A 57500-nucleotide genomic window follows, 5' to 3' on the forward strand; every position below is an offset into this window, starting at 1 on the left:
CTCCACATTTATTGCCATGTGCACCATGTCCTCCAACTCCACGTAGTGCTGCAACTCCACCACGTTGGCAATGTCCCGATTCAACCCATTCAGAAACCTTGCCATGGTAGCTTCTCTATCCTCCTCTACATTTGCCTGAATCATGGCATTCTCCATCTTCTTGTGGTAGTCATCCACGCTCCTATAGCCTTGAGTAAGACTCTATAATTTCTAATACAAGTCTCTATAGTAGTGACTAGGAACAAACCGCCTCCTCATGATGGCCTTCATTTCCTCCCAAGTCTCAATAGGTCTCTCATGGTTTCTCCTTCTGTTCATTACAAGTTGATCCCACCATATAATAGCATAGTCAGTAAACTCAATGACAGCAAGTTTTACCTTTTTCTCCTCAGAGTAGTTGTGGCACTCAAAGATTAACTCCACCTTCTTCTCCCACTCCAAGTATGCTTTTGGATCATTTTTCCCTTGGAATGTTGGTATCTTCATTTTTATGTTTCCTAGGTTTCTGTCAGTACCATCTTGCCATCTTGGATCTCTTCAGAAACCTCTACCACGCCTTTCTCCCCTTGGCACAAACCTACCCTCATTGTTCAATGAAGCTTGATCTTCTTCATCTTCAAACTCATCCTTGTGGTAGTCATCAGAATCATCCATGCGTGCACGCCTTTCTTGCCTTCTAGCATTAGGGCCTCTTTGTGGACGCTCCTCACGCAAAGTAGCAATAACAATATCTTGCCTATCCATCTGATCCCGAATCTCATTAAACACCACGTTCATGCATTCAAATTGTTGTTGCATAGCTTACAAAATGATGGACGACTCCTCCCCTCCTTCCCTATTTGATGTTTCGCCCCTGGAAGACATAATTTTGAAACTACAGAAAATTGTTAGAAATAATTCCTCACAACACTCCCTCACGTGTTTGCACTCAAATTATGTCACTCCCACTCGTGTTTCACTCTTAAATTGGCTTTTTCCCGATATTAGTTTCACAATCTCTTGCCTTTTTCCACTCGTAGCTTCCCCTTTTCAGTTCTGCATTAAACTAATAAACTTGATCAAGAAATTCAACTTGTAGTGTAAAACAAATACCAACGGCAAGAAATATGATAGAAACACTAAATCAAAGGAAGAGGACAAAAAAAGAAAATAATATTCTGGTATGAGAGAAAGAAACTACCAAAAAAAAAATTTTGTTTTCTATTTCTTTTCTGATGTCTTTTTTTTCACTTTTTTTTTTTTTTGGGAGCTGGGTGCACGATTTTAACCTAGTGCACATCAAAAAAAGAAAAGAAAAAAAGAACGATGAATAAAGAACACGAGGAACAAGATAGGATGATAAAAAGAAACAAAAGATAACGGGATAGAAAACTGATTTTAGAACCTGTGCTCTGATACCAAATGATGCAAACCTCAACCGACACGCTTTGAGACCTAACAAACAATATTGGAATATTTGCCCAGGAAAGCTAAAATTCAGATTTTTGATAGAACCCTGACCCAACATTTATAATCGAAACGTGAACCAAAGGTAGAAGTATGACACCTTGACCCAATGATTATAATGAATCACGACCCGAAGGTATAAATTTTGAACGCCACAAGGAAGAATCCCTGATAAGTTCACAGTTCTTGAAGAACCAAAAGAAGAGCAAAGCTTCACCTTTTCTGATTTTTATTCAATAATATATGAAAAACGTTTACAGACTTAAGAGCCTATTTAAGGGGTCCATAAAACTTGACAGACAAGAAAATATATTCTAAAATAACTCCTAATTTACCTAACCATATCAGAAATCAAATTTGACCTAAAAAGCATTAAATGTAGCTAAAAACAAGGAAAATAGCTTAAAAACGTTCTAAAATAATAAAAGCCCTAAATTCAGGTAGATTTGGTCTGAAATAGCAGCTCCATAATAGGAAAAAATCTTCATTAACTGATATAGAGCTGGAAAGTCAATCAGCCATTAATCCACGCCATAAATCACTCCCAATTAAGCCAAATCAGCCCTCAATAGCTTGAATTAAATTTATTACGCATTCATATTCCTTTGGGCCAAGCTTGGAATATCTTGCGTTAGAATCAGCCCAAATCTCTTGAATCAGCCCATTAAGTGCTTCTTTGATCTTCTTGGATCTTGCTCTTGTAATAGGCCCAACTAGAATATGCAATGGATCCTTGAATGCTTGTTGATTCTCATCGTTCCCCCTCTCTTCAAAACCGTGGTATAGCCGTGAAGTATGGCCAGCACACCCTAAAGCTGGGTCCTCTCTCTGTCTGTGGAAGTAGCATGGGCCTCTCTATCCCTCTACCAAAGCTCCCTTTCTCGAGCTAACGCTCGAGCAATCTCCTCCTGCATATGTGTCTCCCTAGTAGCAATAGCAGCAGTCTCAAGCTCTGTCGCCCTAGCCTGTAAAGTCTCAACCGGCGATCTCCACTCAGCCCCAGAAGCTACCTAGGCACGAGTAATGTCTCCTAGCATTCTGCCCCCACTCATAAGGACGTCTCCCATAATAGGTCCCATAGAGGACGCTGCAAACCAAATGGCATAGTCTATGCTAGTATCCACATATGCATCGAAGTAACTCGTCGCGTAAGCCAGGTTATCCATTACGATGGACTCAAATGACAAGTCGAGAGGAGTCTGATCTCTAGGTACTCCAGAAACTGGCATAACTTGATGGAAGGTCCTCTCAGCCAAGAAGAACTCCTAGCTTAACAGGGCCCAGAATCAGTGTCGTACTTTCAACTAGGCCATGGCAACAGTAAGCTTCAATCTCCCCAACAATGATCCATCATAAGGACGAACCACCATCTCACCCCAGGTGAAGCAATCCAAGGCCACAGTGATAGCAACCGGTTGCACCAAGACAACTCTGGTAATAGTGTAGAGAAACCAAGCATAAGCTCGAGGATAAATGGTCACAGACAAACCCGTGAACCGTAGTCGCAAAGCTGGAATATACTCATTGGCCCACCATGTCAATATCTACCAGCACCCCTCCAACCTCTTAAAATCCCACTGTGAAACTCGTTGATAGGCCAAAAACGTATTGACCCCTTGTGATGAATTAAGTTAATTAATTAGCCAAGTTTATTAATTAATCAAATAAACATGCAAACGCGTGATAGCACAAACAAATCACCAATAAACTAAAGTGTAGCAGAAAATAAATTGACATGGTGATTTGTTTACGAATGGGAAAAACCTCCAAGGCAAAAACCCCACCGGGTGATTTTAAGGTCACCACTCCCGAGAATCCACTATTATCACAACAAGCGGTTACAAGTAAAAGAATCCCAGTACCTTATACCAACCTACAGTTGAACCCTTACCCCAATACCCAATTGAACTTGTTTTGTAGTGACAATCTCTCATTTTCAATGCACAGCTCCCAGTACGTGACTAACCAATTATGCGGATCCCAGTACGCGACTTCAATCACCAACTTGAGAAAGATGTTGGCTGCAAAGTTCTTCAGTTCATCCTCACAATGAAGATCAAGAAGATGCTTGGTTACAAAACCCAACAGTGCAAAGATACAACAGCTTACAAAGAGATGAACTAGGGCAAACTTTGTCTCCGGTCACAAATTGCTTGAACAGACTTTGCCTTGTGCAACTTGTGCTTTTTTTGACAGTCCTTAAAATAATCCTTTTATATGTCTAGGGTTATGAAAAAAGAAGGCCCAAAGACATATCCACAGATTGGAATCAAAACAGATCTGAAAATCTATTTTCCTTAAATCTCGATAGCTAGAGGTGTCGAGGTGCTGTCAAGCCATGGGGCTGGAACAGCTTCTTAAAGCTCGATAGATGCAACTGTCGAGCTTTAATGAAGAGCACTTCTTAGCTTGTTTCTTGGACAGACTCGCATAGCTTTAACACTTGATCTTGAAACCTTGTTTCTTGAAGTATTAATACATCTGAGATCTACCCAATTACAAGTAAACTGCGTTTTGTCAAAGGATTAGCCAATTACATAAAAGAATGACATATGTTCATATCAAGTGAACCACATATGTCCTAACACTCACCTCAAGAAGGCTATGAAGAAGTCATAAGTGACGGACCCCAAGTCATAACTCCCAACGTTTGAAACTGCTCTCAAAGCCCACACCAACTGGCAGGTTAATATTGATTGGTTGTTGCCAAAAAAGCAACTACTAAGGAAATACGTGAAGAACCGGTGAAGGTGGACATTAGTCGACGCTACACTCCAGGGGATGTTGCCCTGCAGCCACTCAATACAGATTGGTGGCGACGCGGTAGGCCCAAAATTCCCTATCGTGCCTTCTGTCAGTGAGAGAGGAATCCCCAAAAGCTCACAAGCCATCTCGAAGCTCATGGCATTAGTCTGAGTCAGGTTTCCATCGAATCTAATGCCCAGGATGGCTGTCTAGTCAAGATGGAGAATCGCATACTCCCCCGTAACTCAAATGAAAGGTGCCTATCTCAACATGAAACCGCTGCACCAAAGCCTCCCAATCCTATGCCTCATGGTATATGGAGGGATCCTCAAAAAATCCTCGAACCCCTACTCTCGTAAGAAATCCGCATAGCGCTTGTTGGTCCCAGGATCAATCGCCAAAGGAAAGTAGACCAAGCACCCCAACCATGAATCTTGTCGAGCCCCTGCATTCAGAACCAAAAGCTACCCATTAGCACATGCATTCAACAGGAATCTAGATGATGAAAAATGAAGATAGCATACCTCTCGCCTCCACGCCTGAGCGGAAGGATGCCTCTTCAGCCCTCGTTGAAGGTAAGTGTCCCTAATATTGTCATCCACTACTCCAATGTAAGCATTGGCCCCAGCCTACTGTGGCGGGAATCTCTGCCTCAAACTGCGCCCGGGGGCGCCCGAATCTGGATGGATCTCCTCCTCGCTTGACAAATCGGCCTCTAGGTCAAATATGAAATCCTTGGCCATCGTCGCTCCACTCGAGCCCCCTCTTCATAACCGGCATGTGCCATGAGGAAGTCCCAAATAGTGCAAGACTCAGAGAAAGCACTAACTGTCTCAACTAAACGCCGTCTCCTAGATCGAGTCTCCATGGGAATCCCGCCGATGGGCCTGATGTCGTCACCCCGCAGTCAAAATGGCTCTGCAGAACTTGAGCCGCCTACTCACCGGCAGAAACAGTCTCATTATCAGAAGAAGAGTCCCCATGGGATGTAGCATAAACGGGGGCCTTCCCCCGATCTCCTCTAGAACTTGCCCTCTGAGGCATAATCTACAAAACAACCAGAAATTCAGACACAAGTGGTAATCCCATGAAACAAATGGCAATACAGATGATCTAACACTGTTTTCTAAACAAGTTATGTAGATTCATGTCAAGCATATGTCTTAGAAGAAAGCAAATTCCTATGAGAATCCACGGTGGGTTAACTAGCAGCCGTGCCGTATGCTCATATCCTATAGCGGGTTAACTAGCGGCTGTGCCGTATGCTCGCATCTTATTTGGAGGCTATTTAGTGGCCGTGTTGTATGTCTCTATAGTGGGTTAACTAGCAGCCATGCCGTATGCTCATATCCTACAACAAGTTAACTAGCAGTAGTGCCATATGCTCACATCTTATTTGGAGGCTATCTAGTAGCCATGTTGTACGTCTCTACAGTAGGTTAACTAGCAGCCATGCCATATGCTCACATCCTACGGTGGGTTAACTGGCAGCCATGTCGTATACTCACATCTTATTTGGAGGCTATCTAACAGCCATGTCGTACGTCTCTACAGTGGGTTAACTAGTGGCCTTGTCGTTTGCTCACATCCTACAGCGGGTTAACTAGCAGTCGTGCCATATGCTCGCATCTTATTTGGAGGCTATCTAGCAGCCATGTCGTATGCCTCGCCATCACACAGTTATCAAGTCACTGAAGAGTTTTCAAGTTCCTGATCTAAAGTGGGTTAACTAGCGGCTGTGCCATATGCTTACATCCTATCTTGAGGTTAACTAGCGACCGTGTCGTACGCCTCACTATCACATAGTTATCAAATTCCTGAAGAGTTTTCAAGTTCCTGATCTATAGTAGGTTAACTAGCAGCTATGCCATATGCTCACATCCTATCTTGAGGTTAACTAGCAGCCATGTTGTACGCCTAGCTATCACACAGCTATCAAATTCCTAAAGAGTTTTCAAGTTCCTGATCTACAATGGGTTAACTAGTGGTCATGTCATATGCTCACATCCTATCTTGAGGTTAACTAGCGGCCGTGTTGTACACCTCGCCATCACACAGTTATCAAGTCACTGAAGAGTTTTCAAGTTCCTGATCTATAGTGGGTTTACTAGCAGCCATGCCATATGCTCACATCCTATTTTGAGGTTAACTACCGGCCGTGTCGTACACCTCTCCATCACACAACTATCAAATTCCTGAAAAGTTTTCAAGTTCCTGATCTACAGTGAGTTAACTAGTGGTCGTGTCGTATGCTCACATCATATTGTAAGGTTAACTAACGGTCGTGTCGTACGCCTCGCCATCACACAGCTATCAAATTCTTGAAGAGTTTTCAAGTTCCTGATCTACAGTAGGTTAACTAGCAGCCGTGTCATATGCTCACATCCTATCTTGAGGTTAACTAGTGGTCGTGCCATACGCCTCACCATCATTCAATTATCAAGTCACTGAGAAGTTTCCAAGTCCTTAATCTACTGTGGGTTAACTAGCGGCTGTGCTGTATGCTTACTATTACACAATTCTCTTTTTCCGATCCTATTCCGAGGCTAACTAGTGGCCATGCCGTACGTCTCAACATTTCCACTATTCCTGACTACCAGGTAAGTCCCCTTACTTATGTCCTGCATTTTATTTTCAGCATTTAAATTCCAGCATATTTGCACACCTATATAACACAAACAAAAACCAAAAATATATGCATTTTCCTAAGATAGCATGGCATAAATCATGGCAAAAAATATATGCTTATGAAAATTCCAAAAATAAAATAAGCATTAGCATGCATCCATAGACACTGACCTTAAGTGCAGAAAAGACTGAAGCAGCAAACTGAAGTCAAAAAGCCAGACCCATTAAGTTTGCAAGTTGCTCCGGAGAACTTTTTAGAAGTGAGAAGTCAAAGGAAGGAGTGAAATGAGGTCAAGATGAGCCAAAAGGGGGCTTTTATAGGCCTTTGTATGGCTTGGGTTGCTCAGCGCACCTTCTTGGGCCGCTAGGTCAGCCCAGCGCACCCTGAAGGGCTGCTGGTCAACGTTGACCAATTTACCTAGTCAAATTCCAAAAAAAAAGGAAGCCTTTTCCTCTCCCAAAGCTGAGAGACAAGTCTATAAAATATTTTAGAAGCAACTGCAGTAGGTTGGTCCAGCCAGGTAAAACCGGTCTTGATCTATGAGTGGCCTCCGCACACAATTTGGGGGCAATAAAATTCGAAATCACGATGTTTATCCAACCCCTCTCATTGCACTCGAGAAGTCAGATAAAGAAGGGGCACCTGTTGATAATGTATTTTTTTCGCCCTCGATTTGCATGTCGAACCCCGAAAAATCCAAAAATATCATCTTCTGTCCATGGGGCCATGAGAACATCTAGAATGACATGGCGCAACTCGTTTGGACACCGGAGCACTCAAAGTTCCTCTTTCAGCCAAAATGATCAAAATGCCCCTAGTCAACCCTAGGTTGGTCGACAGTCAAACAAGGTCAAAATCCCCTCAAAATATCACTTTTCATAGTTTTACATCAAATCCGAGCTTCTCGGAGATTTTTGGCAACTTTGACCAAGTTTGACTAGGAGTTAACTCTTGGTAGGCCCCAAAAACCCTAATTTTGATTTGGATGCCAGAATGGGTTGAAACCAATTCCATTGCGAAGATTATCAAATTCTCAATCCAACGACTAATCATGGGTCGAAATCGGAGTTAAAATGGTCGAGATATCACGAAAATGGGTTAACGTGCCGATCGATGCACTGCTAACTTCCCAGAGCCAACCGTTGGATTTTCGAGCTCCATACCTTTTTAGAAACAAGAAATCAAGATCATTCTAGGGGTGTCAAGATCAACCCCATCCATGAACATTTGAAGGGCCGTCGCCTTGTAATTCATGTCGGGGCTATAAAGGCCCCAAGCACCACCAGCCCAAAAAAACAGAGACTTTCCTGAGTCCTGCTCTCTCTACTTGGATGTTTTCTACACATTTTCCCTCTCTTCCAAACACATTTTTACACACAAGAACACTCACAAAAAAAATCAAAGCCTCTTAATTCTTCTCTTCACCAAAAATACAAGGTATTGTCCTTATACCCAATCATTTTTTCCTTGGTTCTACACCTTGGATTTGGGGTTTAGGGGTATGGATGTAGCTTTTTAGCTACTATCCGCACCCCTAACTTTCTAAATCTTTTTCTAGCATTTATCTTGTTCTTTTTGCCTTAATAACATGATTTATTGCTTTATCTAGCATGATTCTTGCTTTATCTTGCTTTCAGCATGCTTTTTAGCTTATTTCCATATGCTTCCATGTTTGTTCATGTCTTATTTGCCTCTTCTAACATGTTTTATGCTTTATTCCATGCTTTAGATGCTTAGATCTCTTCTTTCCCATGTATTGATGTTTGGATCTTCATGCTCACATGCTTGATATTATGTCTCTGGCTATGCCTTGCTTAGATGCTTAGATCTTTTCTTTCCCATGTATTGATGTTTGGGTCTACATGCTCACATGCTTGATATTATGTGTAGGCTATGACTTGCTTAGATTCTTGCTTTATCTTGCTTTTAGCATGCTTTTTAGCTTATTGCCATATGCTTCCATGTTTGTTCATGTGTTAGTTGCCTCTTCTAACATGTTTTATGCTTTATGTCATGCTTTAGATGCTTATATCTTTTCTTTCCCATGTATTGATGTTTGGGTCTACATGCGTGAATGCTTGATATTATGTCTCTGGCTATGCCTTGCTTAGATCTTTGCTTAGATATTATGTCTACATGCTTACATGTTTGTATGCATGTTCTATGCTCCTATGCCTATGTCCATGTTGGTCACATGCTTGTATGCTTGTGTTTGCGTTCTCCCATGCCTTTACGTTTATATCTACATGCTTAGATGTATATCCACATGCTTACATGCGCATTTCCATGCTTATATGTGTAGATGTGTGTTTACATGCTTAGATCGATGTTCTCTACATGCTTTATGCCATCATCTATGTTCTTGCATGCTTCACACCATGTTTATGTACTTAGGCCTAAACCTTGTTTGTCATGCCATGTGCAATTGTAGCGCTTTTGTTCCTTTTATCGCATTTTCTTGTGTTTTGGCCTAATGGTTAGGACCCAATCTAAACCCTATGATCTTTGTTATCGTCCATACACCAAGGCCCACATCAAAGGGTTTGGATCGCCTGATTTTCATATGCTTGATTGCTTCTATGCTTTATGGTTGTGCTAGCCTCTCTTGTTCTAGGCTTTGCCGTGCTTAATGCCCTCTGCAGGCTTGATCTTGTTTGGTTACATCCGACGCCCACGAGGCCTTGTTTGGATGTGACCATTTGGGAAGCATCTCCGGATGCCGGGTTGCTTCGTACATACCCTTCCCTTTCTGCTCCATGTGATGCTATGTTTACCATGTTTGTTCGCTCCACCCATTGGCTTTCTATGCTTCTTTACACACTTGCTCACATGTCCATGCATGGGTCTTGCTTGCTAGTGTGTCATCCATGCTTCAACACAATGAAGTTATGGACATTTGATCCAAACCTACATTTGTCCCCCATGGACACCACCTTTTGTTTGCTTTCTTGCTTGTTTGCCTTCTCACTTGTTTGCTTGCTTTCTTGTTTTTTTGCTTGCCATGTCTATCATGCTTATCTTCTTTATGCCTCTTTCATATGCTCTTTGCATATTTTCCTTCCATTGCTTGTCTACTGGTTTCTTATCTTTGTCTTTGCATGTACACACATGGAGCAAGGATGCATGAAGTTAGGGCACGGTCTCCTAGGTGCAAGCAAAAAGGGCAAGGATGCGAGCACGTGGATATAAGCCAAGCGGCTATGTTCAATAGATTTAGGGGTCTAGCCTCTGCCATTTGGTTATGTACTCTTTTAAACCCCCTTCCTTCCTCCCTCATTTCTCTCTTAGATGGGTTGTATTAGATATATATCATGCCATGTACCGTTCGTCCTCATCTCTGGAGTATGGCGACCCCTGTTTACTTTCCTGCACCTATATTTTGGGTTGTGCTCTAGGTATGTAGGCATTTACTTTCCTTCTCTGTGTGCTTGCATTATGCATGATGTATGTATATATATACTTGCTCTCCCCTTCCGGTGTGATTGTCACAGTCCATGTCACCTAAGGCAAAGTGATACCTAATTTCCGCCGCGAAAGTAAGGTGACATGTCGCCGGATTTTCATCGTGGAAATCTAGTACTTTGCCCGAATGCCTTAGGAAAGCAAAGATTGGGACCACACCCATTCAAAAGCCAAACCTCATGCCCCCCCCCCCCCATGCATCCAAAGCCCCGAAAACCAATGCCAAAATCATGTTTTTTATTGTCAATCCTTAGACAGGCGTTGTGGGGGGCCTAACACCTTCCTCACACGTAACCAAACTTCTGGACTCAAGAATCAATATTTTTTGCCATTCACATTAGATTAGTAAAAATGGCTTTTTTCTTAGCCTATGATTGGTAATAAAATCAACTAGAAATAGGTGACCAATCACACCTTAGAAAAACCCAATGATTGTTGGCGACTTCACTTACCTTTGATAATCACCAAAAATTTGGCCAAGATCTTGCCACACCTTCAAAGGTAGACCTACCTTTCTCCCCCAAGAGAGAGAGCAACAGAAGCTCCGCGTAAACCACACAATTATCGAGAGGGGCCTCCAACAGGCCCCAGGCACACAGGAGCGTTGCCACAGTGGGTGGTCAAACAAAGGCCCAACGGTTTTCCAACCGTTCGAGGCCTGAGTGTCGACAACCACTTCACGCCAAATTCATCCTGACACAACCACACTTTGAATCAACCCAACTTCATCATTGCAAGCACAGATTCATCACGCGAACCAAAAAACCCAAAAACACCTCGACCTAACATTTCGAACCCTAAAATTTAGTAGTTTAGAATTGAACCTATTGAGAACGGGTTTGAGTATGTGTGGGGATTGGGTTGAAGAATGGTTTTGGGAGGCTAATGTGGCGAAAATATTACGTCAAATAGCTAGAGTGTGTCTTGGCTGCCAAAGTGTCACTTGACGGCCTCGTAGGCGATTCCACTAATTTCTTTTGTTAACAAAGAGACATTTCAAGGTAATATTGTACCAATATCAGCCGTATCAGTCATTACACTAATAAGTGATAACATACGAATATTATATATCAATCTATATGAGCGATACTTCAAATCTTCTCCACTTAAGGCCTGTGAGTCTTATGACCATTTGAGCTGATACTTTAGATCTTCTTTATTTAAGGCCTATGAGTCTTATGACCCTTTAAGCCTCTCAAAGTACACGAGGAAGGGCATCAAGTCTTACCAAGGTCACTCATTTCCCTTACATCACTTTATATGAACATTAGTATTGACGGTGCTAAAAAGTCAAATTGCTATTTTTAGCACCTCAAATACTAAAAAGCATGCTACGATGATGGTTCTATATCTAAAAATTTTTGCAATCTATGAACAATAAACTACTATGTTTAATTTTTAGGATTGGATCGTTTCTCTGGCCTAGGGCGGTCTCTCTCTAAACCCTAGCCGTCAGTGGAATTTTGGTGCCTACTCGGTGAGTGAGGCTTAGTTTTTTCTGGTTTTCTCGGCAGAACACAGAGGACATCTTTGTTTGTAGACTGGTATGGACTGACTCTCTGTTTTGTGGGAGAAGTTTTCTCTTTCGGAATCTAAAGGAAGCAAATATGTTGTGGGGGATTGTGTGAAGGAGGGAGAGTTATTTATTGCAGCACGATTCTTCACAGGTCGAGCCCTTAGTATGGAAGCTAATGCGCGTACTTTCAAGTTGCTGTGGAGGACGAGGAAGGGATTTGAAGTGCGTGACATGGGAAATCACAGAGTTTTATTTGTTTTCTCGGACAAGCTTGACGTGGATCATGTTATTAGGGGGGAACTGTGGACGTTTCATAAACACCTTGTAGCCTTGAAACAGGTGGAGAAGTATGCGGATATTAAGAACCTTGTGTTTAATTATACCAACATGTGGGTGCAAATACATGATATGCCTATCGGTCTTACTTGGAAGGCAGCAACAGATATTGTCTCTGTGGTGGGAAGGGTGGACAAGAGTGCACTTGAGGATGAGAAGTTTGAAGGATGCAATTTTATGAGAGTTAGGGTGGTAGTAGATGTGACTAAACCTTTATGCAGGGCACGTAAGATAGCTTTGACTGATGGCAGTGATAGTTGGGTGAGTTTTCGCTATGAGAGGTTACCTAACCTTTGCTATTGGTGTGGGAAACTGACATATATATTGATAGAGAGTGCCCTATTTGGCTTAAGGGGAAGGGTACTTTGATAGAGAAGGATCATTAGTTCCGCTCTTGGTTAAGAGCATCAACCCCGAATCTGGCTAGGAAAACAGTGGTAAAGGTGGCGGGTTTGGAGGAAGAAGGCCCTAGCGTTGTTGATCAAAGCTCTGCCAAAGATTCTGATAATGAGGAACATGGACTGACAGAGAGGGAGAATGAAAGGCACTCAGTGACTGATTTAAATATTCATGGACAGAGGAATAATGAAAGTAGAAGACAAGGGTCATTAGAAGGTTCAGGCACGAGGGGGGTGGAATTCTATGCTTCTTATACGATGGATTCCATTCCAAAGGAACTAGAGTTGATAATCCCAATTATGGTGGATTCGGACATGCCCACAACAGAGGAGATTGTCATGCATAGGAGGACAATTGGATCGGATTTTCAGGTGCAATTAGATGCCATTGATGCAGAGCTGACTAAGTTTGACAATGGAAAGGGAGAAGGTGTGGAATGTGGGCTTGGGCAGGAACATCATGATGTTGTTCATAATGAGGTTGGATTGGGCTCATCGGTGGTGGGCTTTGTCCAATTAAATGAGGGTCTAAGTCAGCAACAAGGGCTAAATGATAAAGGTCCAGGGAGAGCTAAAGACTCAAAAAGACCAAAACTCTTAACTAATGAGGGCAGGATCAAGCCCACGGGTAGAAAGAGTTCTGTCTTGAGTAAAAGAAGTCACAGAGAGATTGATTCTGAGGTTGGTACAGAGGTAGGGAGTAAGAAGAGTAGGAATGTAGAAATTACAGAATTATCGGTGGAGGCTGGGTCCCAGCCCCGCCAGGGGCAATGAATCTCTTAGCTTGGGAACTGCCGGGGGCTTGGGAACTGCCGGGCAGTTGAGGAGCTTGGTGAATTAATCCAGGCAAAAGATCCAAAGATAGTTTTTTTGTTAGAGACTTGGTCAACAAAAACACAGATGGAAGGGATTTGCGATAAGCTTAAGTTTGATGGTTTGTTTACTGTTTCTAATGAGAATAGGGGTGGCGGTTTGGCAATGTTATGGAAAGATAGCGCTAATATTTGGGTTGATAGCTTTTCTACTTATCATATTGACGTCATTGTTCATGGTGGGTTTGCAAATGCATGGCGACTTACAGGGTTTTAAGGTGAGCCAGACACGAGTATTAGGAATGAACAGTTGAATATGTTGAGGATGCTAAGTTCTAAACCAAAGTTGTCATGGTGTTGTAATGGTGATTTTAACGAATTACTTCATGTGCAAGAAAAGAGGGGAGGACAACCAAGGTCGCACAGTCTCTTGCAAACTTTCAAGGATGTTTTAGATCATTGTGGCTTTGTGGACTTGGGGTATTCGGGTCCAGACTTTACATAGCATGGTCGTCGTCGAGGGGAGCTGATTTGGGAGAGGTTGGATCGGGGGGTGGTTAACTATGAGTGGCTTTAACGGTTTGCTATAGGTAGAATTCGACATCTGAATTATTTCACCTCGAATCATTGCTCGATTCTTCTTTCTTTAGATTCTAATGGTGAGAACCAAAGGTGGAAGAGGAAGCCATTCCGTTTCGAGGCGATGTGGCTGACTGATCCAGAATGTAGTGAGGTTATTTCCACGGCATGGGCTTGTAATGCTAAAGGCTCACCAATGGTTATGGCTACCAAGAAAGTGGCTAAGTGTAAGAAGATGTTAAATGCTTGGAATAAGGACCGGTTTGCGAATCTATTGCAGAAAATTAAAAAGACTAAGGAGTTGCTTTGGAGGGCTGAAAAAGAGGCGGTCAGATTAAGGAATGTTGATGAGGTAAAGCGGCTGAAACAGAAGCTGGCCGAATTGTAGGCAAAAGAAGAGAAAATGTGGCATCAAGGGCTCGACTTTAGTGGCTGCAATGTAGAGATCAAAATACAAAATTCTTTCATGGTTCGGTGACTCAAAGAAAGCGAAGGAACTTTATTAAAGGCTTGAGGAATGCAGGGGGTACTTGGCAAGAAGATGAGGACCATATTTCGGGTATGCTTACTGCCTATTTTTCTGAATTATTTATCTCCTCTAACCCCCATGATTTCGATCGTGTATTGGATGGTGTCCAAAGAGTGGTGACGGATGATATGAGGGCTGACTTGGCTAAGCCATATACGGTGGAGGAAGTTGAGTTTGCAATTAAAGAAATGGCTCCTTTAAAAGCCCCAAGACTAGATGGAATGCCCCTGTTGTTCCATGAAACATATTGGAGTGAGGTTGGTATGGATATTTCTCAAGCAGTATTGTCTAGTTTAAATTCGGGTTCACTGTTGAAATCCATTAACCATACTTTTATCACTGTTATTCTTAAAGTTCAAAATCCTAAGCGTGTGACTGATTTTAGGCCTATAAGTTTGTGCAGTGTGATTTATAAAATTTTTAGTAAGGTTATTGCAAATCACCTAAAACCTTTTTTGAATTCTATTATTTCGGAAGCTCAAAGTGCGTTTACTGTTGATAGATTGTGTCACGACCCAAACCTGTATTTCAAAATTTAGAGTATGACCGGCATGTTAATATCAAGTCTGGTATTAACAAGAACCAACTAAAACTTTTTACAAAGGCTTTTTACAAAAGCTTCCCTCTTTCTTTTCATTTTTGTTTCTTTACTTCTTGATATAACTTTTCACTTGATATTCAGAGCATCTACATTGTACTTCAACCAATAACACAATCCACCAGTTAATCAATATCCACACTTTCATGTTAGGACATATGTGGTTCAATTGTTAAGAACATATGTCATTATTTTATGTAATTGGCTAATTCTTTGACAAAACGCACTTTACTTATAATTGGGTAGATCTAGGGTGTTTTTGATACTTCAAGAAACAAAGTTTCAAGATCAAGTGTTAAAACTATGCAAGTCTATCCAAAAAACAAGCTAAGAAGTGCTCTTCATTAAAGCTCGACAGCTGCATCTATCGAACTTTAAGAAGCTATTCCAGCCCCGTGGCTCGACAGCACCTCGACACCTCTAGCTGTCGAGATTTAAGAAAAACAGTTTTTCAATACTGTTTTGATTCTAATCTGTGGACATGTCTTTGGGCCTTCTTTTCTCATAACCCTAGACATATAAAAGGATTATTTTAAGGGCCGTCAAAGAAAGCACAAGTTGCACAAGCATTGAGCAAAATCTGTTCGAGCAATTTATGACCGAAGACAAAGTTTGCCCTAGTTCATCTCTTTGTGAAGAAGCTGCTATGTCTTTGCACCATAGGGTTTTGTAACCAAGCATCTTCTTGTTCTTCATTGTGAGGATGAACTGAAGAACTTTGCAGCCAACATTTTTCTCAAGTTGGTGATTGAAGTCGCGTACTAGGATCTGTGCAATTGGTTAGTCACGTACTGGGAGCCGTGCATTGAAAAGGAGAGATTGTCACTACAGAACCAGTCCAATTGGGTATTGGGATAAGGGTTCAACTGTAGGTTGGTATAAGGTACTGGGATTCCTTTACTTGTAACCGCTTGTTGTGATAATAGCGGATTCTCGGGAGTGGTGACCTTAAAATCACCCGGTGGGGTTTTTGCCTTGAAGGTTTTCCCCATTCGTAAACAAATCACCGTATCAATTTATTTTCCGCTGCACTTTAGTTTATTGGTGATTTGTTTGTGCTACCACGCATTTGCATGTAAATTTGATTAATTAATAAACTTGGCTGATTAATTAATAAACTTGGCTAATTAATCAACTTAATCCATCACAAGAGGTCAATACGTATTTGGCCTATCATTTCGCATAATACATCTCTTAATACCTTAAGGTACACAACTTTCATTAGATCCTAAAATACACAATACTACAAATTTAAACATCAAATTGCTGATTTGGGATCTATACATTAGAACTAAATCCAGCTCCTTCCAAAACTCGACTAAGGCTCCCTCTGCTCCGAAATAGAACCTGTTAACTCAAAGGGTGGAAAGGGTGAGCTACACAACTCAGTAAGAGTAAGATACATAAGAATTTAATAAGAATGCATATAAATCAAATCATTTCATTTTATAAATGTTCATATAGGAGAACATTTTTCATGCATAGTATTTTATACTATTTATAATAATAACTTATAAGCTCTTCGTAGAAAAATAATTGTTATCCCTTTTCTTATCAGAATAATATTACGAAAACCTTTCGGATTGAATTTCTTTCATTTCTTTCATTTCTTACAAAGTCACCAAATATAATATCGATTGTTTAAAATCATATACATACACATATATTCTCGTTACAAAATAATCATTTTAACTTAAATCATGTAATTGGTAACTTTGTCTTAAACTAGAAACATCTTGACGAATAAGAAGACTTTTACTTATAAACTTCTTTTTGTAAAATATTATAACTTTCATAGTCATAGAACCTAACGTTTCATAAAGAACAGATATCTTATAACTTTTTAACATAAACTTGTACTTTCATTAGAAACTTTATCTTTATAGATCACTAAAACCTTTGTATTAGATTCTTTATCTTTAAAACACAACAAAACTTCAGAAACGTTTATCTTTAAAGGACAACTTTTCTTTTCATCAAAGACTTCTTCTTTTCATGAGATCTTTCAACTTTTCATAATGCATTTAAACAAAATCAATTCTCTCATGATCAATAACATGATATAGTTGTTCATAACATATTGGTTAGTCCATATCTGATAAGTCTGTACTTGGTGCATGTGCACAACAGAGAAGACCTCATCACATTTGGGTGCCCTCGTGTGTATGATATTTCCCTCTTTGGGTGGCCTAATGGCACATCCCCTCAAGGTTTTGTTCCTCCCCGCTGTCCATACACATTGGGGAAGAAGCCTTATTCAGATTAGAGTTACGGGCAGCCCCATTTCCTCCAACTTTAAATTGCCAAACAGATAAAATTTTCCATGGAAAGCCAATAATTTAACCCCTACTGGCTGAGTTCAGATCACCAGAGGACATAACCCGAAAACACTTCATACTTATACATCATACTGAAATTCATAGTTTGCATAACATTTCACAATAATAGCATTTCTATTATTTTCTTTAAACATCATGTTCCTAGAAATTAGTAATAGCATCAATATGCTTAAATCATATACATAAGATTTCGAAAGCTCACGAACATATCTTTGTCTGAAACATGATTATATGTCATATCTCTAATCAAAAACCTTTTAATGCATAATACATTTTAAAATAACCTCATGACTTACCAAATGCCCATATAACTTATCCCTTACCTGAAAGTAAAGGAGCTTAGACTGGGTACTGGTAACACCTAAACCAAATATCAAAACTTATTACTATCAATTACTCCTTATCATAAGCTTACACATTCATCTCAAAACCTATGTCTTCAAATCAAAGAAATCTTAATCCCACCTCAACGAGGTTCCCCAAACATACAATGCACACATCAACAAATGATGCACCAAACTAAGAAAAACCATCAACAATGCACATATTTTAATGTTCATATTTAGACCATGTCAAACAACTTTAAAATCAATTCAAAATGTGTTTGAGATCGGAAGCAATGGTGCATGCATAAACTTACACAAGGCAACATACAGCACATTGAACAAAACAGCTTCATAAAAACAACATTCGAGTGGTTTAGAACCCCTCCTTTGAGCACTAAACCTTGAGCCAAGTTATAAAAATATATCTATGATCTAGACATTCTAAATGATAAGCATATTAAATTATGGCTCAAAACATTCACCCTAACTTTAGAATTAAATCTTCAAAGTCAGAGTTATCATTTACTATTTACAGCTCATTTCAGCAGCATATGCCTCATTTGTAAAATATGAATGGGCTATCTGAACACACCAATTCTCATGAAATTTTACAGAGCAACTCCTTTGAATGTCTAGTAAAAACCATATCAATCTCGGAGTCAAAGCATAAACTAGATGTGATGAGGCCTTCTCTGTTGTGAGACCTTCTCTTTTATATTGTTCATAAACCATTGGTTATGCTTTTATATTCTTCATGAATCATATCAATTTCATATCTCTTTTATATTGTTCATAACCCATTATTTTTATATTGATCTAAATGTTGTGAGACCACCTCCATGAACTACTCCTAGCATCCTAATTCATTGTATACAATTTAATACATAACTTATCATGTGTAAACACAGAATTTGTCATAGTGACAACTTTGCAACATTTTCTTGTAAATTCACAAACAATTATCAAACGATGGTATTTTCATATGAAATTTAATACACATATACTAGACATATCATATAATACTCTCCAATAAACCTTTTACCCATAGCTGTCCTAGAAAAATACAGGATTTATAATGACTAAACAGGTTAGCCAATGAGTGCAACCCTTTACAAATTCATGAACTAACTCTCAACAAGCTTAAATTACTAAATCAACTACACATTCAGCACCTCAAATAGCTTTTCCATAAAGTTTATCTAGCTATTTTACTCCTCTTAACACTTACCCATAATAGATTTTATCTTAGTCTATCATATAGGAGCACATGCAAGCATAACAATGATTCAATTCATATTCATGAAATCAACAATCACTAAAATCCAACACACCCATATACAAAATCATATAACCCTCACTTAAGTTTAAAATGGACAATAGACTAAAAGAATTAGATTTTCTCCTTACCCAAAGCACGATTCTTGGAGTGATAGAGCTAGAATCACTCTAGCTTTAAATTGAGAACAAAAGCTTGAGAAGAATTAAAAGAAATCTTTTTCCTTGCTGCTGGACCCGTAGGTGTGAGAGGGAGAGAAGAGTTGAGAGCTTTTCTTTCTTTTGGTGTTGGACCCATGGGTATGAAAGAGGGAGAGAGCTTCTTGAGTCTTCTAGTTTCTTTGAGAAAGTCAAAGAAGAGGTGAGCTGTTGCCGTGTAAGAACAAGCGAAGAAGAAAGAAATAAGAACAACGAAAGAAGATGAGCAGAAAAGAGTAAAGAAAAAAGAACAAAGAGTCTTCTGGTACAGCCAAGAAAAGATAAGGGAAATATCTTGGGTGGGGCACGTGTTGGCCAAGAGAAAGAGGGTTGATGGGTCATCCTTTAGACCTTTTTAAAATTTACTTCCCCCCCCCCCCCCCTTGATAAGCTTATATTCTAGAAAGGCCCAAATAATGAAATAAATTTTCATATAAACCCTTACCTTTATAAACTTAATTAAACCCCAACAACTATATATCTAATAACTTAACCACTTAATAAAGTTTTGTACATACTCAGTATATATTTATAATACAAATAGCCATTAATTATTTATAATCTTTACAATTCTTATTCAATGGCATTATAAAATAATATGTTTCTTAAATACTCTTTTATTAATTATAGAAAGAAAGTGGCTTAAAATAATAATTAGCCACTCAAACACATTGTTTAACTATAAAGTTGGTTCGGGATGTTACAAATTGATTATGGATAATATTCTTATAGCCTTTGAGTCCCTTCATCATATGAAAAATACTCGTACGGGGAAAACAGATTTCATGGCTCTTAAATTGGATATGAGTAAGGCTTATGACAAGGTGGAATGGATGTTTCTTGAAAAAATTCTCTTATGGATGGGTTTCTAAGAGTCTTGGGTGGCTTTGATCATGGAGTGCATCACGACCGCGTCTTATTCCATTTTGGTGAATGATGAGCCTAAAGGTTTTTTTAACCCTTCTAAAGGTCTGAGACAGGGAGATCCTCTCTCACCTTATCTATTTCTATTTTGTGCTGAGGGGTTGAATGCCATCATTAGGGGAGCAGCTTTGAAGGGGGAAATTCAAGGTTTTTCCTTGTGTAAAAGGGGGCCTAAGATTACTCACCTTTTTTTTGCAGAAGATTGCTTATTTTTTTGCAGGTCTACTTTGGCCGAATGTGAGAAGATTCAAGAACTTCTATCTTATTATGAAGTAGCTTCAGGGCAAATGATCAATAAAAATAAGACTATCTTATTTTTTAGCAGAAATACTGATGTGCAGATACAGGAGGCTATTAAATTATCTTTACAGGTTCCGGCAATAAAACATTATGAGAAGTATTTGGGGCTCCCCTCTTTTGTTGGTTGTGGAAAGAAAGCGTGTTTTACCCAACTTAAGGAAAGAATTTGGGCCAAAATGCAAGGGTGGAAGGAAAAGCTTCTATCTCAAGCAAGGAAGGAGGTGATGATCAAGGCAGTGGTTCAAGCTATTCCCACATATTCCATGAGCGTTTTCAAGCTTTCAGTGGGCCTATGCAAGGATATTGAAGCCATGATTCGCAAGTTCTGGTGGGGTCAAGGTGATGCTAAGAAAATCCACTAGGTTAAATGGAGTACACTTTGTTCCTCAAAATCCGTGGGAGATATGGGCTTTAGAGATATTCAGAAATTTAATAATGCCTTGCTTGCTAAACAAGTGTGGAGGTTGTTACATCAAAAGGACACGTTAGTGTTCAAGGTTTTTAGTGCAAAATATTTTCCGTCTGGGAATATTCTTGGCACTAATGTTCATCCTCGGTGCTCATATGCATGGCGCAGTATTTTACAAGCACGTGATGTAATTAATAAAGGGGCTATTTGGAGAGTTGGGGATGGGAGTAAAATTGCTGTTTGGGATCATAAATGGTTACCCGCTCAAGACCATAGTAAGGTTATTTCCCCTAGACTTACTTCACCGGTTTTGCATGTTAAGGATTTGTTTTATCCAGGTACGAGGATCTAGGATCTAGGGCTATTGAAGAGGACTTTCTTGTCGTGGGAAGCTGAGATGATAAAGGTCATTCCTGTTAGTGAAAGGTGGGTTAAGGACCTGCTGATCTGGCCTTTAACTCCGGATGGTAATTATAGTGTAAGGAGTGCTTACTGTATGTTGATGGATGAAGTGAGCTGCCAAGAACCAAGTACTTCTTCTCCAGAGGAATCTCAACAAGTTTGGAAGGGCATTTGGAAGATTTGGACTCCAAATAGGATTTTCCAGTTTATATGGCGTGCTACTAGAGATTCTTTGCCTACAAAACTGAGCTTGAAAGCTCGGCACCTGCCAGTTAGGGATATTTGCGAGCTGTGTGGGGATTTTCAAGAGACTACTTTGCATAGTTTGTGGTTGTGTGAGCATGCTCAGGCGGTGTGGAAGTTAGATATTAATTTTGTCCCATACTACAAAAAAGGCTTTCGAAGTTTCTTTAATCTTTTGGAGGAAGTGTTGTGCAGAGGGTCGACGTATCATGTGGCATTATTCTCTACAATGGCATGGTGTTTATGGCAGAGACGTAACCGTTTGAGGATGAGTCAATCTGTGTGGCCTCTACATGAAATCGGTGAAAGAGCAAAGGCTCTGGTAGTTGAATTTTTTGATGCTAATAAACAAGAAGCTAGGCCGAGAATTATAAGCCCTCCTGCTCGCTAGGTTCCGCCTGAAGGTGATTTTCATAAAATTAATTATGATGCTTCTATTTTTTATTCGTTGGGTTATGCAGGTCTGGGAGTTGTGATAAGGGATGGCACTGGTCATGTTATCGCTACCTCAAGTCAAAAAATTAGGCTACCTCATTTTGTGGAAACAACTGAAGTTTTGGCTGCACTTCAAGCTATTGTGTTTGCTAAAGAATTGAGTGTTTTCAAGGTAGTAGTGGAGGGTGATTGTTTGAAGGCGGTTCAGGCTTTGAAAGCTAGGGAGCATTGCAATACTTTGTATGGGACTATTATTGAGGATGCGCACAATCAAGGGGCTTCCCTGCAGGCTTGTCATTTTCAGCATGTTAGAAGAGAGAGTAATAAGTTGGCTCATGCTTTAGCTAGAAGAGCGGTTTTATCCGCAGATTTTGATGTATGGGTAGAAGAGCTACCTAGTGATTTAGAGGATGTATTCCTTTCTGTTTTATCTATTTTAGCTTATTAATATGGACTTACTGGTTTCTCAAAAAATAAAAAACTACTATGTTTAAGAGATTATTGGCTCTAAGGCAAAAAAAGACCTATTGCTTATTCGGTTTCTCATTAAAATTTGTTTTCTCTCTCTCTCTCTCTCTCTCTCTCTCTCTCTCTCTCAAGTCTTCTCCATTTTCTACTCTCTCTCTTTTTTCTCTCGCCTAACCCTCTTCTCCCTCATGCTCTCTTTCTCTTTGTTCTCTCACCCAGCCCTCTTCTCCATCATTCTCTCTTTCTCTTTTATCTCTCGCCTAGCTCTCTTCTCCCCCCCCCCCCCTTTTTCTTGGCTGAATCGACAAAACCACCAAACCTAAAGCTTGAATTAGATTTGCGGTGGATATGGCGAAACCATCGAATCCAAACCATCAAAGATCCATCTTTGGGTTTAGGTTTTATCGGGATGGCAGTAGAGATGATCTGTTGTGGCAGATTGTGATGGTTTTCTTTTTTCTTTTTAAATCAAATTTGCAGTGGTCTGTGAGTGTTTGTGGTGGTTGGTTGTGGGTTGTGACAAATTTGTGGCTATTTGTGGTGGTTGTTGAGGTGGGTATGTGGTGGTTGTTGAGCTGGATTTGTGGTGCTTGGTTTTTTTTTTTTTTTTTTTTTTTTTTGTTAATTAGAGTTGTTGTGGTTTTTCGGTATGTTTGATTTGAATTTTTTTTTTGGGATGGTGAGATTATGGTCATGGGTTGTGGCGGCTAGTTGTGCGTGGTGGTTTTGGGCGATTGTTCTTGCCTAATAGAAAAGAGAGAGATAGAGAGGAAGAGACAAAGAAACAAAGAAACAAAGAATATAGTAAAAGTTAAAAATAATAATAAAGAAAGAATATTTAAATAAAGTGCTAAAAAAATAGAACCATTGATGTTGGGTGTGTTATAAAGTGGTGTATTAACTGCTAAAATAGATAAAGTGAGTTTTTGAAATGTTAAAAGCTAAACATTTTAGCTCCATGGTTAATTATTGGTATGTTTGATATGAATTATTGGTGGTGCTAAAAAGCCATATTGCTATTTTTAGCACTACCAATTCTAAAAAGTAAGCTGCAATAGTGGAGACAAACTTAAAAATTTTAGTTCTTGAGCTACAGTACACAGCCATCTATAGTTGTGCACTTTAGCAAGAAGCTTAAGCAAAAATATATATATATATATATATATATATATATATATATATATATTAAACCTCCAATTAAATTAATGTTTTTTTTTTTCTCTTCCTATTATAGACTCCCTTTGTTTCCCAATCTCTTGGTTCTCTCTTCCTCCATCTCCCCTGCCAAGCTCTAACCATCTTTCTTCCTCAACTCGCCTCCGACCCAAGCCCCAAGCCTCCATCGTTGACCCATTTTCAGCGTTTATGTTTCTGTTTCGGTGTGGGTTTCAACGTTTGTGTTTGTGTTTGTGTTTCAAAGTAGATTTCAAGCAAGGTTTTAGGCTGTGTTTGTCTTTTGGTATGGGTTTCAGTGCTTGTGTTTGTGTTTCGGCATGAATTTCAGGCTGGGTTTTGGGCTTTGTTTGCATTTCGGGTTTGTGTTTCAGGCGTGGGTTTCGAGCTAGGTTTTTGCTAGTTGTTCTCAACCTGTTGGTTTCGATCTGGCCACTCATATTTCTGCTCTTTTTCTAGTTTTTCTTATATGGGTTTTGCTCATATTTTTGCTCTTTTTTTTTTTCTAGTTTTTCTGCTCATTCGTTTTTTTTCTTCTTCACTGGTTTTTTATGGGTTTTAGTCACAATGGTGGTGTTGCAGCTGTGCAGTGGTTTACATGGCTTTGATAGTGGTTGTGATTGTGTGTTTGACTGTTGAATAATATATTATTTTATTGTGTTGTTTATAGTATTTTATTGTGTTGAAAGCTAAAATAAAACTACCGATATTGGGTGTTTTGTAAAGTGAGAAAGTAAAATAGATAAAGTAGCTTTTGGTGGAGACATAAATTTTGGTGGAGGCAAATAGCTAAAATTATGTCTCCACCAATGAAGATGGTGGCAGGGAAATGGGTGACATTGGTAAGACTCGTGATGTAGCATGAGAACACTCCCAGTAAAGATTGTCAGAGGTAAAGTTTTTAGTGCATGTGAGGCTCACTCTTATAGGAAATAGAGGTAATAACACAGGATCATTTCTGGGGAGAGGCAGTTGCAATGATACTCCAATGTGCAATTGCCCAAAGAAAAAGAAACAGAATAAACTCCGAATAGATAATAATCAGCGGTCTTGGCCAATTTCCAGCTAGCCACAAAGATCCAATCCTTCAACAATTTTTAAAACTACCTCAGTTAAATAGCAAACTGCAGCCGGCCAATTTTCCCTCTCACTTAACAATCTATACTCCTCGAGGGTGTATATATATTATTTTTATGATGACAAATCGTAATTGTTCAGGTACAAAGGTGGTTTTGAAATTGAAAGGATGATGTACTATAAGAAAATTTTTTAGGGCATGACAATGTTTAGTAGAATCAGTACATTTCCACCGGGAATGGCAGTTAGATAAACGGCAGCACAGTCACGCAGTGACCATCTGCATAAGGGGACCACAACTTACACATGTAGATGTAGCTTCTCTCCTTCCCTAGGAAAAGGATTTGAAGCCATCTCCAGGAACTTCTGTAACTCTAAACAGCCTCGTGGATTTGATCCCAATAAATAAACCACCATGGGTCGATTTAATTAAACATCATGAAAAGGTGACGGCGAATTTGATCATATATATAAATTATATTTTCAAAGTACATTGATGTGTTTGAAGGGGATAACATAATTCTAAGACAAATCCAGTTCTAAAAAGTTTCCATGGCAGGCAATTCTAACTAAGCAGACACTTTATGGATATTTGCTATCTAACAGAAACTTCACATAAAGAACATATGACGATCAACAAAATCTGACCTCAAAGTATCCATTGGCTAAACATACATCATCTCTCTTAAGTACAAACTCCCTCGTAAGGTATTGCCACAACTTTGGTCGAAACTTGAAACTGCAACTTCACTTAACCAAATGAATTCCTTTTGTGAACAATTCACCCAAGTACATACTATTCTTGCGGAAGAAGTGCTATCTCAATTTCTTGAAGGGATTTCCCTTTGGTTTCCACCACATTTCTTTTTACAAACACCACGGCTATTAAACAAAAAGTACCAAATATTGAGTACAAGAGCTGTGGCCCAAGTTGCTCCAGCAAACGCAAGAACAGCAACCCCACAAAGAAATTGATCACCTGAAAAAGCCAGTTTAACCAATTAAGCAAAGGAAATTAGGAGATGATGGAAGTCCACTTCAATCTGAATTACCATTGAATTAAAAACTAATTCACATAATTTCAAATTGCCAAGATATAGCATCTACAAGCATTAACTTAGTTGACTGGTAACCATAGATCCACTCAAATTCACCAAATTATATTCCCCCCAACTCATGCATAAGGATTTGAACATAGGAGCTCCTGTACAAGGGGAATGCCATTCTTCTGCTTGATCCAGACGCCAGCAAGAGCAGACATAAAAGTTTTTTTTTTAAAAAGAAGCAGAAGAGAATTACCCAATGAACTGACATACAGAATGCCATAGCTTTTGCCCTAATTCGACTGGGGAAAATTTCAGGTAGAAGGAGACCGGGAACTGGACCCGCTCCCAGAGCAAACGTAAAGACAAACCTGTACAAAGAAATCAATTGTTAGTCCTTGAGCCTTGAATTTCTCCCATGGCTTGAATTTCAAACAACTGTGATGCGTACTTATCCCTAGATAGCTGTCAGACAATCCCAGGTAGTTAATTAAAACTAGAAAAGTTTTATTTATTCATTCATTATTTTCAAAGATATTCAACTCATTTATCAGATCAATTTCTAATACCTTCTCAACACTATTAAGCCTGAAATCTCTCTCAATCAATCTTTGTAGTGGGGAGGAATTGTTTTCCTGATCCAAAGAGTCCCAGTTGCCATAGTCAGAGATATATATGTAGTTCCAGATGATCCAGATAGGGCTGCTTATATTGCCCATTGGCGTCACTCAAAGTCAGAAACCCAGATAGAGTCCAATTGACCACTAAGGTTCCCAACCATGGCCGGAATTATTTTAGGTGGAGTTACCTATTGTTATTTTTTATATTAGCATGTTATTTTACAATAGTATAAGGGAATTCTTGTAATCGTGCCATAAACCCTAATATTAAGGTGAGGGACTGATTAACAAAGCCCTAGACCTTTTTCTCAAATCTCTATCTTTCCATTCTTCTTTTCTCCTTTTCTCTTTTAACCCTAATATCTCATATTTTACAACTCAACTTGGAATCAAAGTGTACCAATCCACCCTAGAACGTGTTTGAACAATCTGAAGATTGCTATTAGAACCAAGGTGTGCTGACTTCAACATCCATATGCTGAGATCGTCACTGCTGTCCATTTATTATGTCTTGTAGTTTCCAGAAGCTTATTTGCTAAATATGAGACTAAAGACACAGTTTTTAATAGCTTTTATACTAAGAGGGCGTTTGGATAGCCCGTCCGCGTCCAAGTTTTGCGTTTCGGCGTTCAGTTTTTCAATTTTTTTTTTTTTTTTTCAAGTCGTAGTTGTTGACTAATTCTTCATGAACAGTGCATCCGTGCACTGTTCATGGACCCACAAATTTCACTTTTCAGCAACTTTTTCATTAAAAATGGGTCCCACGGCACTATTCACACATTTAAAAATTATTTTGCTACAGTGTTTTCAGTTTTCAGTTTTCAGCAATAAGTTCTATCCAAACGGACCCTAAATGTGTGACAAAAAAATAAAAGTTAGCTTATTTATAATATAAAAAAAAATTAAAAAGAAAATTAAAAAAAAAAAAGCTGAGACAAAAAGCAAAAAGATAACAAACAGATGATGTCAACACCGACATGGTCACCAGATTCTGGCAACCACATGATCTGAGTCACCGACCTCCCCTGTAATTATAGTGACTTTTACAGAATTTTTTGGAACCATCTTTATGGGTTCAATCTCTAAACTTGGGTATTGATATTCCTACACCTATGCAGATATATTATGACTATCGAGCTACTATCTATATAGTTAACAATCCCAAGTTCCATATAAGTACCGAACTTATCAAGGTTACTGTCACTTCATTCGGATTTATTGGTGAGGAAATAGATTGTCACTCCCTTTGTTCGCTCAAATGATCAGGTGGTGATATTTGGGAAAAATTGCAAACTAACACCAATTCCTAAACAATTTCGTTGGAAACGATATTTAGGAAACTAACATCTCGATTGTGTAAGGCTCGATTTTGGTGTGCTAAATCGAGTATAAACAACTCGATTTCATGTGGAACTCGAGTCTTAAAGACTCAATTTCTCCAAGCTACCGATTCTTTGTTCTTCTTCAATAAAACCGAAGAGTTCTTCTTCGATAAACAAGACACCAACCCAGAAATCAAGCAGAGAGAAAACCCAGAAATCAAGCCCGTTCTTCTTTGATAAACACCGAAGAGTTCTTCTTCGATAATCACCAAAGACACCAACCCAGAAATCAAGCAGAGAGAAAACCCAAAAGTCAAGCTATCGTAGGGTTCTTTGTTCTTCTTCAGTCCATCAGATGAAGTTCTTCTTCTTCATTCTTCTTCTTCTTCACTCCTCCTTCTTCACTTAGTCAGATTTTCTTCTTTTTGCAATACTGAACTTGAGCTCTAAAGGCTCGATTTAGCACACCAAAATCAACTCTTAAACGCTCCAGATGTTAGTTTCCTAAATAGTTTGAAAATGATGCTAACTAATGAAATTGTTTGAGGACTGGTGTTAGTTTGCAATTTTCCCCGTGATATTCTCATGAAACTGTTTGTTCGTGCCTCCTTTCAATGATTGTCTTTCAAGTTAGGCAAATTTGATATGATGCTCTGAGTTGAGGATGAGTGTTAGAGTTACTTGTTATTTTTATATTAGCGCAGCACATCTACAAGTACAAGAATTAAAGTAGCCCATAGCAATGAGTCACATTTTCCATTTGACTAAATTTATAATTTTTTTTAAAAAATGCATCTATCATAAATTCATCTTCAAGATGCATGCGTTAAGAGATTACTCACATCAGCATGCCACCAACAGATAGGTACATAGCTCCAGAGTTTGCTACATAAGAACTTGCTGCAGTGACTTGAAGAACCATAGACATCACCTGGGCGAATATAACACAAAATGTCACAACTGGGCTCCAAGTCCATTAACTTCAAGACATGTCAGAAAGTTATTTTTAGAGTAATGCATTATGCACAATAAATGAATGTCTGATGCAGAGTAAGCGTGTAGAAGCAGAATTTGTAATACACAATTACTACAACTCTTCCACGAAACCTAAGTTCTACAAAAACACTAGGCTAGTAGGCAAAATAATAGAGAAAACCTCTCTAACAAACTTTTATTAATCAAAACATAACAATAATCCACCTCCCTATAAATTATAAGAATAGAATTTCTCCTACTCCTTTTAAAAAAAGAAATAATAAACCTACTACTTAAAAAAGGAGTAGGAGAAATTAAAATCCCAATTCAACTAGGAAAAGGATTTAATTGAACTTGTAAAAGCAAATAAATCCTAATTCCACTAGGAAAGAGAAAATAACATAAAATATTAAAATATTTTCTTCTCCCTTAACCAATTTGTATCATTCTCTCAGGGTTAGGGAAAACTCGTCCTCGAGTCTTTGTGATAATCTTCACAATCAATTGGAACCCCTAATAATCCTCTCCATCCTATTCTTCTGTGCAAGACAAGATGAATCAATATGCTACTTCATATTGCCTCCTCCACAAGGATTACTTAAAATCACTCGCTCATGCCTCTTATTGACCTCTATTAATTCTTCTTCAATAAAATCCTCCCAAGGATTAATAAAGTTTTCTAGTAATCTTTCTAAATTAATATTAACTATACTATGAGGAAATTTTTTTTTTGAGAAGCTCATCAACCCCAATGAAATCATAGTGTTTAATGTGTTCAAGTTCAAGCTTTAGTAGATCGAAACTTCATTCATCAATAGAAAGCTCATCTACTGCTGAACAAACCAACCGTACCGACTTATGATTATAATAATATAAATCAATAACCTCTTGTGCTTTAATGTCGAAAGTCTCATCAACAATGTGAGTTTTGGAAACCTTGTATGTATATGACTTTATTTTTATCAAGCTCAACCCTGTCTCCTTGACTACAATCATCAGGATAGTCATCATAAATTGGTGGAGATTCCCAATTTACTACACAAACTCTTTCAATGTATTCATCCTCTTCTTTGATATCAAGTCATCGTCCTTGATATCGAAATACTCCTCCTCCACATAACGTGGATTTGGATGGAAGTTTTGAGGTCAATTTCCAACGACTAAGGCATCAAGCTGCTTTGATAGCTCATCAAACCACTCCTCCATTCGTTGAAAGAACGCCTCTAATTGTGCATTGTGTGCAACCTCATCGCGTTTATACACGTCATCTATGGCAATAGGCCTTCCTCCACGTGCTCCTTTTTGTGCCGTGGTAGGAACCTAGCCTTGCTCAAATACCAATTGATGTAGCGTAGGCATGTAGAAGCAAAATTTATAATACACAATTAATACAAATCTTCCAAAAAACCTAAGTTCTACAAAAACACTAGGATAGTAAGCAAAATAATAGAAAAAACCTCTCTAACAAACTTTTATTATTATTATTATTTTTTTATAAATAACAAAATTTCATTAAACAAAAGACCCAGGTACACCGGGAGTGTACATGGATAGGAGTACATCAAGTTCATAAATTACAATGATCAAGCATAACAAAGAGATTAGAACAAGAAAAAGAAGTAAAAACAGCACTCCAATCTAACAAAGAGTGGAGGAGGAGAGATTTAATCTTTGAGAATCGACCATTCCTTTCCCTCAAAGCATCTAGTATTCATTTCTAAGTTGCATGGACTCGGGTCTGGGTACAAGGGTACGACATTTCTTGAAAACTGAGGGTACGACATGTTTGGGGTACGACTATTTATTAATTACTTAATATTTATTTTTATGTATAATTTAAATATTTGTAGGCATAATTTATGTTTATTTTAGGTTTAAAAATTATGTAACAAAAAAAATGCTTGAAAACATATCTAAAATTAATTATTTATGTGATGTCAAGGAGGTTTGGAGTAATTTTGTAAATTTTTATGTGCTCATGGGGTTTTTTATTATTATTATTATTATTATTATTATTATTATTATTATTATTATTATAATTAGTTAGGAAATTCTGATTTTGGGTTTGCTCTCTTTCTTGCCGAAGGCCATGGCAGAAAGCTCTGTGCTCTGCCCTCATCGATATTCGCCACCACCACCGTAGGCGGTGGTTCTCTATTGCTTTCCTTCTCTCAATCTCACCCTCTCTCTCTTGATCGATTCAAATTTTAAAGCTTACCAGTAGAACTTTGGCAAGGGCGGAATGGCTTTGTTGGTTGCCGATATACAACGACCTATAGCGGAATGGCTTCACAAAGGGGAGAACTCAAAGAACAGACAAGAGTGGCTGAATATCTTATTCTTTTTTCCATTTTCCATGTCCGAGATGAACCCAGTGTGTTGTGACCGTGTTTGGGCCGCACACGGAATAAAAAAAAATATTTTTATCTCTCTGGGGTACGCGATGGGTTCGTTTTCTAGGATGTCTTACTAGTACCCGTGTCCAACAAGGGTACTTGGCCAATTTTGGCATGTCCATGCAGCATAGTTCCTTTCTTGCCAAAGACACCATAAAACACAATGTGGGACAGCCCTCCACAAATCTATGTTGTGATGTCTACCAAACGGGCCTTGCCAATCTGCAAATAAATCCGCAACACTTTGAGGCATAACCTAGATCACTCCAAAAAGGACCCACACCATAGACCATAGTTCGAAAGCAATGGGTCAATGGAGGAGAAAATGGTTTACCGATGCCCCGCTTCCTTTACACATATAACACCAAACCTGGACAGGGACACCCTTATTCCATAATCTATCAAGAGTCAAAATCTTACCTAAAGTGGCAATCCAAGAAAAGAAAGCAACTCTAGGAGGGATCTTAGAGCGCCACACAGGTCTCCAAGGAAAAAGAGAGTCAGTCGTCAAGAAGAGGGATAAGTAGTACTCACTAACCTTAAAGCCTTTTTCTTTTAGAAGGGGGAAATTTTCTAAGGGACAATCGGCCATTTCATTTTGAGAACATGTGGCTAAAGGCAGATGATTTTGTGGACAAAGTGAGAACCTGGTAGGAATCCTATCTTTTTCAATGCTCCCCTAGCTTTCAAATTGCCAGCAAATTAAAAGCTTTGAAGTTAGATTTGGAGAAATGGAACGAGTAAGAATTTGGGAATGTAGAGAATAGGTTGCGCAAGCTATGGAAAGACCTTAATGATTTAGAGTTGATTGCTAATAGCCAACCTCTAACCAATGAGGAGATATTGGAGAAGGATTAACTTCGCACTGAGCTTGAAAAGGTAATCCTTATGGAGGAAATTTGCTAGAGACAGAAATCTAGGGCACTTTGGATTTGAGAGGAAGATAGAAATACTAAGTTCTTCCATAAAACAGCAAATTCTCATAGAAGATTTAATACCATCGACAATCTAGAGGTGGGTGGTGAGCTAACATCGAATCTGAGTTCCATAGCTACTTGCATATCCCTCTTCCACAAATAGTTATACTCTGAGACTGAAGGTCAAAGATCTGTCCTTGATGAAGTGAAATTTTCTAGGATTTCTGGGGAGGAAGCTGCTTGGTTGGACAGACCCTTTGAAGAAGAGGAAGTTTATGGTCTCATCAAAGATTGCAATGGGTGGACAAATCTCCAGCACCCGATGGTTTCTCAATGGCCTTCTTTCAGTCTTGTTGGGTTTTTTTAAAGCAAGAAATTATGGAGCTTCTTGGCAATTTCCATTCCCAAGCTGTTTTTGAGAAAAGCCTTAATGCCACTTTCCTTGCTCTTATTCCAAAGACGGTTGATGCTGTCAATGTGAGGGACATTAGAACTATTAGTCTTGTGGGTGGGATTATTTCTGAGACCCAAAATGCCTTTGTGTTGGACAGACAAATCTTAGATTCTGTTTTAAATGATAATGAATGCTTAGATAGTAGACTCAAGGCAGGAGTTCCAAGTGTTTTATGTAAATTGGATGTGGAGAAAGCATTTGATCATGGCAGTTGGTACTTTCTTTTGTATATGTTGCAGCGATGTGGGTTCTCTGAGCAGTGGAGAAAGTGGATTATGTTCTACATTTCCACAGTGAAATTTTCCATTCTGATCAATGGTAGCCCTAAAGATTTCTTTGGTTGTTCCAAGGGACTATGTTAAGGAGACCCACTCTCCATGCTTTTATTTGCAATTGTCATGGAAGCTTTAAGACGCTTATTGGATGAAGTTGTTTTGGCTAATCACATCTCAAGATTCACTATTGACTCCAGAACTCAGCTCCCTAACGGTGTCTCACTTTCTTTATGCGGATGATACTTAATTTTCTGTGATGCTTTACCTAGTCAGATAGGTAAATTGAGAGAGATCTTATCTTCCTTTGAGGTTGTGTCAGGTTTGCATATTAATCTGGCTAAATCTGAATTGGTTCTAGTTGGAAAGGTGTTAAATATGGGAGAGCTTGTAGGCCTTTTAGGGTGTAGGCAGTCTTCGCTGCCAATGACTTATTTAGGGCTTCCGTTAGGAGCTAAATTTAAGGATAGGGCAATTTGGAACCCTATGCTCAAGCAGGATTTTTTATGGGGTAGTTTGATGAGTCCCCTAAATTCAGTTTGGTTAAGTGGGCTCAGGTTTGTAGCCCTCTGAAGTTTGGTGGGTTGGGTTTGTTATATTTCTCTTCCTTTCTCTAACAAACTTTTATTAATCAACACATAACTATAATCCACCTCCCTATAAAGAGTATTTAGAGGAATAGAATTTCTCCTACTACTTTTACGAAAATAAATAATAAACCTACTTCTACTTGAAAATGGAAAAACATTTTAACTAGGAAAAGAAAAACAATTAAAATCCTAATTCAACTAGGAAAAGGATTTAATTGAACTGGTAAAAGCAGATATATCTTTATTCCACTAGGAAAGAGAAAACAACATAAAATATTAAAATAGTTTCTTCTCCCTTAACCAATCTGCATCATTAAAGGATTTTAATTGAACATGTAAAAGCAAATAAATCCTAATTCCACCAGGAAAGAGAAAACAACATAAAATACTAAAATATTTTCTTCTCCCTTAACCAATCTGCATCAATGTCTATTACCATCCCATTATTGGTATATTAAAATAACCAATTCCTCAATTCTGAAGGATTATACTAGTCCATTTTCAATACAATAACATCACTCTCCTTTTGCTTTGAACATAGAATCAATATTTAAGAGCTCCTTTTCCAGCATCCCAAATAGATGAAGTGCAGATTTAGTTTTATAATCACAATACTTTGACCATAGGAGGAGGAAAGTAATTTGGAAGTACAATTTACCATGCCCGAAAAGCTCCATAGAAGGAGTGCCTTTCTTCCTAGTTTATCCATCAAAACCATCGCAATAATTGATCCTGCAAGAAAAGAAAAAATAATAATAAAAAATGGTGCTGTCAAGAGACAGAATGCATAATCCTAGATACAGAAGGGGATACCATGAACTGAAGCTACCTGTTAAATTTGCAATTCCTATGAAGACATTCGCAAGGTTGGACGGCACTCCAGCACTTTTAAAAACAGTTGAAGAGAAATAAAACACAGCATTTATACCAGATAGCTGTTGTAAAGCAAATAGGGTTGACCCAATAAAAACAACTGCAAAAGGAATGCGTGAATAACAAAGAACTTTTGGAAAGCCCAAAAACAATATAAGACAAAGAAGAACAAGCAATGGCAATGGTAACTGTGGACACAGGAGAAAAAGGGAGTGATTATACTCGGAAATTCATAAGAATTATACCAGATTTATGATATTTACCTCTAAAATGGCGACCATAAAACAGCTCAGATAGCTTCACAGTATCGGTGTCATCTCCCTTGTCTGACTTGGATAATTCTGCCAAAGCAACTTTGACATGTGATCCTCCTAGGAGCTTCTCAAATTCAGCTTCAGCTTCCTCAGTTCTTCCTCTCTATATCACACCATTGAGAAACTTTTTAGTGTTTGTCTTCAAGATAAGCACTTACATTAAACACACGTAATTGGAAAATTATCTCATGTTATGGGTAGAAGAGCTACTTGGCCAAACTTGCACAGAGGAGAGGAACTGTTTCTATGGAGAGGAGCCTATACCCATCCCTCCCCCCCTCCCCACCCCACCCCCCCCACCCCCACCCCCACCCCCACCCCCAAAAAAAAAGGAAAAGATGGAAAGTACTGCAACTTCTTTGGAAGCCAATACAGAAAACGGAACTGCACCTTTCTGTGCAGGTCTTTGTGCTGAGAGAGAGAGAGAGAGAATCATGATTTTGTCCACAAATAATTGAAGAAAGGGTAAAATTTCTATTCAAATTATAAAAATATGCTTTAAGATATAAAGAGAGCACAAGAGATCAACAGAATCTAGAATATGTCAAATGGAAAATAATTATACAAAATTAAAAAAATAATAATAATAATAATGGCATATTACAGCTCTAAAACATAAAGCCTTTTACCTCATCTTGTAAAAAATTATAAATATGATTTATATAGAATTTAGTAAGGACTTTATTCATTCTGAGTAACAGAAAGCAATTACAGTATAGAGATTTATAAACAAAATAATAATAATGACAATGATAATCATCTCAAGGCAAATTAAAAAAATATGAAAGCAAACCTTGTATAGCCAATGGGGACTCTCTGCACAAAACACCATGGCAACAGCGAGTACTGCAGCTGGAATTGTAGATACCCAGAAACAGATACGCCACCTGAGTATAAAATAAGTATATCAAACAGTCGAACATGAAATACAGATACTGAGAAATCTAATAGGAATGTCTTTACCAGCCAGCAGTTTCTTTGACAGGGATCCCAATAAACAGAGCCCCCATAAGTCCAAGACATGTTGCAATTTGAATAAAGCTTCCATAAGTACCCCTCACAAATGCCGGAGAAATCTGCACACATAGATGTGACAAGATCATATATGATGCACTCCCTTTCATCAACAACCAAGAAAAATTTAAGCTGGAATCAATGCGACACAAATGTAACCAACCTCTGTTACATAGAGAGAAGCAACAGGGGGACCCAAGCCCATTCCAATCCCAACAAATAACCGTCCCAAAAGCATACCAGCAAGACTTTTGCTTGTTGCACTGAAATGCAGGCAATTAATTATCATCCAATCTATAACTGAAAATTATGCGATGTAAAATACTCTATCAGGAAAGCATCTATAATATATGTTAGAGTTAGTTCTAGTTGTTGTTATTTAAGCATATTAATAGGGCTATTTTTTTAATCATGTTATGAAACCGTAATACAGATGTATTCTAAGGTATGGGCTTGATCAAGTTAATGCCCTCAACATTTTTTTTCTATTCACTGTCTCTATATTCTTTCTTCCTCATTATTCTCACTTAACCCGAAATATTCGTGTTTTACAACTTAACTATATACATTTTTTTTTAGGAACAACTATATACATTATTATATGCAAACTTTGAATAGGTGAAAATATAGCGTTATTATCTGCCAAACAAAAGTGTGCTCTGAGGGAACATACTAAATCTCAGTGTTGCAGATGGGACTATCAATGTAAATATATTTCTAAACCTATCACTGATGCAGGACAGAATGGTTTGGAAAATAAGAGAGAACAGGAGAAGTCCTAAGCTTCAACACCTAGAATATGCCTGAAACTTAGGCTTCACTACCTAAGGGTGCTTGGAATCATCACCAAGCATGAAAAATATTCTCTAATCATAAAGTTTTAATTCACATTGTAATGTCTCAAACTATTCCTGGAGCCTCCTTTTAATAGGCTTCAGGGATTATATACAATTACATTTCATAAAATCCTCAACAAAATTGGAGACCAAATTCAAAAAGAAAACAAGTGCAAAAATCAAAAACGAAATCTGAAAAATAGATTCTGAAATAAAATTAATTGTTCTTCTTGCATCATTCTCCTATGGTTGGGAAAAACTCAACCTTGAGTTTTGAAATGTTATAGGATAAGAATTTTTGTGCTTGACACTTGCACAATCCTAGAAGCACTTATGGCTATTCTAAAAACAATTCAAATTGTTATAGGATAAGAATTTTTGTGCTTGACACTTGCACAATCCTAGAAGAACTTCTGGCTATTCTAAAAACAATTTAGATTTCTGTTCCACCACATTAATGGGCCTGGAATAATAAAATCAATGGGCGGAGTAAATTATACAGTCTTCTCTAGCTCTGTAGAAAGCACCATCATATCAATCCTTACCACTGATCAGTATTGTAGGCATCAAACTTAATTTTCACATCATGTGCATCTATAAATTTTCACCTCATCAAATTGTGACTCTCCAATAAATTGAATTGGGTATACTACATATGGTTTAGGCTACATTAAGTGCACACCTGTTGGTACTTGTATTTCTTTTTCAGCACAAAGTTTTGGTGCGTCAACATTATTGAGAAGCTTCACCCTCAAGATTATTGGGTGGTTTTTGGGTGGAACCCATTATTTTTTCTAGTCAGGCATTATTCCTAGCAATTTGTTGGGTTAGGTCTTGGATGGCTTTCATTATGGCTCCCAATTATATTGGGGGCTTTCATTATGGCTTCCAATTATACTGGGGGTTGAGCACTCATATCATCTTCTTCAAATTGTGCCTCATAGCCAGTAGCGAGTCTATGCCACTGACTCAGATTGTTTCTTTAATCTAAAAAGTCACCTAGCTAGGATTTGGATAAATATCTCTTTTGATCAGACCTTAACAGATTTTCTCTCAAGACTTTTCATTTCCTTTCTTCCCAATTGGTTATGGTGGGTTTTGTCCCGTCTAAGGAAAAGGTTTTCAATATTGTACCAAGAGTCCGCCTATCAGTTTTATCTTGGAAAACCTAACCTTCTTGGCATCTGACAAACCAATATGATCAAAGAATTAATCCATCTCACCTGACCAATTGATGAGGGTCCATGGGTCTAGACAACCATCAAATGTAGGTGCTTCTAATACAAACATGGTTCACTAGAATAAAGTTTCAACAAATAATTGTAACAAAAATATGGGTCAGGCTAGGTATGACCAGGGCAGATAAGGCTCACAAGTTGGACTTTATTGGAAAGTAGACCAGCTGGTTGCTGCAGTGCGGTTTTATGAGCCCACATAACCTAAGCTCAATGGCCTTAGATGATTTAACAGTTGGGTAAGCTAAGTGACACAACCAAGTGACTTTCTGACTTCTGTCCCCATTTCAAAAATAATAATAATAATTGGGCACCGCATTACAAATCAATAAGAAAACAGAAGTTACAAAAACTTCTCAACACAGAAAGAAAGAGTCAAGAAGAGGGATTCTCAGCAAAGAGGAGAGGCATGATGCCAGTGGTGGCAAGCTGTGGCCTGTGGGTCTTCAGCACGGTGGCAAAGGCACACAGGGTGCTAATGCTGCTCAAGCCAGCGGCAATTTAGGCTACACCGATGGTGTCAAGCTCAGCTTGACTCGGGCTAGGTTCTTACAGGTTGCATTTGCAATGTGGAGCTCCAGGTCAGGTGGGTGACACAACGTGGGTTGTTATTTTGGGTAAAATGATGTGGTTTGTGGTTTGTGAATTTGATGAGTGTTTCACCAAGTTGGAATTTTTGTTCCCTGGTTTGAAATGGTTGCAAGGGATCAGAAATCGGACACACTTTGATACCAAGTTTATGCAGAATAGTTTGAAAAATAGAAACAACCAAAAATAAGAGAGAAAAAGACAAATCCTAAGCTTCACCACCTAAAATTTTCCTTAAGACTGTAGGCTTCACCACCTTGGAATCAATACCAAGCAAGAGAAACATTCTCAAATCATAAATGTCAATTCGTTTTGCAATATCTCAAACTATTCTTGGATCCTCTTTTTAATAGGCTTCATGGACTACATTAAGCCACAATTACATCCCATAAAATCCTCATCATTAAAGACCAAATTCAAATTTCAAATTCAAAAAAAAAAAGTTCAAAATTCAAAAATGAACTCTTGAAAAATAATAAATTCTGAAACAAAATCTAATGTGCTTCTTGCACCAATCTGCAATAATTCTCCATATTGAAGTAATTTTTTTATTAGTGAGTTACACACAACCAGTCTCACCCTCCACCTTAAGCTTATCGGGGAAGTAGATGCCATTTGAGAGCACATTGGCTATGGAAAGTAAATTAGTAATCTTGCTGTCATTGAACATATTTTATTTGTACAACAGGTGTGTCAACAGTATGCCCCTTTATTTTAGAAAATAACTTTACCCTTACAATATCAGAAAATACCAGGAATCTGAGACAACTATTAGTCTATTATAAACTAAAGTTAGATCTAAATGAAGAGTATATCAAATAAAAGAGACCAAACCAATTGCAACACAAAGACCCAGTAAGCACTCAAGTGCAATGATATTTATGGTGCAAGCATACCTAATAGAAGCACCAACAATCATAGGCAAAGCACACAACTGAAAAGCTCTACGTCGACCAACTCCATCAGCAATCCAACCACTGAGTAGTGCTCCAACAAGGGCACCACCCAGACATGTACTCACAACCAGACCTTCATTAAAATAAATGACAACCTTTTAGATAAGGGAGCTAGATGCAGAAATCAGACATCACATTAGAGCAATTAAGGAAAAAGATCAACTCAATGTCACCTTCTGCCAAAGTATTCCCACTGAAACCAAGATCTACAGAAATGCTTTCAAGTGGTTCATTAACTACTCTGAATAGATCAGGTACCAAACAAAAAAGGGAAAAGTAGAAATTTCAGTTAGTTGCTTCACACGTGAATAACAACACTCAGAAAGAGAAAAGAAAAGGAAGAAAAGACTGAGTTCAAGAAAGAGCATCAACCCTGTATGGTAGCCAAATAAGAAAGAAGATATGGTTGCAACTAGTACATGAGGGAAAGAAAGCCTCCATGAAGGGCTTGAATTTTCCAGAGACATTACGTTCTGTAGGAGATCTACAAGACATACAGGAGCAAATATATTTATTCAAATATTTAATATTTATTTGAAATTCTATTTTATATTCATATTAACTACATTATGAGATCACCCCAAGGGATGCCTTTGGCATCCAGGCAGACTTAGAGCATGCAGGGCCTTGAATCCAAATACATTACCCACAATGGAAGTAAACATGTGACCAATACCAGGTATATAAACAGGGATTTCAAATGATCTCATATCATATAACATACAATTAATTATAATAAACTATTTATAAGCATTATGTATAATGAAACACGCTGAAAAAAAATTAAACCCAATTATCAATCTGCTTGGTAATGTTCATACAAATTGAAGTGTGTACTAAACTAGACCATAAACTCAATGAACTCTTAATAGTTTCCAAGATAGGAGAAATGTCTCCTCAAACAACTTCTATATCACCTTTGCAATCTTCTCTTTCATCTTACTTTATCAACTGCATGTACTCATCTAGTGATACAAAAAAAAGAGCAAGAGTGATTCACAATAAAGGAAATTTAGCCTCAAACCCCACAGTCCAAAAGTTGCTACAACAAGTGTGTTTAATATGATGACACAAGATCCATTCCATTGGGAAAGAAGCAATGCTTCACAGCACAAGATCCAAGCTGTAGGGTGTTCAGTACATTAACCCCACAACCAAATTCAAGCAAAATTATAGGTAGCATACAACATAACTAGAACTCAAATTATTATTTACCAAACAGAGTTTAAAATTATTAAGGTGAGTCACCTGAGTTTTCTTCCAAGTCAACTGTATTTGTACAATCTCTTGATGGTAAGCGCTTGTACATTGAGGAAGCTTCACGTTGATGTCCCCACATGCCAGACTTCGACTAGTCTTTTCCCGCGATTTTCTAATTTGAATAATTTTGCACAGCAATTCTATTATGTTTCATCCATTGCAAACCAAACCAAATTTGTATTTCTGCAACACTAGGAATTTATTATAGGGGTCTCTTATTGTCATTATCACAAGGTAACAAATTTTCCACTTATCTACATAGGCCTTCTTAGCAACCAAACAATAATGCTCCACTTAAGTGCAAGCAAAATATAGGCTAAAGAAAGAAATCAAAAAACTTATCATTAACCATCAATACACAACATTGATTTGATATATAAATATATATATATATATAGAGAGAGAGAGAGAGAGAGAGAGAGACTATTGACATACATTCATAAGGTCAAGAGTCTTTAATCTTAACTGACACCTCTTAATGTTTCCAACGAAGACATACCCCCTCTCTCCCAACCATGAAATTATATATTAAAAAAAAAGGTAGATGTCACATCATGATTTTTTTGTTGTATAGTAAATCTATGGACTATGGGCAAAACAAATTTCACACCCATTTTACAAACTTAGAGCATCCACATCAGTTAGTGCAAAATTTTCATCTATTTTGCAAAAAAAAACCTACTTTTTCTATTTTACACACCCACTTTTACAAAACACCCACATCAGTTTATCTATTCTACACATTTATTCAATAAAATATTCATTTCTTTAACACTCATCTCCCTCCCACACCCAACACAACCCACACACTGTCATTCAACCCAGCCATATGAACTAGAAAAAACAAGCCGATCAAGATCAAAACCCACCAATCGGAACCCACACAACCCAAAGAACAAGCCGATCAACCCAAAGACCCACCGACCCACACCCACAATCAACCAAAAAACCAGCAACCAACAGATCGAAGCGAGGCCTGAGCAAGATTGACGCCTCGCAGCACCGCCACCTCCTCGCAACAGCCGCCTCAATGCGCTCCATCCTCGGAGTGAGCACCAATTCTCTGCTGAACTTGATCCAAGATCGTTTGGCTAAACCCACCTCGGAGTCCACCGCTGCCACGGACTTTGCTGAAGGGAAAGGAGGGATCGCCATTGAAGTTGGCGAGTTGTTGAATCAAGAAGAGGAGAGGAGGCAAGTTGAGAGGTAGTGAGGAAGGGGTTTGATTAGGGTTTTTAGGGAGAAAAGGAAGTGCATCAAACAGAGAGGAGAGAGAAAAAATTACTAAAATATTTATACAAGTGCTGCACTAACCGTGCATATATTGCTACACAATTTTATGCCCGCTGATGTGGGCATATTTTTGGCCAAAATGTGTAAAATAAAGGGATTTTTGTATTTTAGAAGACTATGCACCCAGATGTGGATGCTCTTACTGAGATGACAATTATGATTGATGTGCGAAAAAGTGATAGTAGTGGTGCATCACAAATCACAAGTTGCCACCTCAGCAAGTTGTGAAATAGTTGTATGGTTTAATTTTTCTTTGCATGGCATTAACAGCTTTAATCATAAATAAGAAGTACTGAAAAAGGATATACATATCTGAAATGAAATGACCAAAATTTGACTAAAACTCAAGGTTTCAATAAGTAAACTAAACAACAGTTGGAAAGTATGCCTTGCCTGCCATTTGATTCACAAATATTAGGAAGAAACCACAAACACCCTATTTGATCTCCAAGAAAATGTAAACTTAAATTTTTCTTGCCGTCTAAAATGCAGGAAATTAAACCTTACTTTCTTTCCCTCATGTTTCTAAGCAAACAAACAGATGCAGAGGCTAAATTAATTGCTTAATCAATTAATTAATTAATTAAAAATATAATAAAATAGTAATACATCTGAAAAGATACAGAATCTGAGTCAAAGAAAAAAAAATATTTATTTCTCTATTTATATATAAATTACGGTTCCAACCAACGCCAATTTCTAGCAAATGCATGAGATTCGAACCAATTATCCAAAAAAAAAAAGTTGAATACCTACGTACCGATCATCCAATAATTGAGAACGGATCTGGAAATATGAGCCAGTTCCTTAAATCAGTAGAACACGTTTCGGTGAGTCACATCCGAGTCGACTGTGACCAACTCGGAAATGAAAAAAAGAAACGAAAATTCTAGATGAGTATCGGAGAAGATTTTTGGCGGGGAAATGAAGTCTAAGCTATCGTGCGCCAGGTCTTTACGGTGGTTAAAGAGAAAGAGAGTCACAGCGGCCTCTGTTTCCTATTTATGGATGGAGAAGGAAACAGAGAGCTAACCACACCCTTTTTTTCTCTCTCTCGGATACGGATACGGATACGGATACGGATACGGATACGGATACGAGCCAAGAACCAAACAAAAACAGCTGTGTATGTGAGTTAATTTTAGTTAGCAGTGTCAGTCAGTGTGTGACTGTGTGTGTGAGAGAGTGATTAATTAGAATAGTTAACAATAATAATAATAATAATTTTTTTTTGAAAGGAATAATAATAATAATAAGTAGTGGTAATAATTAAACTGACATAAATGTTTGTACGCACTACGTAATGATATCGGGCTGGTGCAGGGGAGGCGGTATATGGTGTACCCGGCATATATGCCGGGTCACTCACACAGGGGCGGGTCCCACACACTGTGGGGCCCGCCCCTGTGTGAGACACCCGGCATATATACCGGGTACAAGATATATTTTTCGGGTGGAGGGAGGGTCTGTCTCCTAGCTTCTCCAAGGGTGGGCATTTTAGTAATTTAATGTGATATTCGATTTCAGTGAGAACACGTGTCCGATATAGAAAAACAAACGTGGAGGACACTGTCTGTCTGTGTGGGACCCATCCCCCAATTAGAAGTTGTGCTAAATTAATTAATTAATTAATTAATGTGGAGGCCCTAACCTAAACCAACCTATGGGATATTAATATTATGGGTAGCAATTAGCAAGGCGAACAACGGAACGAGCACCCAGCGCCACAGCATAATTTATATTTATACTATTATTTATGGAGATTTAGATTCAATTTCAAAAAAAAAAAAAGTTTTAGATTGTTCAATTTTTATGTTTAAAATATCCTTATCATACTCACTTACAAGTTTTTAATTAACGGGAATATATATATATATATATATATATAAATTAAAATTTCTACACTTTAAGACCCACAAACTCACGTATGCTTTACTAGTTTCTATCTCTCATTCTTTTTCAGATTATAGACATTTAGTTTAGGTCTACATCCTCTTTTCTTTTTTCTTAGATTAAAGACATTTGTTGTCAAAGGCTGTTGGAAAAACTGGTTTTGAATCTCATACAAAACACATAGCAAAAGCAACAAATAAGGATCTATTTCATTCATGATTGATAACGTGCATTATGTAAATTTTAGAATTTAAGAACAAGATAGCGTATCTTGGTGTGGAGAAATTCAAAACAAAGATTAGAAACAAAGCGTATCTTGTAGTGTATCTAATACAACCATCTCATTTCTAAATGTATTTTATAGTTGTCGTTCAACAAATTCTGACATATTTCTTCTAGAACAATTCTATGTTTAGCTTTAAGATTATTCACATAGTCATCATCAAGAACTTTGTATTTGTACTTTACAAACATCTTATCTTCTTTATGACTACCAAAATAATCTTTTGCAATTCGTTTTGGATACTCAACATAAACACACATTTTTCTACCTTTTGATTTCAATTTGTTAGACTTCCTTTCTAGCACAAGTGCTGGACATTTCCAAAAGTGAAAGTATCATATACTAGGTTTTCACCCAATCCACAATTTGACAAATGTCCTAGGAACAAACTTTTGAAATCAATTTTAGAAAATGTATAGTAATTATTAGAGTATATCTCCAAAAGAAGTAAGCAAACGGAAATATTAATCATGTACTTTACTATTTCTAAAAGAGTCTTATTCCTACTTTATGTATGCACTGGCTTAAAGAAGTCATTGAAACTATATTCCTTTATAATAAAGGAACCCTAGATCATATTATCCTCTAAATAGAATTCATAGATTGAGAATTTAACAAGATAATGGTTCTAAAAGCTCATCTTTCACCAATCTTGAATACCATTTAGATTAATAAGATCTAGACATAAGTGTCAAACATACAATACCAAAGGACGGAAATTTTCTCTTTAAAAAGTAAAACATGTAAATCTCCATCTAGAAAACAATCATGGACAAAGCTTAGCATTACCAAACCAGAAACACTTTCCTTTAGTTATACTTTTGAGTCTAATTTTCTTTTGGCAACTACTAGGGCAACTAGCTAGCCCAAGTGTTTGGTATTTTTAATTCCTCTTCTTACCACCTTTTCCTTTCGGTCTAGGCTAAGAATTTGAATTAAATCATATTGATCCTAGCCTTAGCTTTTAGGATGTCTTCTGTTGTGTAAAACTCACTCATCAATTTAGATAATATAAAAAAAAAAATTTATTTTCAAAACAATCTGAATTGATCAAATCATTCTAACAAGGACTTGTGGATCACATCCATATGAGATTAACATTTAATCTCTACATCCAAGAATTCCAATTCATTTTAAAAATATAAAATATTCTTATAAATGATATAAAATTGGAACTTCTTAAGCTTTTTTTGGCACTCAATATGACTTATATTAAATATCGTCTAGTAGCACGATATTTCATACCAAACATTTCATTTAGACTTAATACAAAGTCTAAGTCTAGTACTAATTCTTGCATCTCATGTTGTAGCACATTTGAGATAAAAGCCAATGTAACATATTAGCATCTCAATGGAGATTATGATCATATCATAAGCCATCTTCCATCAATGCATCATGCATAAGAAATTATGATAATGCTAAATCGAAACATATATATATATATATATATGTACTTCAGCTCCTTAAAGCACCATGTCCAAAATTATAACTTAGTTAATGTGATCCAATAAAGATAGTAGCTTGAGAACAAAATTATGACAACTTTATTTTGAGACTATGAACATAATTATAGGGACATTATATTTTGCATCCATAACCATATAGTATAAAACCCGAAAAACATATTATACTAGGTGCAACGACAACCCAATCCATGTCTATAATTCCTTGGTAGCAAGTTTATTATAAACACATTAATGGGTTGAGAACTATTCTCATTATTAATGTTATCATGATAACTCTTATCATACACCAATAATATGTCGTATTGCCTTCAGCCTCTAAGTAATAATGACATAGTTCCTTTGGGAGGTTAACATTACACTTAGGCTAGTGTATACCATTATCTAGAATCATGTGTAGCCACATTTCATCTCCCTTTATAATGTTTAAACTTGTAGTACCATGAAACAAAACACCCTCCTTTGGGATCGCGAGGCATATACGCCAAAACGAGGTGCTTATTCACACTACTTTAAATGGGTAAGTTCAATCTTGTAGTACCATGAAGTAAACACCCTCCTTTGGGATCGCGAGGCATATACGCCAAGACAAGGTGCCTACCCACACTACTATGAACCGATAATAGAGGCCGTGAGATCCAACCCTTGTATCTCTCTCTCACTAGAAATTTTAAAACAAGTGGATTGTCTTGAAATCATTGTGATCTAATCACAATTTTAACCCTACACATCAAATGTATTTAATTGTTTAAATTCGATGTGATGTTACTAAGTCATGTCACTTTAGCGTAACGAACATTTGCGCAATCACAAAGAAGTTTAACCTTGTAACCCATGAAGCAAATACCCTCCACATGGAATGCAAGACTCGAAGTCAAGACAAGGTATCTATTCACATTACAATAAACTTAACAAAAGGGTCATTTCAACACTCCCACTCGTTATTTGGGTTTTTCTTAAATAATTGTGATCTCTCACAACTAATAACCTTGCACTTGTTGAAGATTCTAATTTCATTAGAATCACTAACTAAAATGGAAGTCCTAAACTATTTAGGATTCCTTAAACACTAATGAATCAAAAATTAGTAATATAGAACTTTATCCTTAATTTATTAAATAAAAGATTCTAATCTCATTAGAAACTATATACCTTTTAATTAGAATTTTAATCTCATTAAAACCCTCTAATTAAAATAAATTAAGGACTTTTAATCATAAAACAATTTAGGACTAAGAGTTCTATTTAACTAACATCTTTGATCTTATTAGGTCTTTTAGTTAGATAATGATTAATAAATATCCTTAACTTTTAAGGACTATAAAATTAATCACATGGCCTTGCTTTTATTAAAGTTTTAACACTTAGTCAAAAACAAGTGAAAATTCAAAATTCAATACCTTCAATCGGTTGAACCTATTACTCGATTGATCGAAAGACGCAAAACTGAATTTTTCAGAATTTTCAAGTAACTGTTTTTTACATCTTCATTGTTCTTTCATAAAAAACACTTTTAATTTTATCAACGAAGATTCACGGATCAAACATAAAGGTTTTCAAGATTATCATCAAGAACCCTAATAATGCTAGAAAACCCTTGAAAACATAATCCTAATCTCATTAGGAATAAATTTCATTAAACTAGCATTAATATATATAAATATATATAACGTAATAAAAAACCTTTATTACATATACAAATCCATATTATATTATATTTAATATAATATACGGATTAATATAAGTAATATATAATTATTACATTATATATATATATATATATATATATATATATATATATATATATATATATATATATATATATATATACCACAATATACGGATTCTATAAACAAATGGAATCCTTTATATATGCATGCAAGTGGGCTATAATTCATGCAAGGCAATTAAATCCTAGCCATGCATCCAAAACAAGCCATGCAAGCCTTGCAATGACATTCACCAAGCCGTGCAATATATAATCCAAAAGGTGCAATGTCAAAGTGCAATAACTGACTTCAACCGTGGGCCTTGAATCCTTGGTATAGCCAAGCCGTGCAACACTACTCCAAGCCATTAAGAATTTGCCCATAAACCATATATATAATATATGATAACTATTACACCATATATATATTACGGATGCAAAATCCAAGCAGTGCAAAGGAATCCAATGCACACTTGACAGTTACGTTCATGACAATTTATTGAATTATATTTATACACGGATTGATTGAAGCCTTATAATTTCCAAGTGATGCAATCAACATGGTTCACTCATATGGTAGTTTCAAAAACGGTTACTCCAAAAATCAAAAACTACCATAAAGCATGGCAATCCGTACATCAACTATGAATATAACAATCAATGCATCAACGCTCAATTGTATTCATATGATGCAGAAAATTAAAACACAAAGATAACGGTTTTCTTAAATTCTAAAATTCAATCGCACGCTATACAATCATGATATGAAAACCTGGCTCTGATACCAATTGTTGGAAAAACTGGTTTTGAATCTCATACAAAACATATAGCGGAAGCAACAAACAAGGATCTATTTCATTCATGATTGATAACGTGCATTATGTAAATTTCAGAATTTAAGAACAAGATAGCGTACCTTGGTGTGGAGAAATTCAAAACAAAGATTAGAAGCACTTGGGAACACTTTTAATCTTCACTCCAATTCCACTTTACACCCAAGATGTGTGGTCTCTCAATCAGTTTTCAAAGGGAGAATAAAAGTGTGTCTCACTCTCACATACACACCGTTTCTTATTTTTCACTAATAAAAATTCTGTATGTTTCTCCATTTATAACTAACTGATTATCTAATTGGGCTGGCCTATTAGGCCTTTCCAATTGGGCTTTAGTGTATGGCTTAGAGTGGGACCAAAAGGGTCCAATAAGACACTAGCTTCAATAGGTCTTGGGCTTTTCCGTAAACTCTTGACAAGTCCAAAGTTACCATTAATTATATTTAATACCACTATATAAATATAATTGCACTCTAGACCTTATTAATAAATTATATCCCAAGACTTTATTATACATGCAACCCCTTCATTAAAATATTCGTAGTAATACAAAGTCATGAATATAGACTGCCATTTTGAAAATTACTACATCTTAATCCTTGAGTACCCGGTTTAATCTTTTATATTATTCATCATATATTTATGAAATCCAATTTCATAAATATATATTTTAGTAACTTCTTACTAAAGTGGTTGGGCCTAACTCTCTGAATAACTAAACCCATTAAACTTATCTCAAGTGAATATTTTATATCTCCATTAAGAGATTATGAATTCCATCTTGAGAATATATGTTCCATCAACACTAAATGCGGCTGCCCAACATACTGAGGTTTTGACCGTGACAAATAGATCTCACTCCTAATATATCAAAGCAACCTACACATCATGATCAAGTCCATTATTCTCTCAGGATTAAGAGTTCATGCAAATAGAAGTCGTGAGATTTATTATTCATTTGACAGTTGTTAGAAGAATAATAAATCTCACAGTGGTCCAGTTCAATATGTCTTAACTCTTAATACATATCAACATATCAACTAGAAGTCTCCACTTCCATGATCAAGACAAATCATCTTAGTTGATACATTATAGTCTTCACAGATGAAATGCCCAAGTTCATCACCGACTACGAACTATAAATTCTGAGTTTACAAAGTACTTGCGATTTACATCTTCTGTGACTAAATCACATACCATGCATCTCATGGACTATGATAATGTCCCATTAATTTATTTATAAATAGTCTCATATAATTAAACAATTTAATTATTTATGACATGCCAATAAATTGGATTTTAGGGCACAAACTCTAATAGAGGCTCCAACAAATTTTCAGGTTCTATCTGTTGCAAATTCCTCTTTATTTTCTTTTCTTTTCTCTTGTTTATGATTGATTTTCTTTGAGTTCTACCTTTTTATTTTTATTTTTATGTATCATGTTAACGGTTACCCAATTTAAAACAAATTCTCTTTCTAGTTTTTTTTTTAATTTAATTTTGAAATGAATGTTTCCTGCGTATATTTTGCCACTATACTTCTTAATGAATTGTCATTTCATATTGTAGGTATCGTGATCTAAAGATAGGACTGCCTTATGCTACAAAAGAAACATTCAAAATCATCCGTGAACAATTAAACAGTATGGCTTCCCTTACCTCCTTTAGTGGCCTTTGTTTACATTTTGTTTTAAAAAAAAAATCAATTCAAATAAAAATAGTTACCACAATACTCCCTTATCAATTGCCCAACTCCAAGTTTCCATCCGTTCATATGCATTTGCCATTTTTTTTTTTAAGAATGCATTTGCCAACTTAAAGCGGCATGCCAAGGTTTTTGTCCTTTTTCATTTAATTCAATTATTGTTTCCTTCTCCTTCATCACTTCTTCTTCTTTTTTCTTTTTTTTTTTTTTTCCTTCTTTGTATTTTTTTTCTTTTTGTGAAAGTTTTTTTTTACCATCATTGTATATGTTTTTGGCTTTAAATTTTTTTTTTTTTTTTTGTGTGTTAATTTGACAATTAGGTATGTAGCAACCTCACAAACTCCAACCTCTCTGTTGATGCCCATTTTTGCAAATCCATGAGAAGGAAAGCCCAATGAAAAGTAAGACCCAAATAGCCCACCAAGAAGACCAAAGAGCAAGAGAGGTCCAAAGAAAGAAATGCAAGGGAAAGTGAGCTGCAACAATACAAATCTGCCGCAGAATACGAATCTGCCGCAGAATACAGCTCTGCCTCATAATATAGTTTTCTGGCGGAATGGTTTCGGCAGATGAGGATAAATTGGGCCCAAGACCCTTTGATCTAATCAACATTATTTGGCCTATAAAGGCCTAAATCCTTTTGGATAAAGAAGATAGGCGTGAAAGCTAATATGAAGAAGCACGATAATGAACGACAGAAAGTGTCAGCAGCAGGAATCACGTGAAGGAAAAAAAAAGTCAAACCAAAGGAAAATGACAAACGCAGTAGGAAACGCATGATGAAATAAGACAAAGAACACGCAGCAAGCAGAAATAGAACAAATCTGCTACGGCAGAAACGGCGTGGGAGACAAAATTAGAAGACAACAGAGCAAGCACAGAAGGGCCGGGGCACCACCAACCTGTACCCAGCCAATACAAGGGAGGTAGGCCCACGGTCAAGGAGATTCAGAGGGTGTGGTTTGGTGGTGGAGAGAAAATGGGGTCTATATTTGGTTTCCTGCCATAACTTCTTTTGGGAAAATGCCTTACTGGGATGGTATCTTACCCAAAAGAAGTAGTGGATGGTTGAGACCATCTGATGCATGCCATAGAGCTAAGTAGTGAGGTAGTCTAATCCCTATCCGTTTGAACCTAGAGTAGAAGTATACAGCAAGAACAAACAAAAATGAATTTTGTCATGAAATGAGTAAGGGTGCAGCAAGCACAATGGTCGGGGCAACCAATGGGTTAGTGGGTGGTCTTGAATGGATGCCCACAAGGAACCAAAAACAGTTGGTGAATCCCTAAGGGTAAAAGGGAGAAATCCCATTTAATTAGCTCACTATAAAAGGAGGTAGCCACGGACGGAGAGGGGGGTGAGGGGAAGGAAGCACAGGAGACCCAATGGGAAGGGGACCCAAGAGAGGAAGCACCTAAAGGAAAAGACCCAAATGAGAAAAACAATTTACGGCAAGAGAGTAGTAAAGAAACTAAGAGTTAAAAAAAAATAGAATGGAGAGAAAAAAAGAAAGTGGTAAAAAGAAGAGAGAAAAAGTGGCAAGAATAGGGGCATGCATCAATAGACCATCTTTTCCCTCCCTCTTAGCAAACCCACTCTTTGAAGTCTCCAAAAAATGATAGCTAGTAGCCATTTAGGCCTATTCTCCAAAATGCATAACTTTTATGGTAGAAGAATGCGGCTAGGTTGTTCAAGTTGGGGTTTGGGTTCCTTCTTGGTTTACTTATTCTATGGGAAGATTTAGTATTTGATTTCAATTGCAAATATATTTGTTTTCTCTCATTATAACTTATATCTGCCGAGCATGTTTTTTTTTTATCATGTTTGCCGCATCGGTTGTCTTGCTGTGGCATCTTTACTTGTTGTACTTGTTATTCTGTTGTAGTAACTTTTTATTATATTTTCCGTGTTATCTATTATGCTATCTAATTCTTTCTTGCCGAAACTTTCTTCTATATTTGTTGTTACGTGTTTTACTTCGGACCCATTATCCTGCCACAATTATATATATACATATATTTTGTTTCTCACATTTTGTATATACGTATAAGTATATTTATGGATATACGTATGTATATATTTGAGAATATGCTAACCCATGTAAGCTAACACTTGCTTGATTGGTATTTTCTTTGGGTTTTAAATTTGTTTATGTACAAGAAGCAGAAACATATTTCTGTAGTAAAAAATGAAGAGTCATTCACATTGCAAAAGTTTTAATGCGCGGCAGACAGCTTTATTAGCACAGCAGACAGCTTAACTGCACAGCAAGCAGTTTTGTTGCACCGTAGACAGTTTTACCATACAGCAAAAGAGTTAGAACTGCGGCAGAAACTGAAGAAAAGTTCCTTCTACGGCAGAAACAAGGAATAAGCCCACTTTGCAGTGTCTTCCCTTGGGATTGGACTCATCGTTTGCGCACAAGCCGGACTAAGGAAGGTTGCTATTGGACCGGTCCCAACTCCCTAATCCAGAAAACTTTGGGCTTAGTGTTGCAGTAGACGGCCCAGCCTGACACTTGCAGAAAAGGCTTCTAAAATTCAGCAGATTTTGCTGTGAACAGTCTGCCGAAGGATCTGTACTGTCTGCTACGAAATTTCTGCGGCAGGACATTCTGCAGTTTTGAAAAAGTCTGCTGGAGGAAACATTCTGCACTTCTAAAATTCAGCAGATTTTGTTGTGAACAGTTTGCCGAAGGATTTGTACTGTCTGCTACGAAATTTCTGCGGCAGGACATTCTGCACTTTTGAAAAAGTCTGCTGAAGGATACTTCTCAAAGGAAAAAAATTTATTCGCCACAGTGTAGTAATGATGAAGGTTTTCCTTTGGCTTCTATAGCTTCATTTTTTTTTCTAGCTTTTGGCTCTTGAGGGGAAGTAGAGCTAGAATCACTAGCATAAAAAAAAATGATTGAAACCTTGTGAGGGAATGAAGGGATTTTTCTCCTGTAAGTGCTGGACCCGAAGGTGGAGATGGAGGGAGTTTAGAAAGCTTCTAGTATTTCTTTAAAAGGAATGAGAGCAAAAAGGTGATAAGTGGCATTTTAGAAGAGTTGCATGTTTGAATAAGTGGATTGCCACATGTCTTACATGCATGACAAGGAGAACAAGTGGCATTTAAAGGATAAGACCAAGTGTTTGTAGTGATATTTTGCTACCACATTTTGAGGCAACACCATTAAACATCCTGCTGCAATATTTCACCATAAAATTTTGCTCATGATACTGCTCTGTTTTAGCGTTGTTGTGTTCTGCTACAGATTTCTGCTACGGTACTGTCCTGCCGTAATGTTGCTGTAATATTCTGCCATAGAATTCTGTTACAATACTGTCTTGTCGTAACGTTGCTGCAATATTCTGCCATAGAATTCTGCTACAGTACTATCCTGCCGTAACGTTGCTGCAATATTCTGCCATAGAATTTTGCAACACCGTTTTGCTGTAATGTTGTCATGATACTTCCACCATAGAATTCAACTATGATGCGAACCTCAATCGACACGCTTTGAGACCCAACAAAAATATTGGAATATTTATCCAAGAAAGCTAAAATTCAGATTTATGATAGAAACCCTGACTCAACGTTTATAATCGAAACGCGAACCAAAGGTATAAGTTGACCTTGACCCAATGATTATAAAGAATCAAGAACCAATGGTATAAAGTTTGAACGCCACAAGGAAGAATCCTTGATAAGTTCACAGTTCTTGAAGAACCAAAAGAAAGCAAAGCCTCACCTTTTCTGATTTCTATTCAATAATATTATATGAAAAACGTTTACAAACTTAAGGGCCTATTTAAGGGCTCCATAAAACTTGACAGACAAGAAAATATATTATAAAATAACTCCTAATTGATACCTTACCATATCTAGAATCAAATTTGACCTAAAAAGCATTAAATGCACCTAAAAACAAGGAATTAAATCACCTAAACCTAAAATAACGTTTTTATATAAAAATACCAAAAATAATAAATTACAATAATTAAACAGTAAATTGTGTCCTACATCAGACCCCTTCACTTGAAACAAACTCATCCTCGAGTTCATCTTTGAAATCTGAAATCTTCCGCTCCAAATAAACAAATACTTCGAATGCTTTAATGACTTGATCCAGTTGTGAAATTTGAATCCTTCATAAAGTGTAGCAAAAAATTTCTTCTCATCTACTTTCAATTTATTTGCAACATCAATCAACAAAGGGTTGATAATAAAATTAAAATTTTCTACTCCAAGAAAATCAACATATTGTATAGTCATCTTCAACAAATCAACTGAGACTTGAGAATTGTGAGTTGTGGACTCATCCTCATATTTGACCTCAATTGAATCTTCTACAATGTTCTCAATAATTACCATTTCTTTTTTTTTTTTCACTTTTTTTATTTGGATGATAATAGGAAACAAAAGATAAAAAGGATAGAAAATTGATTTTAGAACCTGTGCTCTGATACCAAATGATGCAAACCTCAATCAACACGCTTTGAGACCTAACAAAAATATTGGAATATTTACCCAGGAAAGCTAAAATTTAGATTTATGATAGAAACCCTGACCCAATGTTTATAATCGAAATGCGAACCAAAGGTATAAGTTGACCTTGACCCAACGATTATAAAGAATCACGAACCAAAGGTATAAAGTTTGAACGCCACAAGGAAGAATCCTTGATAAGTTCACAGTTCTTGAAGAACCAAAAGAGAGCAAAGCCTCACCTTTTCTGATTTCTATTCAATAATATTATATGAAAAACGTTTATAGACTTAAGGGCCTATTTAAGGGCTCCATAAAACTTGGCAGACAAGAAAATATATTCTAAAATAACTCCTAATTGATACCTTACCATATCTAGAATCAAATTTGACCTAAAAAACATTAAATGCACCTAAAAATAAGGAATTAAAGCAACTAAACCTAAAATAACGTTTTTATATAAAAATACCAAAAATAATAAATTACAATAATTAAACAGTAAATTGTGTTCTACATCAAACTACTTTGGTAAGGACTTGGAAATATGTTTGCGAGGGAGAAATATCTCATTCTCCCCATCTTGATCCTAACTCCCTAGTGGAGTCGCCAATTTAAATGTGTGGGCCTTTTCTGCAAGTGTCGGGCTAGGCCGCCTGCTGCAACATTGGGCCCAAAGTTTTCTGGATCAGGGAGTTGGGACCGGTCCAATAGCAACCTTCCTTGGTCCGGCTTGTGCGCAAATGATGAGTCCAACCCCAAGGGAAGACGCTGCAAAGTGGGCTTATTCCTTGTTTCTACCTTAGAAGGAACTTTTCTTCAGTTTTTGCCGCAGGTCTAACTCTTCTGTTGTATGGTAAAACTGTCTGCGGTGCAACAAAACTGCTTGTTGTGTAGTTAAGCTGTCTGCTGTGCTAATAAAGCTGTCTGCCGCGCATTAAAGCCTTTTGCAATGTGAACGACTCTTCATTTTTTACTACAGAAATATGTTTCTGCAACCTGTACATAAACAAATCTAAAACTCAAAGAAAATACCAATCAAGCAAGTGTTAGCTTACATGGGTTAGCATATTCTCAAATATATACATACGTATATCCATAAATATACTTATACGTATACATAGAATGTGAGAAACAAAATATATGTATATATATACTTGTGGCAGGATAATGGGTCCGAAGTAAAACACGTAACAACAAATATAGAAGAAAGTTTCGGCGGGAAAGAATTAGATAACATAATAGCTAACACGGTAAATATAATAAAAAGTTACTATAACAGAATAACAAGTACAACAAATAAAGATGCCACAGCAGGACAACCGATGCGGCAAACATGATAAAAAAAAAATGCTCGGAAGATATAAGTTATAATGAGAGAAAACAAATATATTTGCAATTGAAATCAAATACTGATTCTTCCCATAGAATAAGTAAACCAAGAAGGAACCCAAACCTCAACTTGAACAACCTTACCGCAAGCTTCTGCCATAAAAGTTGTGCATTTTGGAGAATAGGCCTAAATGGCTACTAGCTATCATTTTTTGGAGACTTCAAAGAGTGGGTTTGCTAAGAGGGAGGGAAAAGATGGCCTATTGATGCATGCCCCTATTCCTGCTATGTTTTCTCTCTTCTTTTTACCACTTTCTTTCTTTCTCTCCGTTTTTTTTTAACTCTTAGTTTCTTTACCACTCTCTTGCCGTAAATTGTTTTTCTCATTTGGGTCTTTTCCTTTAGGTGCTTCCTCTCTTGGGTCCCCTTCCCATTGGGTCTCCCGTGCTTCCTTCCCCCCTCTCCGTCCATGGCTACCTCATTTTATAGTGAGTTAATTCAATGAGATTTCTCCCTTTTACCCTTAGGGCTTCACCAACTGTTTTTGGTTCCTTGTGGGCATCCATTCAAGACCACCCACTAACCCATTGGTTGCCCCCACCACTGTGCTTGCTGCACCCTTACTCATTTCATGACAAAATTCATTTTTGTTTGTTTTTGCTGTATACTTCTACTCTAGGTTCAAACGGATAGGGATTGGGCTACCTCACTACCTAGCTCTATGGCATGCATCAGATGGTCCCAACCATCCACTACTTCTTTTGGGTAAGATACCATCCCAGCAAGACATTTTTCCAAAAGAAGTTATGACAGGAAACCAAATATAGACCCCTATTTTCCCCCCACCACCAAACCACACCCTCTGAATCTCCTTGACCGTGGGCCCACCTCCCTTGTATTGGCTGGGTACAGGTTGGTGGTGCCCCGGTCCTTCTGTGCTTGCTCTGTTGTCTTCTGTTTTTGTCTCTCACGCCGTTTCTACTGTAGCAGATTTGTTCTGTTTCTGCCTGCTGCGTGTTCTTTGTCTTATTTCATCATGCGTTTCCTGCTGCGTTTGTCATTTTCCTTTGGTTTGACTTTTCTTTCCTTCATTTGATTCCTGCTGCTGACACTTCCTGCAGTTCCTTATCGTGCTTCTTCATATTAGTTTTCACGCATATCTTCTTTATCCAAAAGGATTTGGGCCTTTATGGGCAAATTAATGTTGATTGGATCAAAGGGTCTTGGGCCCATTTTATCTTCATCTGCCGAAACCATTTTGCCAGAAAACTGTATTCTGCGGCAGAGCTGTATTCTGCAGCAAATTCGTATTTTGTGGTAGATTTGTATTGCTACAGCTCACTTTCCCATGCATTTTTTTCTTTGGACCTCTCTTGCTCTTTGGTCTTCTTGGTGGGCTATTTGGGCCTTACTTTTCATTGGACTTTCCTTCTCATGGATTTGCAAAAATGGGCATCAACACTCTCAATTATGATTTTCATTGACAATTCATATGGATCCGAGAAAGTAGAGCCACCAATCACATGGTTAGATCTCCATTAGTTATTTATTTAGATAGTTGATGATGTGGTGATAAGATTTTAAAGACTTCATGATAGAGTTAAATTCTAAAAAATCTTTATCTTTATTTTGAACAATTTTAATAGGATTTTCAGGAAAAATGGTCTCATCAAAATTTAAATCAAAGTCTAACTCTAACAAACTTATATTATTATCTTTAATAACGCGCACGCTAACTTTGGTTTGTTGATTAAAGTTTTTTTAAAAAAAAAATACTTGGTTTAACCCTAATTCTTATCTCTCTCAAGTTCACGTACGCACAAATTTTTTGGATTGCATTAAGGAGTCATTGGAATGGAATATTAGATAAATTCGAGTGAGAGTTGTAAAAAAATTTCTTTTGTAACAGAAACTATATTTATCATTTGTATAATTCTATGTGAAATTCAATTTACATTTTTTACTATAAGTACTAATTTATTACTCCATAAAAAATGTTACATACCTTTTTCTGATATATTTGAAATTTAAACTTTTTTTAACTATTGTTATGGATATATAGTAAGTGGCTAACTTTTAGGACTAAAAAACTAAATTTTTGGATTAACAAAAATAATAAATGTTATTAAATTTTCAAAAAAAAGAACAACAACACCAAAAAAAACGTGTATCTCTTGCCATAAAATTTTAAATTTAAGCTTTTATTTACTTATGTTATGGATGTGTAGTAAA

At 37.3% G+C, this 57500-nt stretch overlaps 2 protein-coding genes and 1 long non-coding RNA gene across 6 annotated transcripts; 1 reads left to right on the plus strand and 2 right to left on the minus strand.

The window, feature by feature from the left end:
• Nucleotides 1-16156: 16156 nt before the first annotated feature.
• On the minus strand, nt 16157-19440 carry LOC142622173 (uncharacterized). The gene is made up of 2 exons (XR_012841873.1): nt 19123-19440; nt 16157-16397 (listed from the first exon to the last, which is right to left on the minus strand). It is a non-coding gene; the product is annotated as an uncharacterized LOC142622173 (long non-coding RNA).
• Nucleotides 19441-21218: 1778 nt separating this feature from the next.
• LOC142627336 (uncharacterized) lies at nt 21219-22349 on the plus strand. Its single transcript, XM_075801180.1, has 2 exons — nt 21219-21768; nt 21928-22349. Exons 1-2 carry the CDS (start codon nt 21219-21221, stop codon nt 22347-22349), a joined length of 972 nt encoding a protein of 323 aa, XP_075657295.1.
• Nucleotides 22350-25066: 2717 nt separating this feature from the next.
• LOC142617146 (putative plastidic glucose transporter 2) lies at nt 25067-42589 on the minus strand. Of its 4 annotated transcripts, none has more exons than XM_075789880.1 (14): nt 42338-42588; nt 40273-40467; nt 39397-39508; nt 39198-39265; nt 38965-39097; nt 35573-35672; nt 35359-35471; nt 35189-35282; nt 34345-34498; nt 34038-34181; nt 33867-33940; nt 28447-28535; nt 25919-26033; nt 25067-25598 (listed from the first exon to the last, which is right to left on the minus strand). In XM_075789880.1, exons 2-14 carry the CDS (start codon nt 40361-40363, stop codon nt 25416-25418), a joined length of 1470 nt encoding a protein of 489 aa, XP_075645995.1. In that variant the 5' UTR covers nt 40364-40467; nt 42338-42588; the 3' UTR covers nt 25067-25415. The 4 variants fall into 4 exon arrangements, with proteins under 4 accessions (XP_075645995.1, XP_075645986.1, XP_075645978.1 ...); XM_075789871.1 differs by having other exon boundaries at nt 40273-40396; nt 42330-42588; XM_075789863.1 differs by having other exon boundaries at nt 40273-40396; nt 42338-42587.
• Between the last annotated feature and the right edge of the window lie 14911 nt (nt 42590-57500).

Source organism: Castanea sativa, chromosome 1, assembly GCF_040712315.1.
Source record: "Castanea sativa cultivar Marrone di Chiusa Pesio chromosome 1, ASM4071231v1".
NCBI classification, from domain to species: Eukaryota; Viridiplantae; Streptophyta; class Magnoliopsida; order Fagales; family Fagaceae; genus Castanea; species Castanea sativa.

What these genes read in the sequence shown, in the direction of transcription:
- LOC142627336 (XM_075801180.1), top strand. Translation starts at nt 21,219, where the DNA reads ATGATAAAGGTCATTCCTGTTAGTGAAAGGTGGGTTAAGGACCTGCTG. An exon ending in GTGGCCTCTACATGAAATCG is followed by an intron (nt 21,769 to 21,927) that starts GTGAAAGAGCAA and finishes TGGGTTATGCAG; the next exon opens with GTCTGGGAGTTGTGATAAGG.
- LOC142617146 (XM_075789880.1), bottom strand. Translation starts at nt 40,363, where the DNA reads ATGTGGGGACATCAACGTGAAGCTTCCTCAATGTACAAGCGCTTACCA. An exon ending in ATTGTTGGTGCTTCTATTAG is followed by an intron (nt 35,673 to 38,964) that starts GTATGCTTGCAC and finishes CCTGCATTTCAG; the next exon opens with TGCAACAAGCAAAAGTCTTG. An exon ending in TCTGTATGTCAGTTCATTGG is followed by an intron (nt 25,599 to 25,918) that starts GTAATTCTCTTC and finishes TGGCTTTTTCAG; the next exon opens with GTGATCAATTTCTTTGTGGG.